The 70619-nt window shown below is 40.1% G+C and overlaps 1 long non-coding RNA gene across 1 annotated transcript; it reads left to right on the plus strand.

Moving 5' to 3' along the window:
- The first annotated feature begins 29317 nt into the window (after positions 1 to 29317).
- Positions 29318 to 60717, plus strand: LOC114049989. The gene is made up of 3 exons (XR_003569923.1): positions 29318 to 29682; positions 31259 to 31437; positions 59433 to 60717. It is a non-coding gene; the product is annotated as an uncharacterized LOC114049989 (long non-coding RNA).
- Positions 60718 to 70619: the final 9902 nt, after the last annotated feature.

Genomic DNA, 70619 nt, shown 5'->3' on the forward strand with positions numbered 1-70619 from the left:
ACATTTCCAGTACAATGTTGAATAACAGTGGTGATAATGGACATCCTTGTTTCACCCCCCTCCCCCGATCTTATTAGAAATACTTCTAGCTTGTACCCATTACATATTATGCTTGCTGAAGGTTTTAGATAGTTGCTATTTATTATTTTAAGGAAGACTCCATTTATACCTATGCTCTCTAGTGTTTTTAATAGGAATGGGTGTTGTATTTTGTCAAAAGCTTTTTCTGCATCTATTGAGATGATCATGTGGTTTCTGTTAGTTTTGGTGTTGATATCATGGATTATGCTGATAATTTTCCTTATATTGAACCAGCCCTGCATTCCTGGTATAAATCCTACCTGGTCATAGTGTATTATTCATGTGATAAGTTGCTGTAATCTATTTGCTAATATTTTATTTAAAATTTTTGCATCTATAGAGAAATTGGTCTATAATTTTCTTTCTCTGTTTTGACTCTTCCTGGTTTAGGTATCAGCACCATATTTGTATCATAAAAATAATCTGGTAAGATTCCTTCTTTACCTATTTTACCAAATAGTTTATATAGTATTGGAATTAATTGTTCTTGAAATGTTTGATAGAATTCGCATGTAAATCCATCTGGCCCTGGAGATTTTTTCCTGGGAGTTCATCAATGACTTGTTCAATTTCTTTTTCTGAGATGGGGTTATTTAAGTATTTTACTTCCTCTTCTGTTAATCTGGGCAATTTATGTTTTTGTAAATATATATCCATTTCACTAAGATTGTCAAATTTGTTGGCATATAGTTGGGCAAAATAATTCCTAATTGTTGTTTTAATTTCCTCTTCCTTGGTGGTAGTTTCACCCTTTTCACTCTTGATACTAGTAATTTGGTTTTCTTCTTTCTTTTTTGAATTAGATTAACCAAAGGTTTATCTATTTTATTGGTTTTTCATAAAATCAGCTCTTACTTTTATTTATTAGTTCAATAGTTTTCTTAATTTCAATTTTATTAATTTTTCCTTTGGTTTTCAATATTTCTAATTTGGTGTTTAACTGAGGATTTTTAATTTGTTCTTTTTCTAGTTTTTTTAGTTGTATGCCCAATTCATTGATCTCCTCTTTTTCTATTTTATTTATGTAAGCATTCAGAGATATAAAATGTCCCCTAAGAACTGCTTTTGCTGCATCCCATAAGTTTTGGTATGTTGTCTCATTATTGTCATTCTCTTGAATGAAATTATTGATTGTTTCTATGATTTGTTCTTTGACCCAATCATTTTTTAGGATTATTTAGTTTCCAATTATTTTTTAGTCTATCTTTCCATGACCCTTTGTTACATATAATTTTTATTGCATCATGATCTGAAAAGAATGCATTTAATATTTCTGCCTTTCTGCATTGGATTGTGAGGTTTTTATGCCCTAGTACATGGCCAGTTTTTGTGTATGTGACATGTACCGCCGAGAAAAAAAGTATATTCCTTTCTATCCCCATTCAGTTTTCTCCACAGGTCAATCATACCTAACTTTTCTAATGTTCTATTCACCTCCTTAACATCTTTCTTGTTTATTTTGTGGTTAGATTTATCTAGTTCAGAGAGGGGGAGGTTGAGGTCCCCCACTAGTATAGTTTTGCTGTCTATTTCTTCCTGTAACTCCCTGAACTTCTACTCTAAGAATCTGGATGCTATACCATTTGGTGCATATATGTTTAGTAATGATATTATTTCATTGTCTATGGTGCCTTTTAGCAGGATGTAGTTTCCTTCCTTATCTCTTTTGAGAAGATCTATTTTTGCTTTTGCTTTGTCTGAGATCAGGATTGCTACCCTTGCTTTTTTTACTTCAGCTGAAGCATAATATATTTTGCTCCACCCTTTTACCTTTACCCTGTACGTGTCACTCTTTTTCAAATGTGTTTCCTGTAAACAACATATTGTAGGATTATGGTTTTTAATCCAATCTGCTATATGCTTCCATTTTATGGGAGAGCTCATCCCATTCACATTTACAGTTATGATTACTATCTGTGTCTTTTTCTCCACACTTTTTTGCCCCGTTTATGTTTTTCTTTCTCCTTTCTCCTTTCCCCCCCTCACTAGTGTTTTGCTTTTGACCAGTGCCTCCTTGGATCCCTCCTCCCTTCTATCATCCCTTTCCCTTTTCTTCCCCTTTAACCTTATTGCTTCTTCCCTCCCTTCTATCCCCCCTCCCTTTTCTTTCCCCTTTTCCCTCCTACTGCCTATAGTGCAAGTTAGATTTCTATACCTAACTGATTATGTTATTCCCTTCTTGAGCCAAATCTGATGAGAGTAAGGTTCAAATAATGCTCATCACCCTCCCTTCTTTACCTCTGTTCTAATAGGTTTTTGTGTCTTTTCCTGTAATGTAATTTACCCTTGTCTGCCTCCTTTTTCACTTACTTGGATCCATTTAACCCACTTGATTAAATTTTTTTTTATCATTACATCAAAGTCAACTTATATCCACCCCCTTTGTGTATACTCCTTTAACATGGTATAATAACAATACAGTTCTCAAGAGTTGCAAGTGTCATCTTCCCTTGTAGGGATGTAAACATTTTGCCCTTATTAACAACATATTGTATCTTTCTGTCCCATTTACCTTTTTATGTCTCTCTTGAATCTGGTACTTGAAGATCAAATTTTTTGTTGAGATCTGGTCTTTTTATCAGGAACGTTTGGAAGTCCCTTATTTCATTGAATATCCATCTCCTTCCCTGAAAAATCATGCTCATTTTTGCTGGGTACTTAATCCTTGGCTGCATTCCAAGCTTCTTTGCCTTACGGAATGTCATGTTCCATGTCCTATGGTCTTTTAATGTAGAGGCTGTAATCCTGACTGTGGTTCCATGATATTTAAATTGTTTCTTTCTGGCTGCTTGCAGTAATTTCTCTTTAATCTGGTAATTTTGGAATTTAGCTATTATATTCCTTGCTGTTTTCAACTTGGGATCTCTTTCAGGTGGGGAGCGATGGATTCTTTCTATAGTTATTTTACCTTCAGGTTCTAGGACTTCAGGGCAGTTTTCCTTTATGATTTCCTGAAGGATATTGTCCAGGCTCTTTTTTTCATCATGACTTTCAGGTAGGCCTATAATTTTTAAATTGTCTGTCCCGGATCGATCTTCAAGGTCAGCTGTTTTACCCAAGAGGTATTTTACGTTTTCATCTATTTTTTCATTTTTTTGTTTCTGTTTGACTGATTCTTGCTCTCTCATAGAGTCATTAGTTTCCATTTGTCCAATTCTAATTTTTAACATATTGTTTTTTTCTGTTAGATTTTGTACTTTCTTCTCCAATTGGTCAATTGTGTTTTTAAAGTATTTATTTTCTTCATTGTACTTTTTTTTCCAGTTAGCCAATTGTGTGTTTTAGGGACTTGTTTTCTTCAGTGTACTTTTTTTCCAATTGGCCAATTGTACTTTTAAAGGACTCCTCTACCTCTCTCATTTGACTTTTAAAATCCTTCTTGAGCTCTTCTAAGAAGGCTTTTTGGGCTTCAGATCAGTTCATATTCCCTTTTGATGTTACAGATGTGGGTTTGATGACAGCGTTGTCCTCTTCAGAATTTCCATCTTGATCTTCACTCTCCTCATAGTAAGAATCTATCATACGTTTCTTTTTACTCATGGTGTTTCTTTATTCCCTGGCCTTTACAGAGATTAAACTCTCCTGCTGGGGAGCAGAGGGCACTGACCCAAGCTTCTTGTGTTGGAAGCCTAGGTCTTGGTCACTGGCTTTGTGTGCTGGGGCCTCTTATGTTGGCAATTGGAGGCTGTAGGGTTCTGGCAGCTTATCTGATGTTGAGCTGGAATCAGCAAGGCTGGGACTTTCAGGTAAATCTAGGTTGCCTGCTTTTCCTTTCCTTTAGCTTTGTTTAGCTCCTTTTAGATAAGTGCTGCCAGGCATTTACCTGCCTGGGGCCCCTTGCAGTGCTGTCTCCCTTATTTCTGCTGAGGTACTGGGAGACTTCTTTGCTGTAGAATGCCGAGGCACCTGGTGGTTTTCTGAGCTGGTTTCCACCAGTTACCCCACCTTCACTGAGGCACTTGGAGGTATAGCTGTTGGCGTTTGCCTGCTCGACCACCTGGGCTTCGGGATCTCCTCCTGGTTGGCAGTTGGAGGCTGTAGGGTTCTGACAGCTTACCTGGTGTTGGGCTGGAATCAACAAGGCTGGAACTTTCTGGCACCTCTAGGTTGCTTTCTTCAGCTCCCTTCAGACAAATGGTGCCAGGTGCCTATCGGGCTGGGGCCCTTTGTAGTGCTACTTCCCTTATTTTTGCTGAGGTACCGGCAGGCCTGTTTGCTGTAGAATGCCGAGGCACCAGAATCTCCTCCTGGTGTGCTAAAGTGGGTCTTTCCACTAGCTGGCTGGGCAACTCCTGTTTCATACTGCTCCCCTTCCCCCAGGATAAGAGGGGTCTTTCCCGTTAATCCCTCTAGCTACCTAGGCTACTGCACTGCTGCACCCCGTCTTTCTTCTGTTTCAGCTGTTCCAGGGTTTTTTCTGAGGTGATATTTTCTGGGTTTTCAGAGGTTGATAGGGGAGGGTGAGAGCAACTACCTTTTTACTCTGCCATCTTGGCTCCCAGAAGCGGAAGACTCTGTGATGTTTCTTTAGATCAAGAGCCGTGACAGTAATGGATGGGAATGGATCCAAGTACAGGCAGACGGTAAAGAGAGATGCCTCTTCAGTAAATTTAGCTCTCCTTCCCTTGAGCATGGTAAAAGGTGCCAGACCCTATGAATGGCACCAGGAAATTGGATCACAGTCTACACTGGAAGAGTGATGTTGGTGCTATCTCTAGTGCCTACTATGCCCCACTGTGCCAGGTGCCAGGGATACAAAGATGAAAATGAAACAGTCCCTGTCCTCAAAAAGCTTATCCTCCTTGAAGGACATGTATGCCAACAAGACAATATATAATATACACAAAGTAAGGGCACTAACAACTGGGGATCAGAAAAAGCCTTGGGTGGTATTTAATTTGAATCATGAGAGAAGCTAGGGATTCCAAAAGGTAGAGGTGGGGAAGGAGTGTCTTCCAAGCACGGGGGCCAATCTTTGTAAAAATGCAGAGTTGGGAGGCATAATGTCATGTGTGGGAGGAATAGGAAGTAGACCAACTCAGTGGAAAGAAGAGTGATGTTCAGTTGTTGTGTTTGTCCTTCCTTCTTGAAGAGGACCATGACATCAGGGAGATGATAACATGACTTGCAATTGACTTTGATTTCAATGAGGGAGGGCTCTACAAGGTCACCAGCCTTTCTTCTCCAGAGCCATCTGGGTCCAGTGGCCAGATATTCATCAGGATGACTGGAAAAGACTCAGGATACAATGAAAGTTTGGAAAGGAGGTCTGGAGATAGCCTATGAATAGCTTTAAATGTCAGACAGAGGAGTTCAGTCCAATTTGGTAAACTCAATGAGCATCCTACTATGTGCTAGATACTGTGCTGCCTGATGGAGATACAAAAAAAAATCCTGTCTTTCAAGAAAGTTAACAGTCATTAATGGAAGAGATAACATGAAAATAACTATGTACAAACAAGGGATAGATAGATAGATAGATAGATAGATAGATAGATAGATAGATAGATAGATAGATAGATAGATAATACTAGAAGAAAGATATTAGCATTAACAAGGAGTTTGTATTTGATCTTAGAGAGTAGAAAAGGCAGAGCCATTGGACCTTCTTGGACAGAGGTGTGATGTGGTCTGGCTTAGGAAGATCATCTGGCAGCTCTCAGATGGATCATAGATGGGATTCTAGATGCAAGGAGACCAATTAGAAGACTATTTGGATGACCTGCCAGAGGTGGGGAACCTGCAGCCTCCAGCCCACATGTGGCTCTCTAGGTCCTCAAGTGCAGCCCTTTGACTAAATAAAACTTGAGGACCTAGAGGTCCACATGTGGCCTTGAGGTCACAGGTTCCCCTTCCCTGAGTACTCCATGCAAAAGATGTTGAGTGGAAACAAGAGAGCAGATGCCAGAAGGTAGATGTTAAGGTAGAATTGACAAGACTTAGTAACTGATTAGATATATGGGGTGAAGGATAGTAAAGAATCAAGGGATGATTTTGTAAACCTGAGTGACTAGTAATACCCTTAACAGAAATAGGGAGATTAGGAAGAGAGTTTGGGGAGGGGGAAGGATAATGATTTCTATTTTGGAAATGTTGATTTTGAGGTATCTACAGGATATCCAGCTTGAATTGGTTTTCAAGCAGTTGGCTATGTTGAACTGGAGCTCAGGAGAGAGACATGGGTTAGATATATAAATCTGAAAGTCATTTGTATAGAGATGGTAGCAGAATCCATGGGAGTTTATGAAATTATCAAAAGAGAAAGACCACAGAGAGCTAAGAGCTACAGTGGATAGAGCACCAATCCTGGTGCTTCAGGAAGACCTGAATTCAAATCTGGCCTCAGACACTTACTAGCTGTGTGATCCTGAGCAAGTCACTTCACCCTGTTTACCTCAGTTTCCCCTTCTGTAAAATGAGTTGGAGAAGGAAATGGCAAACCACTCCAGTATCTTTGCCAAGAAAGTCCATGGAGTCATGGAGACTGAGACTCAACTGAATAACAACAGATGAGGATGGTGACTATGAGTTCAGACGGTAGACATATATACAAGTGAGGTTGCAAAAGAAGACATAACAAGCCTTGGCCACATAATGGATATGTGTATAGAAGGTGAGTGAGGAGTCAAGGATGACATTGAGTTCACAAGACTGAGTGACTGGGAGAATGGTGTGCACTCATCACTATGATGAACTGTTCCTATATTTTCTCAGAACCAATCAATTAGCCACATTTGATGAGGTATGCTTGTAGATCCTATTACCCAGCTAGTAGGCTTCCCACCAATTTGAGATGAAAAAGTTCATCTCAATGATAGATCATTGAGATTGAGCTGGAAGAATACTCAAGGGTCATCTAGCCATTTTACAACTGAGGAAATTAAAGCTTAGTCTTCCTCAAGATAGCAATCAGCAGTGCTAGGATTCAACACAGATCCACTGGTTCTAAAACCCACACCTAAAGCTGGTTGTCTAGCCAGAATGTCTTCTTGAGGACATCTAAGGTAATGGCAGGAGTTAAATCAATCCCCTAACTCCACTCTCATCCATAAAGTATGTTATTCTAAATTCCAGTCATTCCAGCTTCAATAATCTAGTCCAGCCCCATTATTCATAAATCATCCCCTTAAGTTATGAGTCTGATTCTCAGCCAAAGGCATCTTCCTCCTTTCCCCCCTGACAAACAACAGGAGCAAGTGATAATCTACATCATGGAAAGAAAAAACTACTTCTCTGGTTTACACTGATTTTTCTCCTCATTGTTACCAGGTGATGTAGACAGTCCCCCACTCCCACCCCTATTCAATAGGAATGAGTGAGACAGTGTGGCATAGTAGAAAGACCACTGTTATTAACTCTCATTATGACCTTGAGGCCTGTTTCCTCATCTGTTCAAAAGAACCGTCCATTATTTGTTCTATAAATTCTAGCTATGACCCCCAGGAACCTTCTGGCTCACCCTGCCCTGACCCAACCGACACAAATCACAATACCTGGTTCTCTAGGACAATAAAACCCTGTCATGGACAAACAGAAAGAGTCCTAGAAGCTGAGAATTAAACATCTAAGAAAGAGATCGTTGTCCTTTTTTTTCTGGTTGGACTTCGCTTGTGAGTACCTCAGCATGAAGTATTTCTGGTATGGGAACTTTCTCCATTGAGACAGATTAGCAACTTCTGTGGGATTTGGAGTCACAGGGAGTTGTCCAAGGTCATTGGGTCAGTATGAGTCAGAGGCAGCGCTTGAAACCAGATGTTCCTGACTCTGAGATCAGTCCTTCCATTCACCATGCACAACAGGCTGCCTCTCAAGATGATTGTAACCGCAATTTATACATCACTTTAAGGTTTGCAAAAAGCTTTCCAAATATCTCATCTGAGCCTCACAAAAACCCTACTACTTGGTACCTTGGACAAGTCATAGTTTCTTCATTTATATAATGAGGGGATTAGATTAGTTGGCCTCTGATTAAGATATTGTTATCAGTCCTATTTTACAGATGAAGAAACTGAGGCCCAAAGGAGTTAAGTGCCCTCTCTATAGTCACAAAACTGGTAAATGAGCAAGGCAGGATTGGAAAGCAGATTTTCATTCTTTTGACTTTATATTACTGACTCTCCAATAGAAAACAAAGCAATTGAAAAGCAAACTTCCACTGGTCAATTTAGGCATACTCCTCTTAATTCTTCCCCAAACTAAGCTCCAGGAAGCAGATGCCATTCTTATGGCTTAGCTAGATAAAACAGGTCTGAGTCTCATTCCTGATCTCAGCCAACAAAGCATCCATGCAGGAAACATATTGAACTCTGAGGGTTTTCAGTTCCTCAACCCTCTGATTGCTTCATGTGAAACCATCTCGGCCAAGGTTCACATGATTTGTTAAACTATTTTCTACAGAACAAAAAAATTCCCTTGAATAACTCATTAATGCACAGGCTGTTTGAGATGCTAAGATCATCTTCAGATAACATTGGAATGTTAAAGACTGACAGAAAATGTTACAGGCCTCCTCTGAACACTATTACCAGTATGTTAGCAATCCACATTCCTTTTTTTTTTTTTAAACAACTTTTGGTTCCCTACCTTTCCAATCTTATTATACATTCACATATTCTATGGTCCAGCTAACCTGGTTTTGCTGTTCTTCACATACAATATTCTATCTCTCATCTCCATGCCTTTGCACTGGCTGTCTCCAAACCAGGTACACGTTCCTTCTTTATCTCTGTTTCTTAAAAACCCTAATTTCCTTTAAAGCTTAGTTTAAACGCCACCTTCTATGTGAAATCTTTCCTAATCCTCTCAGCTGCTTGACTCTCTCCCAAAAAAGTTACCTTATATTTATTTTGTAGGAACTTGCATATGTACAGATTATTTCCTCCAATAGAATATGAGCTCCTTGAGGGCAGGATGTCTGTATTCCCAGAGCCTGGCACATGATTGATTGAAGTCCTTGCCATGTAAGCAGCTAACTATGAAGACTAAACCTATGTAAATAGGTTTTAGAGTTTAATGTTTTAATGAAATAAAATTTACAACCAAATTAACATGACATTTAATGAAATGCATCATCATTAGTATGCTATGTGGTAACTAGGCATAAATTGCAAGCAGTTCATATAAATGACTTAATTATTGTTATTTACATGTGACCAAACCAAGCGTTTCTAGAGTCAGCTGGAGATAGTCAAAGGTGAAAGGAACCAAAATTAGAGGGAGGGACTGGACACCATCGGGATGCATTTAGATACTAGGGTATTGGTGGGTAGTGGTGAAGGGAAGGAGGAACTGATGCAGTTTGGGGTTTCTGGGAACTGAAATGTCAGGGTGCAAGGTGAGTCTGCCTGGGAAGAATTCAAATGCTCAAGCCTTCTTTCAGTCAAGGTAGCAAGGTTTATCATACCACCAATAGAGTGGGCTAGATTCCTAATGAATCTGAGCCTTGATGGAGGTGAAATTGACACCTATATAAAAAAAAGACAATGAGGAGATTTGGATGGGATTAAGGAGTGCTAAATAGCCTGGGGTGGGTGATGTGAAAGGGGTTAATCAGTCTGGGTGGGTTGGAGAGTCATAGTGAGAGGACTATTGAGTATCTAGGTGGGCTGGGATAGGCCAGATGCCTCACAGGAAATGACAGGGACTGGGTTGTGTAGGAAAATTCAGGGACTGGGTTGCTGAAATGTATGGAAGAATTTAGGGTACAGATCCTATCACCTCATCAGAACCATGAGGTTCACCTGTAGGTAATCTGTCCAGGGCCAGCCTCACTGCCTCACCCCCTATGTAGTGTTGTAGGATTCCTATCATTCATAGAGGATGTCTACCTCCTGGGGTGGCTTGGGGGGGCCAGGGGGAAGAAAGGTGATGAGGGACAAGCCTGGGCTCAGTGGTAAAGCCTAGAGACCTGTGAGGTCTTTCCAGATTGTGTAGACCAGAAGTGTCTAGTATGTGACCAGATGGACACAGGAGCCCATAACATTGGGGAGTGCAGCCTGAACCAGATTGTAATTGGGGCATATTTAACAAAAAAAAAATACAATAAAACATAGATAACACTACATTTAAAATGAAGGGATGCTACCTTAGGGAACCTGATATATGGATTAGGGACCCTCATTTCTATTTGAGTTTGACATCACTGGTGTAGAAAAACCATCACTTGCACACCCATCCAGGGGGCTAAGTGTTGAGTTTATAGGCACTTCCTCATTCTGTCTCTCTGGGCTAAAAGCATCCATCCCAGCAAAGCTTCTATTATTCAAACCTGAAGGCAATTCAATATCCAGCCACCAGCCCTAGGGGTTTGGGGAGAGGGAAGTGGAGAAAGGAGAACAGTGGAAATGTTCAATGTAATCTCTGCCGTAGGCAAATGCATCTGTTTCACTTGTTAATGTAGTTGTGTTACAGCACAATATTAGAGAGATGAATTATCACCACCAAGCTTTCTTAGGCAAAGGCCAAATAAACTAATGTATGTAAAGCCCTAGGTACATTTTAAAAAATTATATAAATGCCAGCTGTGGTTATTCCATCCAAACCTATGTATTTCTTCTGCATAGTAAACTTCTATTGTGGACCACTGCCCCAACACCACCACCACTACTATCCAAGGAAACCAACAACTTGGCCATAACTTATAGTCTTAATAGTGTTGATAGTGTTGTCTGGGGTATCAAGAGGTCAGATATCTTGCCCAGAGTCACACAGACGGTAAGTGTCAAAGGCTGAACCTAAATTCAGGTATTCCTAACTCCAAGGCTAGAGGAGAAGGAGGAGGAGAGGGAGGAGAGAGAGGAAGAGGAGGAGGATGGAGAAGAGGAGGGGGTGGAGGAAAGGAAGATGGGGGGAGGAGGGAGAAAAAAATTTGGTTGGGAGAGGGCAGAAGGTCAAGGAAAGAATCAAGGCTAAATGAATATCAAAGTAGGAAGAGGTGAATAATAAAACTTCTCTAATAGCACTAACTGTAAAACAGCCTGTTATTTATTTATGCCCCTCTGCGTGGATTCCCCTAGCTTTCCAGCGTGACTGACTAAATCTGTCAGCCTTAGAAACCCCCCTTTACCCACTTGCTTGGAGCCTGCGGCCTGAGGCTTAGGTCAGAAGATTCCAGAAGACGACCAAACCTTTCTGCAATAACCTCTCTAAGGCTGAACTGAGGAAAGTTCCATGGGCCCATTCAGATGGGTGAATATACTGATTCACAAGGCTGGACTTTACTTACCAGCCTGAGCTTTTCTTGGTTCTCAAGTCACTCCAAACCCCTGGAAGATGACTTTCCTCCAGTAGTGGGCCAGGCCTCTGGCCTTAATTAAAGATAATTAGCTGGTTGGGTATGTTTCCATCAAAGGCAGGTTGGGGTCTGTTTGTATTGATGTAAGCTGACATGGTAATGACGATCATCTCTTCTGTTAATCTATTAAGTAGCAGGCTGTGAACCAGCTGCTCAGGAGATAAGCATCACTGCAGCTGAGCCTTGAGGGAAGAAGCAAGTAGAAAAGCATGAGGGGAACTTGGCACCAGACTTGGGATTCTCTACCTTCTCATCTCTCTTGTGGAGGAGACTCTCAGTGTGTTTGGCATTCTGGGTCATGATTCTGTTAGACCAATCGTGGATTTTTTTTCGTGGCTACTCATCAAAGTTCATTCTCCTGTGCTCCTGGGCTGCTAATAGTTTAGGTGAGCTGAAGCCCTGGGGACTCAGACCTTCCACTCATGTCATCATGGACGTTGTTTACTACCACATATGTTGTACTTTAACTTTTATAAAGCATTTTACACGCATTATCCCATTTAAATTTCATGACAACCTGGTACAATAGGCATCATACACATTTTGTAGACCAGGAAGCTGGGGTTACATGGGTTGTCCCTGATCACATAGCTAATACATTAGTCACTTTCAAGAGGTTCATCTCCTATAGGAGGCCTTTCCTGATCCCTTCCCAACTGCTAGTGTATCCCCCCAATTGTGTATGCATTATATGTATTTTTATGCAAATATGTTAATGCCCTTTATAGAATATGTGCTCCTTGAAGGCAGGGACTGGTTCATTTTGTCTGGCACACAGTGCCTAGCAGAGAGTAGATGCTTATTAAATGTTATTGATTGGTTAATTGATTGACTGATTGAAAAGGCAGATTTTGAATCCAGGTCTTCCTAATTCCTAAGTCCTGCATGGTATTTACTATGCCAAGATAAAATGTAGCTAGAAGAAAGTATAGTGTACTTAAGACCGAGGTGATTCCCAGTCTCCTGACCATCTGTCTGGCAAGAAGTCAGACCCACCTATCCCTGTTGGCTTTCTGCAGCAGAACTCCTTTGCAACGAGTTTGAGAAAATTTGCAGCTATTTAGTTATCTTTTTCAGTTGCGTATGATTCTTTGTGACCCCATTTAGGGTTTCCTTGGCAAAGATACTGGAGTGGTTTACCATTTCCTTCTCCAGCTCATTTTACAGATGAGGAAGCTGAGGCAAATGGTTAAGTGGCTTGCCCAGAGTTACAAAGCTAGTAAGTGTCTGAGGCCAAATTTGAACTGAGGAAGATGAGTCTTCCTGACTCCAGGCCCAGCACTCTATACACTTCACTACCTAGCTGCCCAATTGGAGGGGAGAAGGAATGGAAATTGAGAAATAAACTGACAGCCACATAGCCTATCTAACCCTAAGCTACAGAGATCTCTAGCAGAGACACAGGGACTCAGTGACCAGAAACTCCAGTTCACAGAATCACAGAACCCGAGTTAGAAGAGACCTCAGTGACTCTCTCATCCAACTCAAACACAGAAGGGATCCCTTGGATAACATAGTCAATAAGTGGTCATTCAGCCTTTGCTTGAAGAACTCTGAGGAGGACCCACCACATCTAGAGTCAGCCTATAACTCTTTTGTGTTGTTTTCATTGTTAGGGAGTTTTCCTCAATATCAAGACTAAATTTGCCTCTTTGAAACTTCCAGCCATTGCTTCTAGTTCTGCCCAGTGGGCTCAAACAGACCCTCCTTTCTAGAACTTTTTCCCAGAAATTGAAATCAAGTTCACTAGCCTATAGTTTGCAAACACTGTTCTCTTCCCTTTTTTGAAAACTGAGATATTTGCCCTTCTCCAATCTTGTGGTACTTCTCTTATTTTCCATGATTTCTTCAAATGTCACTCACAGTGGCTCAGTAAATAGGAACATACAAGATATATACAGAATTGAAAGGTAATCTCAGAGGAGAAGGCCCTACTCACTACTAATGAGGGGACCTGGAAAGGTTTCCTGTAGAAGGTATGATCTGAGCTAACCCTCACTGTTAACCTCCATTTTCTGTACATTTTTTTTAAATCTAAATTGGTTGGTAAATTCCCTGTGCATACACATTGGTCTCTTTAGACAAATCCCATTTTGCCTTCTCATTGGAATGGTTTCCTTTCGAGTCTTCAGGATTTCATTCTTTAGCATCTCCAGTCTTCCTTGGGCTGGCTTCCTCTGGAATCTGGATAGGTTCTATCCATCCTTCCTCTGACTCCTTTGAAATCGGCTTCATTTGCAGTTGCCACTGCTGTTTGTCCTTCGTTCTCAAAGAGGACAAGGACATCTGGGAGGTGACGCCAAGACGTGCAAGTGAATTGGATTTAAGTAAGGGAGGGCTGTGCAAAGTCACCATCCTCGTTTTCTCCTCCGGAGCCATCTGGGTCCAGTGGCCAGATATGGATCAGGACAAGAAATCCACTTCCCTAAAAATCTAGGGTGCGTGGCTGATAATGTCCAGATTTCCTCTCTTCTATCACCAACTCTAGAATGGAGAGGTCGCTTCCCCATAAGGTCCCCATTATTTCCACTCCATTCATGAGATTTCACATGTTAGTAAGAATTAGATACAGAACAGAATTTCTTCTTGATTGTTCTTCCACTTTTTATAGGATGAAATGGTCACTAAGGCAAGTAATGAAGCTATTAGCTGATCTGCTTTTGGCAAAAAGAGCACTCCAGTAGATGTCAGGATACTTGAAGTCTGCCATCATTACTTTATCATGGCTCTGAGCCAAGCTTATGATCGATTTTATCACAAAAACAAAAACACATTTATTAAGCACTCACCATTAAGTACCAGATCCTGTGCCAAACACTTTACAAATGTTATCTCATTTTAACCTCACAACAACCCTGGAGAGGTAGATGCTATTGTTATCCCTAATTTACAGTTGCAGCTTATTTCCCAAAGTCCTACTCTATTTCATCTTTGTGCTCCTCCAGTCTACTCCAGTAACAACATCACTTCTGTTTCTTCTTTCTCTGACCTTTACCCAAATATTATTTCTCATACTTCCTCCCTCTGCATCTTGAATTACCTCTCATCTACCTTCTTACTATGTAATATTACCTTACTCTCCTTTTTGCTTATTCTTTTCCTGTGTGAATAAGGTATACCTTTCCAAAGCCATTGTCTACTCATGGGTTTTATCAGTGACACTGATGAAGTCAAATTTGCCTTTTTGGGTTCCTCTTGTTTGTTGCCCAAACTTTGGTCCTCTCTATATAGACATTTAAGGCATGGATTTTATTACTGGCTCCTTTCTTGGATTCCCCCCCCCCCCCCCCCCCCCCCGGTGACTCTGAGTTTCTCAGCTGCTCTTCCTTATGGTTGCTCCTATAAATCTAAGTTAAGGGATTTGCATAAGCAGTCTTCTCTTTTATTAATTTATATCTCCTTGATTAAATTTTCAAAACACCTGGCAAATACAGTCTTACCCTCCTTTGTTAGGTGTCCTCAATATGACTCCGTCTCTGGCCAGGAAACTGTCAACTCTACATTGGAAGCTGTGATCCAAAATCCAAATCCCATTTTCAGACAATACCTTCATAGCCAGCTGTTCACTTTCCAAATTAATTTTTCTCTTCTGCATCCCTTGCCTTCCATGGTCAGCAGTGAGGAAAACACAACCTGTGCCCCTGAGGCCTTCAGTCTCTTGTTCAAGACTTTATAATGATTGGCAAGACTTTTTAGGTTATACCTGGTAGTGTGATTTGTGGCCACATAAGTCACCAGAGAGAATAATTGTCATTCCTTTTGATAAATCTTGGTAGGCTCCAAGTTTTGTCTTGGATACGTGCCCCAGGAAGACAACAGACCTCTCTATTACAGTTATTATCTAGAGAAAAAGCTGGCTCAATATCCCTGAGTCACCAACAATAACTACTGTTCTCTTCTTTGTTCTGATACTCTAGTCTCAGGGGTGTGATGGTAAATGTTAACAACTGGTTCTCTGAAAATACTCCATCTTTTAAAGTTTAATATGTATTATTTATATTTTTCTCCATCACTTTAAGTCTATACAGTTGAGAAAACAATAAATCAAGTCCTTGATGTGTAGCATTTGCTGATTTCCAAAATATAAATGCTCACATGGAAAATTTAACAATTGGTTTGGCTCTCTTGAGTAAATACAAATTGGCTCCAGCCAATTTTTCCCTGAGAGAAAAATCTCACCTGATGGTTTGTGTCTCTACTGTATCATTCTTAGGAGTATAAACAGCTTCCTCTTCCTTTTCCTCCTTCTTCTCCTCATCCATCTCTCTCCTTTTGAGGAAGCGTCTCAGAGCTCTTGTTAAGCTATAACTGTATGACAGTCTTTTCTCATCCCTTTCTCCTCTGTGTAACATCCTTCCATTTTCCATCACCCTGATGAGGGTCATCACACCTCCTCGACCTCAGATCTCTTTCTTTCCCATTGGAGCCTTACTTTGATTTTCTTTAGGAACCTTTCATTCTCCCTAACAGCTTGGAGCATGGAAAGGTTTAACGTTTGCCTAGCAATGAACAAATATTATCTCCCTTGATCCTCACAACACCCCTGCGAGGTAGGTGCTATTATCCCCATTTTACAGATGGGGAAATCAAGGCTGAAAGAGTTTAAGTCATTAGCCTCGATGCTGCAATAGATTGGAACCAGGGCTTGAAATGCCAAACTGAGCAGGATGTATTTTATCCAAGAGGCAATAGGGAGCCACTTAAGTAAGGGAGTGACTTGGCAGGATCCATGCTGTAGGAATATTAATTTGACAGCTGTATGGAAGATGAGCTTGACAAGGGAGAGACTGGATGCAGAGAGACCAATTAGTGGGCCTTACAGTAATGCAGGAGACAAGTGATAAGGGCTTGAATTAGGGAATTGCTGTGTGAGTAGACAGAAAGAGATGGAAGCAAGGGAAATTGCAGAGCTAGCATCAATAAGACATGGCAGCTTGGCAGGGTTTTTGTAATTGTTGTTCAGTTGTTTCAACTGTGTCTAACTCTTTGTGATCCCATTTAGGGTTTTCTTGGCAAAGATACTGGAGTGATTTGCCATTTCCTTCCCCAGCTCATTTTATAGATGAAGAAACTGAGGCAAACAGGGTTAAGTGACTTGCCCAGGATCACACAGCTGGTAAGTATCTGAGGCCTTATTTGAACTCAGGAAGATGACTCTTCATACCTCCAGGCACTCCACCCACTGTACCATCTAGCTGCCCCTGTTAGTTAAGGTAAAAGTAAAGGATGATTCCTAGGTGATAAACAGGTGCCTGGAAAAAATGGCAGCTTTTCTCCTCAAGAGGGGAAAGGAACAAGCATTTATTAAGTAGCTACTATGTGCCAGGCAATGTGCTAAGCAGTTTACAAATTACATTCGGTCCTCACAACAACTCTGAGAGGTAGGTGCTATTATTACCCTCATCTTACAGATGAGGAAACTGAGGCAAACAGGGTTAAGTGACTTGCCTAGGGTCACACAGCTAGTAAGAGTTTGAGGCTAGATTTGAACTCAAGTCTTCCTGACTCCAGGAATAGCACTCTATCCACTGTATCACCTAGCTGCCCCCTCACAACAAACAAGGGAGATAAATACTATTATTTATTCCTATTTTATAGGTAAGGAAATTGAGGCAAATGGAGGTTAAGTGACTTGTCCTGGGTCACATAGCTAGTAAGTATCTGAGCCTAGATTTGAACTCAAGTCTTCTTGACTTGAGTGTTCTACCCTCTACACCACTTAACTGTGAAGATGATTTTTTGAATCCATGTGAACCCGGCTTTTCTGAATCCCAAAATATAAGATTCTATTTACCTTTCACTCTCTTAAATTTCATCTTGTCAACCCAAAAGTCTTCAAACAGATCATTATAAAAACCCCAGACTCAATTCAGAATTCGGCTAGAGACTGGGATTGGTGAATTCCCCGAACAAGAGTTAACTGGATCATAAAGAAATCACAGTTGTGGAGTGAGAGAAGAGATACCTTTATTAACAATTCTTGTGAGAATTGGGTGTGTTCCCTCATTGGAATCACACACCTGTACAGGAGCAGGGCAAGTAGTTATATAGGATCACTTGGCTTTAACCCCCAACTTGTCCCAACATTCCTGCAAGTCCCATTTAACATCTGTGTTTGCAAAACAATATCTATTGCTTCTATAGAGTCTGAAAACCAATCTCCCCCTCATCTTGTTTACAAATTTGTGTAAACCAATAAACCAATCTCCCCCTGCCCTATTTACGTATTTGTGTAAACCAATAAATCAATTAATCAATGACCTAATCTCCCCCTGTCTTGTTTTCTTATCAATTCTGTGGGAACCAAACTGTTAGCATTTCTCACACAGATCTTAGATGAACAAGGATGTTTTAGATAGGCTTCATGGTTTGGGTCATACTAGTTGATTTCTCAGGTCCCTTTTCCCTCGAAGATTATTTGATTCTATTACTCTAATCCATTTCCTTGGCTGCCAGACCAGAATGCATGTGTGATCCCAGACAGATAGATAGATAAATGTACCCAAGTCTCAATCCCTTTGGAAAAAGAATTTTTTTTGTCCTCCCTTCACACCTCAGCTCAAGGTCTTCTCTATCCTTTGTCTGATCTTCTCATGTGAAGAGAGAGGATCAGAGTCTGTGTCCTCCAGTGGAAATTGTCAAACCTGCCAAAGTGTTCATTCAGCCATCTGATTGATCTCTGACATAGCCTCCAATGTGGCCCACTTACTAGCTCCTTGGGCCCAGGATAGCTGCTGTGATCCTCCCTTCTTCTGTTGCCATAGTGAACTGGCAGCAAGTCAAGGTTTGGTATTTTAACCTAAACTCTTTTGTATGTGTTGCCTTGTCAGTGTCCCTTCAATTGTCTCCTCTTCTCCTGCCAGTCAAGACAATCTCCCCCCTCCCCCCAACCTTTGAAGAATGGTGGGTAATGAGGGATACCTGCTGAGAGCCTGCTCATCAAATTCTAACTCCAGGAAAGCTCCCCTACTCCCTCATCAACAGTTTCTCCCAAACAACTCCAATTCAATTTAATTCAACAAACATTTATTGAATGCTTGTTGAATTGAATTGAATTTATAACTCCAGGCGAAGTTAGATAGACTTGATTGGAATACAGCAGTTGGTTGGTGAGGGAGAGAAGTAGCATCCAGCCTACCCTCCTGGGATGGGGTTGGAGGTTGAAAGTCAGTAGAAAGGGCACTGCCCCAAATGCTATGAGCTCTTGACATCAAAAGCTTCTTACCAGTCTCCAGGAGATGAGTTCAATACATGTCTTTGATTTTCTTTCACTTTGTAATTTCATTGAATGAATGAATGAATGAAAGAAACCTGGATAATGATCCAGATCCTTAAGATCCTTAAGGTTGAGGACAGAGTCTATTAAATACTCTTTTTATTTATTTTTATTTCTCTTGCTTATTCTTATCTCTTTATTCTCTACTTTGTTCTTTTTTTCTTCTATTTTACTTATATCTATTTCTTTTATCCTGTTCTACAGAATCGAATGTTCTATTATTCTTTATTTAAAATTGTACATTTTGTTGCTATTTTTCTGGACATGCAATTTCATCTCCAGTGAGGAAACTCCCTCTATCAATGAAGACTGGCAACTGTAGGTTTTGTAGAGTAGCCAATGAGAGGTGTAGAGAGCCCAGAATCACATGGTCAATATGCATCAGAATCAGGGTTTGAATCCAGGTCATTGTCCCAACTGGGAGGCCAGTTCTTTATAATACCAAATTGCCTTTTGACTTACACACTGTTGTTATTCAGTCATTGAGTCATCTTCATGATTCTTTGAGGTTTTCTTGGCAAGGATACTGGAGTGGTTTGTCATTTCCTTCTCCAGATCCTTTTACAAATTGGAGGAAACTGAGTCAGACAGATTAAGTGACTTGGCTATTTGTCACACAGCTAGTTTCTGAAGCCATATTTGAACTCAAGACTTCCTGACTCTAGGCCTAGCACTCTATCCACTGTGCTACCTAGCTACCCTATAATTGAATTGAGTGTAGTAGATACTTAATAAATGTTTGTTGAAGGAAGGAAGGAAGGAAGGAATGATGATAAAGCTTGGAACAGTGGAAAGAGTAATAGATTTGGAATCAGAGGACCTCGGTTTGAATTCCTGCTCTGGCTCCTTACTACTTGTGTGAATTTGGGCAAATCACTTAATCCCTATGGGTCTCAGTTTCCTCATCTGAATCGGTTGTATTAAATAACTAAAGCCTCTTTCAGCTCTAAATCTATGATTCCATGATCCTATTTCAGCAGCAGGGGCTAAAGCAGTGATACTCATCTCTGTGAGTCATCAGATGTCAAAGAGATAGTAGAAATGTTAAATGTTATAGTCAATTAGCTAAAAGCTATATTATTTAATTTTATTCTGTGGTAGCCATGAAGGTGATGAGACACCATGGTACTATAGCTTAAGTCTATGAGACTGACTTAGGTCAGGGATTACCCCAGGGGAAGAAAGGACAAGTCAGATCCATTCAAAGGAAGTTCTGATATGACTCCAGATAAACAAACTGGACCAAACCCTTTGGCCAACCCTAAAGCCCAACTGCCTAAACCAAGGGATGACCTGAAACCCCATCTCAGAGTAGACCCTTCATTAGACTCATTAGGCCCCTCATATGGTCCTGCCTTCAGGACCACCCTAGACTAGATTTGCACTTTAAGAGGAGCAATGAATAGAAATTGCAGAGAGACCAATCTAGGCTTGATGTCAGGAAAAACTTGCTCACAATTCAGTGTATTCCAAAGTAGAATGTGTCGACGTGAGAGGTGATGGGGTCTCCCTCCTTGGAAGCCTTCAAGCAGGGGCAGGTGCCCACTTATCAGGTGTGTTACAGTGAGGATTCCTTTCATATATGGGTTGAGGCAGATAGCCTCTGAGGTCCCTTCCAATTCTCAAACTTGGTGATTCTGTGAAGTTGGATTCTACAAATTAGATGACATTTGGTCACCACCCACTTCTTCCGTTCTGGCTCTGGGGCCATCTTTCATCGCCTTTGAATAATTTCTCTCCTTCTGCTCCCTGTCAGCCAACACTGACTCTGGGCTAAGAGCTGCCTATAAGAAGCCTCCGCTAATTTAAACCTAATTCATCAACTAACTTTGTCTCTTTTACTTCTGTCTTTTCTAGATGAGGGAAGGGGGGAGGAGAGACAAGGAGATGTGTTACTAGTACTTGGAATGATTCACAACTTCATCCATGAGGCGAAAGATCACAGTCCTTCCATTTGTTATCATCATCTTGCCCATTTTGTTATTGTTGTTGTTATTAAGGCATGTCCGATTCTTTGTGTTCCCATTTGGGGTTTTCTTGGCAAAGATACTGGAGTGGTCTGTCACTTCCTTCTCTAGTTCATTTGACAGATGAAGAAACTGAGGCAAATAGAGTTAAATGATTTGTCCAAGGCCACACAGCTAGTAAATGTCTGAGGCCAGAACTGAACTCAGGAAGATAAGTCTTCTTAACTCCAGGCCCAGCACTCTATCCACTGCACCACCTAGCTACCCATCTTACCCATATTTTATCACAAATCTCCCCTAGAGAGCTAACTAAGATGCTAGATAATCTGTTGCCACCTGTGACCCCCCACGATGAGTCTTTCTCAGTAATTTTCTGGAACCCCACCCTGCAGAAGTCTACCACTCCTGACCCCCATAGATCTGGATTGAGTTTCTTGCCAAGCAGGCTGTGAGCCCAGGGGAATCAGAGACTGGAAACTGTTTCTGGTGAATAGTTGACTGTATCTGACTGCTTCATGGTACCTAAGTCATTTCATATGCCTGTTTGCTTTTCATATTTAAATGTTTCTCTTGGTTTCTGCTTTTTTTCTTTTTTAATGAGTAAGACTTTTTACTACCATGGAGAGAATAAGCATAGCACAGTCTCAATAGAAAAGAGAACAGAAGATGCTGGATCAATTTACGTTCTGTTGGGACTGTCTGCTGCTAGTGTGAACCTGGTCCATCCCGTGCTTCTTTCTCTCCCATCTGGCAGTATGTCATATGTCCTTGCATGCACGCAACTGTTTCCTTTAAAAACAGGAATGACCCGATGGCCTCACTAAAATAAATAAATAAATAAATAAAATAAAAATAAAAACGGGAATGAAAGGCTACTACTGTAAGATACTAATAAGGGAACCTAGACTAACAACATGATATAAGATGACAGAGCTCTGAAATGAAAGCCAGGATTGGCATCTCTGCCTCAAGTCCCTCTCCATTCTAGTTCATCCTCCACTTAGTCATCAAGGTGATCTCCCTAAAGTTCAGGTCTGACTATGTCACACCTCTTCTCAATAAACTTCAGTGGCTCCCTATTACCTCCAGGATCAAACATAAAATCCTCTGTTTGGATTTGAAAACCTTTCATACCTTTCCAGGCTTCTTACATTTTACTCCCATTCATGTGTGCTACAATTAAGCAATGGTGGCATTCTTTCTCCTGTTGTATTGCTGCTACACACACAACCTTCTATCTCACAACTCTGTTCCCTTTCACTGATTATCCCTCATGCTTGCACCATTGCATTAGCCTGTTGATGGGACTTCAGTGCCTTAAATCTTTCCCTACTCCAGTCTATCCTCCATTCAGAAAAAACTATTTTCCAAAAGCACAGATCCAACCATGTTACCCCTTCCACAATAAACTCAGTAAACTCTAGTGGCTCCCTATTGCCTCCAGGATCAAATACAAAATGCTCTGTTTGGCATTCAAAGCCCTTCATAACCTAGTTTCCCCCTCCTTTTCCACTCTTCTTATACCTTACTCCCTGACACATACCGTTCAATCCAGTGACACTGGTCTCCTGGCTGTTGCAGGAACAAGACATTCCATCTTCTAGATGAGGACGTGTTCTCTGGTTGTCCTCCATGCCTGGGGTGCTCTCCTTCCTCATCTTTCCTTACTAGCCTTTCTAACTTCCTTTAAATCCTAACCAAGATCCCATGTTCTACAGGAAGTCTTCCCAACACCTCTTAATTTTAGTGCCTTCCCTCTCTTAATTGTTTCCTATTTATCCTGTATATAGCTTGTCTATATGTTTGCTTGCATGTCATCTTCCTCATTAGATTGTGAGCTCTTTGAGGGCAGAGGTCTTTTGCCTCCTTTGACCGACTGGTTGGGAAAGCCCTTCTTACCCTCACCTCCCAACTTTCCAGGCTTCCTTCAAGAATTAGTTCAAATTCCACCTAGTGCCACTCTCTCTCACTCTCTCTCTCTCTCATTTGACTACACTATTTGATACAACGGAAGGTTTTCATTTGGGGATTGGGGAGAGGGAGGAATGCTGTAGGGAGAGTAAGAGTGATACAAAAAAAATAAAGGAAGATGTCAATGGGTACTGATACACGCATAGAATGCCTGTGACAATGTATCCCTATTTAGAGGAAATTAAAGAACCTACTTCTGGGAGAGTTGTGATGAAGTATAATGGAAATGCCTTGGAGAGACATGGGAGCAGACATTTTGCTCTGCTCACCATGGTATTAAGATAAACCTTTTCAATTGGCTGCAGTTGCAAAAACAGAAAGGTCTTTGTCATCCTTGGTCCCATCTCTGGCTATTCTCTTGCTTTGAACAAAGAGAGACCAATTTATCAAGGTCTTTTTCTTTCCCTCCTTTCTAGATAAAGGCAGAGGCCTTCCTTGTGACAATGGCCTGCAGTTTTTTGGCTTCAGCATTTGTTCTTTTTCCATTGTAAGTAAGGAATTGGAGACTATGATATTGTGAGTATCAAAAGGTCTGGAGAGCAATTATTTTGCATCCAATACAGCATTGATGTTCCAAAGAGTAAGGAGTGAACTTCAGGACCCAGCACAGTGGTAGCTGAGATAAAGACTCATCCAACAATCCTGCCATGTTGGGATATGAACTCAATGCAGTGAATAATCATGCCTACAGAAGATTGATGATGACTCATGTTTCCCACCTCTTGGTGGAAAGATGATGGACTACAGGTGCAGAAGGAGACATACATTCACAGACACAGCTAATGTGTGAATTTGTTTTGGCTATGCTTTTTGATACCATGTAAGGTTTTTATGCTATTCTATGTAGAAACTATGCTAAGACCGAGCCCACTCTCCCTAGAGACTAACATGAAGTGTGGGAAAGAGAGCACCTTAGATATTGGGGGAAAGTGTTTGTATTCTGTTCTTGCCATATAGTCAAAGTAAATATCTTTTTATAAAAGCTAATTGATGTTAATTGGTTAAATGAAATTGGAAAGCTAGTCAATGGCACCTGAGCAGCCAAGACAATAGAACTGAAGGGGCTCAAGCTAATAGCACTAGTGAAGAGATATTCCCAAATCCTTAAGCAAAGCTGTAGCATCCCAGAGGGGAAATGTAGCTATCGTGGCTCTGGGCTGGTGAGCCAGAGCATACTCACTACATATGGAGCCTCATTTGGAATAAAGCTGAGCCCTTCTCATTTGTAGAGATGCCTGCAGATATTTTCCATCTGGGACTTTTGTTTCTGGATATTCTAGTTTTGGGGATCCTAAGAAAGAATGCCATATTCTAATTTCTTTAAATTGGAATTATACCATCATTTTCTGACATGTGTGTTTCTTTACAAGTCATATAATGTAATTTGCAAAATTTTTCATTTGTTAATTCATTGAATGTGTAAATAGTGATATCTGGTATTACTGGAGTCTTCACAAGTATTAATATTGAAACTAATATGAGAATAGAATTTATATCACTAAAATGCAAATGCCTGATTGAAAAATGTTTATATTCTTTTTTGTGTTTAAATACACCTAGACTATTTGCCTTATTGTGATATTCTTATATCTTAGAAGTCCTAGGATAAGGCTTAATTACATTCCTAGCAACACCAACTAATCAATGCAGCTTAATTTTTTTTCCTTGGGTGTCTAGTCTTTTTCTGGGCTTTTTTGACCTGGTTTTGCTATTTTCTCTGAGTATTTGTCCTATTATTGAGTGAGTTTGTAATTCCAGTAGGATTGCCCTTGCAATAGCAGGGATACATTTGGAGAAAATGTATGTGCCCTTTGGAATAGACTCAAAGGAAATTTTCCTGGATCTATAAAGGGATCACCTATGGTACAAAGGCCCTCAGAGAGAAATTTTGGTGTGTCTTGTGTACAATAAGACCTTCAGAAATTTTTGTTCTGATAAATTTTTAACCATTGGCTCTCTGGGGTGGGGAGAATGTATGCATGATACACTTTTAAGTTTAATCTGCAATATTAACATTTTCTCCCTCATTTTCTAAGGTCTAGGCAATCAACAAAACCATAAATCAAATCCTGATTTGCAACATTTGCCAATTTCTGAGATGTCAATACACACACTGAACATTAACAACCAGTTCCTATCTGCTGGTTTGAACTGTCTGCTTCTAGGCATGTCAGGTTCCTAATCCCCTTATGGAGAGAGTCCCATGGGGCTTTGGGATTGTGGTAGGGACTCACATCTGCTGAAATGGGAAGTTTGATTTTCTTTTTTTTTGGAGTTACTCAATGATTAAACCTGCCCTGTGAGTTTGGGTCCAGAACAGAAGTAGGTAGGGCCTAAGGGAAAAGGGAGAGGATACAATGTAAGGTTTTTATGCTATGATATATAAAAACCATGCTAAGAGTGAGCCCACTCTCCCTAGAGACTAAAATGAAGTAGGGGAGACTGAGCCCCTCACATATTGGGGGAAATGTACCCCAATGTACCCTTTAAGATGGGGAGTAGGTTGCAGACACCAAGTCAAGTCGATTTGGTTTCTCACCTGAAGGAGAAGGGACAACTTCTAATCAACCTCAGGTCCCTAAATCTCTTTGGGCAGAGTTCCACGTTCTGGGAAGTTCTGTATAAGTTTTCTTTAAGTCAGGAAGCTGGTTTTCTATCATTTTTTTTCTTTTCTTTATGAAATATCAAAAAACATACGCAGAAGAGAATTCAGAAGGGGGAACAAGGGTCAGCTAGGTGGTGCAGTAGATAGAGCTCCAGCCTTGGAGTCAGGAGGACCTGAGTTCAAATCCAGCCTCAGACACTTGAAACTTAGTAGCTGTGTGACCCTGGGCAAGTCACTTAACCCTGATTGCCTCACCAAAAAAAAAAAAAAGAAATACACAGAAGGGGGAACAGACAAGCAGGGCAGTATTGGTACTTATGTGTTAAGTTTAATATATAACAAGCTGTATGTAAAAGAGATTCAGTTTCATATATGATCCTTTTTTCTGTTCATTGTATATGGAAATGCTCATGGTTGTTGTTCATTAAGTTTGTAATTAACTTTTTTTAAAAGAAATTACTATATAAAAAGGCATGAATTTAAGAAAAGGAAAACAAAACCCTTGGAAACAAAAGAAACCTCCTATAACAATATAGGAAATAAACTTAAGAAAATACACTTACACCCTCTACTAAGCAACACTCTTCTGAGGGTTACTTACAATGCACTCTCTTCTCTTAGTAAATTCAGATGCTTTTCTGTGCTGAGGACAGCTGTCTTCCTACTGCCCTCTGCTGGCGAAGTGACTCCAAGCTGAACTATAACTTCTATGGGGTAAAAAGGGCTTCATCTAAGGATGACAACATTTAGGGAAGCAGGCAGGACTTGTTTCCTCCCCATGCTGGATTATTCTGGTCTTGCCTCTTAGTCCTTCACCAATCTACACTGCCATGAAGGGCAACCACCTCCAGCCCCTTATCAGGGTGCCCCTCTGCCAGGGCCTCCCTGCCCGGGATACTCTCTGGTATCCTAAGAAGGAGCCACCTCCCTCTCCTAATATAACTACACTTATATCCTCAACCCTTCTTCCTCTTTCCTACTCGCCCACCCAACCTGATTTTGTCCCAGGTGGAAGAAATGCTAGCTTTAGCTCTGTTAGCAATGGCCTCGTAGTCTCCGGAGTTCCATGTTGTACCTGGCAGGTATATAACCAGAAAGACAGCCTCAGGCAGTGAAATGTGTGCTGGATTTATCATCGGAGGACCTGGGTTCAAATTCCAGCTTTTTCACTTACTATCCGTGAGACCTTGGGCCAGTTACTTAATTGCATTTTAACCTCTCTGGGACTTGCCTCTGTAAAATGAGGAAGTTGACCTAGGCAGTCTCTGAAGCTTCTTTCAGCTCTAGATGGAAAATCCTATCCCTGGCTCATTGTGATGTTCCTTTAGATCCCCTGGCTTTCAGCAGGGACTTCCTTCTTTTTTACACACACACTTTCAGTATCCCTAACCACTGTCCTTGCCGCCAAAGGGAAAGACCCCAGAGCTCCTCTTCTTGTGCTGCAGAAGATACAGTTCTCCCTGGGACACATCCCATTTCTAGTGATGGTACCAGATCCTTTCAACAAGAGGAGGATTCTTCTTTGCCACAGCAGTCATCCCCTGGCCTCACAAAAGCTTTCTGGGGAAAAGCCTGCAATTAGGGCAGCAGTATGATGTAGTGGCTAGAGTACTGAACTTGGAATTGGAAGACTTGAGTTCAAATTCTTTGTCTGGTAGATGTAGAACCATGAGCAAGTTGCTAAACTTCTTTGAGACTTAATTTCCTTATCTGTAAAATGGAACAAGAGGTGTAGTAGATTAAGAGCTGGCCTCAGGGTCAGGATTAACTCTGACACATACTGACTGTATAACCCTGGGCAAGTCACTTAACTCCTCAGCGCTCTCAGTCAACTCTTTTAGATTATAAATTGCAATGCAGGTGCCAACTTGATCAAGGAATTCCTCATAACAATAAAATCATAGATAGAGTTCTGTGTTCTCCCACTTCCCTTTAAAGGGAAGAAAATCTATAGTATCTATCTCAAAGGATTGTTATGAGGCTAAAATGAAATTATATATGTAAAGCCCTATGTAAATGTCAAGAGCAAGTAAGTGGTACAAGGGATAGAGAACTGGGCCTGAAACCAGGAAGATTCACCTTCCTGAGTTCAAATCTGCCCTCAGACACTTACTAGTTGTGTGACCCTGGGCAAGTCACTTAACCTTGTTGGCCTCAGTTCTACATCTGTAAAATGAGCTGGAGAAAGAAATGGTAAACCACTCTAGCATCTCTGCCAAGAAAACCCCAAAATGAGGTCACAGAGAGTCGGATGTGACTCAACAACAATATAAAAGTCAACTATTATACTTTCCAGCTCCAGGGAAATTGTAGTCACCTACTTCTGATTCAGATTAAATTTTAGGAGATTTGGATGTCCTGGGGCTGAAAGGAGAGGATAGGTACAGGCGAGGAATTTTGCAGGATGATTCCCTCCCCACTATTTGTAATAGTGAATGATGCTAGAAAGGGGACCTGTTTATTGAAATACTCTAGAGGAATGATGTCCAACTCAAATAGAAACGAGGGCTACTGAGTCACATGTGAGGATCCCTGTGAGCTGCATTTTGACTTAGTCTTAAATTTTATTATCTACTTTAATGTATTTTTATCTTTTTTGTTAAATATTTCCCAATTACATTTTAATTTGGTTTAGAGCAGCAGTCAGGAGTGTTGTGGACCGCAGAGAAGAGTAAGGGGCAGGCATCAGGAACTAGGAAGAAGGCTGTTGTGGTTGAAAGCCAGCCCAGATAATGTTGAGTGTGCACTGAAGCAAGGAAAGGCAGACATTATAAGAAGCATGAAATTTCAGATAAGCCTTTGGTGTGAGAAGTGCAGGAGAGCAGAGCCGCCGGACTTGAGGGATTACCAAGGAGTAGTATCCTCTGGATGTTCAGCCTGATGTTTGAGGGCATGGCCTTGGGATCAGAGATGCAGAGTTGGAAGGGACCTTAGAAGCCATTCTATCCAATGTAATTTTATGGATGAGGAAACTGAGGCAAATAGAAGTTAAGTGACTTGCCTAGGGTCACACAGCTAGTAAGTGCCTGAAACAGGATTTGAACCCAGGTCTTTTTGACCCTAATCCAGTGTCCTATCCACTACACCATTAGTAATGCTGATAGCCTGGTTGCTAGTACATATACCAATACAGAGTTAGCAATGATGAGAACCGTAAGATTAGAACCTTTCTCTTAGGGTATAGCTGAGTTGTGGGAACAACTGAGCTCTCCTCCAGAATTCTGTTTGCTTCTAAAGGAGAGAGTGCCCATGGGGGCAATGAGCAATCTCACATGTGGTGATTGTAAATTGGAATGTCTTTATGCTCTCTGGCATCTGGGGAGGGACAACTTCTACCCAAGGGATCTTCCCAAAGAATCGCAGAGTTAGAAGGAACTTCAGAGGCCTTTCATTCTGATCCATACCTGAACAGAACTCTTTATCATATGGTTGTCCAGCATTTCCTTCAAAATCTCCAGTTGGGAGGGAGCCCCTTCCTCCTAATGCAGCCCGTTCGACTTTAAGGAAGCCCTAATTGTTAAGAAACTTTTCCTTATTTCAAACTTAAATCTGCCTTTTTGCAACTTCTCTCTGTTGTTTGTAACTCTTCCTTTGGGAGCCAAACAGAACTAGTCTAAACTCTCTTCTATAGGACAGCCTTTAAAATCCTCGAAGACCATTGTCATGACCTTCCTAAGTTTATCTTCTTCAGAGTCAACCATCCGCAATTCCTTCGACTGTGCTTCATATGACATGATCTCCAGGCCTTTCACTATCCTGGCCCTCTGCCACTGGATGCTCTCCACCTTATTAATGTCTTTTCTAAAACGTGGGAGTCAGAACTGAAGACACTACTCTAAATGTGTTCTGGCCACAGGAGAGCACAGAGGGACTGTCAGCTCCCTAACCCTAAACACTCTGCTTCCTTCTCAAATCACTGAAATACTGGATTAGCTTCTTGGCTGTCATATCACACCAATGACTCATATTGAGGTTGCTGTGACAGTAAAATCCCAAGAGCTTTTGCAAACAAGTTGCTATTTATCTATTGCTCAAGAGGCAGCAAGCACCCCCATTTCTTTCTAATTAGCTTTTTTAAACAATTCCTGGAATGATTTAAATCATCCCAGGCTGTTGACAATCTCTACTGGTTAACAGGCCTTCCTAAATTGTGGGATCCATGCTTTTTCCCAATTATCAGGCCTACAACATTCACTTGGGGAAATGGGAGGAGAGGGAGAGAAGCAAAGATCCTGGCACCCACTATGAGAGGAAGAAATGAGTGAATAGGTATATATCTTTTCATGAAAGAAAATAGTTTCTTTCTATCATAGCTCTTGAATTCAGCTTGCCTAAGACCTGAGGACTTCTAAATTCAAGTTCCCTTGACTTACTCTCAGAAGGATTTGTCTGCTCTATTGTCTTCTCTGACAATATCACCCATCAATCATCCATTCTTATCAAGAGGAAAGCATCAGGACTACCCTCTTTGGTCCTCCAGGAGTGACAGGTACTACTATGTTTCCTTCTCACCTCTGTTTAAATGTGAATTTCTTTTTTTAATATATATATATCTTAAGGAAAATGTTCAGCTTAGAAGCCAAAGAAAAGGCCGGAATAAAAATATCCTCAAGAGACTCCAAGTCTCTAATCATAAGAGACATGCAAACTATAACAACCCCAAGTTATTCCCCCAACCCTCAGATTGGCAAAAATGAGAAAAGACAAAATTTTTAGTTGCTGGAGGGGCTATGGGAAGTCAAGCACGTTAATACATTATTAATGCAGTAGGACAATCTCATTTGACCCTCATAACAACCTTTTGAGATAGATATTATGGATTTTATTCTCTTTGGGTGGGTGGGGGGGGGGGAGAGGGAAGCCAATCTATGATTTTTATTGTTATAGGCAACTGTTAGACAAGTAAACTCATCAACTATGTCATTTCTTAGGAAGAAGACACAGGAGGGCTTCTTGCATCTCTCTCACTAGCAGGTTCACTTTGGATGCAGTCAGACAGGAAGATGGGAATGGAGTCATAATAAGGGGTTAAATAAGCTTACTTTATTCTAGTCTAGTCTTCTTAAAGGGAGTTTGCTGATAATGGGAGCACCAACTCCTAACATTCCCTAACAACCCTTCTCGCAGGGGCCAACATGAAGGGGGTGCAACTACTCCTGTCTTGAAGGGGTCAATTGAGACAAGCACAACTTGTGTTCTCCCCTAAATCCCCACAAGCCTCCATGGGGGCTGGTTGAGGCAAACACACAGATTCCCCCTCCCAAGCCGTGATGGGGGCCGATCAAGGCACACACAGCATTCAGGCTGCACATTCACCCCTATGGGGGCCCCCGGTCATTGAACAGTGCCCACTTGCTTTATAGGGCAACAGACAAAGAAGCCACATTGCCAGCAGTAGCCTCACAATTTTACATTACTTCACCCCTATATCTACTGTGACTGTGCAGTAGAAACTGTTTTGAACCATGACTGTGAGAATTCCTATCTAACACCTGGAAAGTAGAGATTGTTATGGCTATGGATCCTGGGAAGAAAATGCTAAAAAAAAAAATCCACTTTACACACACTAAAATTCACCTTACTTACCAGAACCTCTGATAAAGACATTTCCTCAATAATCAAGGCAGATTGGCGCCTGCTCTGAAATTCATAGTTTGAGAGAGAAACCTGAGGGCACTGACTTCCCCAGAGTCAAGGAGTCAGTGTTTGTCAGAGGCAAGACTTGAATCCAGGCCTTCCTGACACTGACCTCAAGGAGATTATAGTCTATCAGGGAGACAACCTGTACACAGCTCGGTGTATTAAAAATACATACAAGTGGGGCACCTAGATGGTGCAGTGGATAGAGCACCGGCCCCGGAGTCAGGACGACCTGAATTCAAATCTGGCCTCGGGCACATAACTCTTACCAGCTGTGTGTTTCTGGCAAGTCACTTAACCCCAATTGCCTCACCAAAAAAAAAAAAAATCATCTAATATAAATCCAAAGTGATTGGGAGGAGGGTGAATGAACGAATAAATAAATGAATGAATGAAAAACCATTTAACTGCTTTCTATTTGCCAGGCACTACACTGAGGGCTGGGAATACCAAATCAAGCAAACAAGACAGTCTCTGCCCTTAAGGACCTAACATTCTAATAAGAAAAGATGGGACAGAAAAAGGAGTCAAAGTTGGAAGAATGTGAGTGGAGGCATGACTTGGAAAGGCTTGGGGAGTATCTGGTGGCCTGATGCCAGACGAGGTAAGGTTCAAATCCACCTATCAGAGCCCAGAGTGCCAGGGGCAGAGTCCAAGTTCTCTTGGGAGGATGGAGGTCAGGGTACAGGTGACATGCTTCTTATAAGGCTGGAAAGGTGCTAGCACTTGACGGGGGGGAGGATTAGGAAAGGCTTCATGTAGAAGGTAGAAGGAAAGTAGGGATCCCAATGGCTTAAATTAGTAATGCCCGCTTATTATGAGTATGAAGGAAATATCCAGGGGTTAATGATAGCTGGCCTTTGAAGGCAGGAAAAATGGAACAAATGAAAAAAAAATGGATGGCATGATGCTGCTTTCCAATATGTAATTGCTTCTTTCTGATATACTTTGCTAATGAGAAAAAACACCCTCCTGCTGAGACGCGGCTAATGAATGTCTCTAAATAACTCTGCCCTTGCTGAACCCCAGCTTAGGACTTCACTCCAACTGCTCTTTCCTGTCTTTTCCCCTGGTTGTCAATCCACCCACTCTGGCTCCTCCATCATGCCTCCCCCACCATCATTTATTTTTGATTTCCAGATATCCAACAAGAGAAAGATGCCCTCTTCTCCCTTAGCTCTGGCTGGCTGGTGTTTGAAACATATTTGATATTGCCTAGATTTTTCCTTAGGAATTTAAAAAAGAATTCACATTAATCATCTTATGATTATCCATTTCACACCAAAGAATTTATCAAAGAATGAGTCAGCAGGGTGATGGCTGGTGGTAGCCAGAATAGTCTTGGATTCCATTAAGAGGGGCCTCTTTTCCAGGAATAGAGATGATAATCTCATTGTACCCTGCTCTCATCAGACATCCTCTAGAATATTGTGTTCAGGTCTGAATACTGTGGTTTAAAGACATTAATAAGTTGGAGAGTGGCCCAAGAGGGCAACCAGAAGAGTAAAGGGCCTTGAGTCCATGTCATGCAAGGATCTCTCAAAAGAACTAGAAATGGAAAAGAGAAAGGGGGTGGGGAATAGCTGTGTCTAAGTATTGGACAAGCTGTCATGGGGAGGAGAGATTAGGTTTGCGGTTTAGGGACCCAGGCGGTAAAACCAGAGACAATAGCTAGAAATTTCGAAGGACCCAATTTAGGCTAGCTGTCAGGAAAAAATTCCTGTCCTAAAGTGGAGTGGGCCATCTCAGGACACTGGTGGTGGCTTCTAAGATGAACTCGTCACATGTCTTAGTGGGGATTCCTTTCACTGGACTTAATTGTCTCTGAGGACCGCCCCCCCCCCCCCCCCGCCAAGTCTCAAATTCTGTGATTTTATATGTTGTTTTTAAATGGCATTTCTAACTTTTGAACACTTCTTTTTTTCCAAAAGCACCTTAAATTTGTTGTCTCCCAGACTGTTTCTACCTTCTCTGTCCTTCTAACACTGAGTCTAATTATGAGATAATACAGTACTATTTTACTAGTTATGTCATATTATTCTCCTCCATACACTCTAAATTTAACCCAAATTGGACTGCTCTCTGGTCCCTCAACAAATTCCACGCTTTTCCTACCCCCAGGCCTTTGTTTACACTGTTCTCCAAGCTTGGAATATCTTTCCCCTCCCTGTTAACCTGTTCAATTCCAATTTGAAGCTGAAATGTCACCTCTTCCAGCAGCTAGGTGACACAATGGTTAGAGCACTGGGCCTGGAGTCTGGAAGACCTAAGCTTAAATCCAGCCTCAGACCCTTAATAGTTGTATGACCTTAGGCAAGTCACAACTTCTAGTTGCCTCAGTTTCTTCATCTGTAATAATGGCACCCACCTCACAGGGTTATGATGGGGATTAAAGGAGATATTTATAAAGGGTTCTTTCTTCTCCTTCCCATGAAGCTTTCCCTGATTCCTCCTATAAATAACAATGCTCCTCAGATTTCACAAAGCACTTTGTGAGAGAGGTGATTTGGTCTAGTAGATGGTAAGCTGGTCTCGGAGTCAGGAAGGCTGTTCAAATCCTGTCTGAGAGATACTGGCTCTTTGACCCAAGGTAAAAGGTACTTAATAAATATTTGGTGGTGGTGATGGTGACAGAAGCATCTTTATTCATCTTCTTCCCCCCTTGTTTTCTTGTTCTGCTATCCATCCTCCTTGTCCTCTTCATCTTTCCCTTATTTTTCCTCCCTCTTCTTCCTAGGGGAAGGAACTTCCACTCTTCCATTCTTCAATGTTGAAGCCCAGGATTCAACCACACCCTGCAACATTGGCAAAGGACTTTATTTCAAAGCTGCTGCACCTCTGGCTTTTGTTCTATTGATCAGTTGATCAAAGCATTTATTAAGCACCTGCTATTTGCCAGGCACTGGAGATAAAAAGACAAAAGCAAAAATATCCCCTGCCTTCAAGGACCTTGATTCTATTACAGGAGACAATATGGACATATATAAATATATACAAAATAGATACAACAGTTTGGGGGAGGGGAAGGGTATTACCAGCTGTAGGGGGTAAGGGGGTCATCAGAAAAGACTTCATGTAGAAGCAGGGATGAACTGAGTTTTGAGAGAAACAAGTGATTCTAAGAGATGGAAGTGAGGAGTGAATTCATTCCATAAATGGGGGAGCCATACAAAAGCATGTAGACAGGAGATGAGGATAGTGCAGGTAAGGAACATCATCAAGAAGTCCAGTTTGACTGGGTCATACAGGAAGGGAAGAAAAAGAATACACATACACACACACACATATGTGTATATATATATATATATATATATACACACACATATATATATAATGTAATACTACAAGTAATCATAATATTATACAAATAATAGTATGATCATGTAGTATATACATGTATAATATATAATGTAGTATAATATATAATGTAATAGTACAAATAATTCTTATAACAAGTAATTATAATATGTAATAAGGTTGGAAAAATAGGTTGGGGTCAGGTTATGAAGAGCTTTCAGTGCCAAAGAGAGACATTTAGAGGCAATAGGGGGACACTGGAGTTTATTAAGTAGAGGAGTAACATGGTCAGGCCTGTGCTGAAGGAAGATCATTTCTGGCAATTGTGTTGAGTAGGCTTGGAGAGGGGAGATACTTGAGGCAGAAAGACCAATTGGGAGGCTATTACAATATTTGAGGCAAAAAGGGAAGAGAGCTTTAAGGTGGTGGGCATGTGTTCTACTAAGGCTCCCCACAGACCCAGCTGTGAGGAGTACTATTTTACATGGTGAGGGGAGCACAGGGTTCCTTTGTCTGCCTTTGCTTTCTACCAATGGGTTCACAGCACCAAGCTTACCCATGGTAGGTGTAACTGTGAACAAATCAAGTCCCAGCCTGGGTGGCCCAGTTCATACCTAAGGAAGGAGACCACAGAGAGGTCCCCATTTGGGTCAAGGTGAACCAAGCTCAGTAGTTTGGATTCTCATTGAGAAAGATCACACTGGAAACAAGCAGGTAGTAATACATCAATCACTCTTTAACAAGGCACAGAGAGTATGGAGGCAGACAATATGGGGATGGCACGGGAATGAGGTGGGAGAGGAAGGCAAACAGTGGGGAAGAGATGGGAAGGGAAAAGGGCAAATAGAGGCATTTACATGTTCTAATTTAGCTCATAGTTTCTGGATACGCCCTTAATTTGGGAGGCAGTTTTTGGCAAGTGACTTCCACGTTGCCCTTTATGCTCTTAATTCCTGTTTTCTATTTATTGTTACCTTATACTGGCAACTTACAAATTTACTATACTAGTTGGTGGGATGATCGGGGGAGACCATAACAAAAAACAATGTCAACATAGCTTGTAAGAAGAGAGAAAGATAGAAATGTTAGAGATGTTTTAGTGGTAGAAAACACAAATTCTAGCAACCTGTTGGATGTGTGAGTTGGGGGAGATAGAGGAGCTGAGGATAACTTTAAGGTTACAAACACTGATGACTAGATGGCTGGTGGTATCCTCATCTTTGAGAGGGAAGTTAGGGGAAATAGTGTCCTTGCAGCTGGGGAGTAGGATTGAGATAATGGATTCTGTTTTTGATGTGTTGAGTTTGAGGTGCCTATACGATATCAAGTCTGAAACAGACAATAGGACTTGGTGATATGGGACTGGCACTCAGGAAAGAGACTAGGGCTAGAATCATATGCACAGGATAATAATTAAACCCATGGCAGTTCCTGAGGTTGCCAAGTAACTGTTGAGAAGAGAGCCCCATACAGAGCCCTGGGGTACAACCACAGTTAAAGGGTGGGATATGGATGATGAATCAGTGAAAGAGACTAAGAAAACAGTTGGACAGGTATGAAGAGAACTAAGACAGCAGTATTGGAGAAGAGAGATTATCCAGAAGGAAAGGGTAGCCAACAATGTCAATGCTGCAAAGAGATTATTAATGATGAGGATTTGGGGAAGGCGCGAGTGGAACTTTATTCTTCAAAGAAATATGGCTTACCACTGATTCGAATGGATTGCAAGTTCCTACACTAAAAGAGCAGCTACCCTGCACTTGGAGCAACATCTCAGAGTCCCAGGGGCTCCTTCGCTGCACCCCCACCCTCTTAAAGGAGAACAATTAGTTCCCGTTAAATATCTCAGCTATACCTTCCCAATTATCCATCTCCACTTCTAATTCTTCCTCAGTTGTCTTGGGACTATAGGAAACCTTTCACAAGTGTTCTTTGAAAGCCTGATCAGGTTCTTTCACTTCCTTTTCTTTCATTAGGATGCTTTTCTTATCTCAAGCTTCCATCATAACTTTTTTTTTTTTCAACTTCCCCAATAGCCTTCATTCAATCCCTCTTAAGAAGGGTTGTTAAGCTGGAGTCTATAAATGCGGCTGGGGGGAAATACATCTTTGTTTCAATATAATTTGTTTTCTTTGTAATTCTATGTATTTTATTTTATACATTTAAAAACACTGTTCTGGGAAGGGGTCCTTAGGCGTCACCAGACTGCCAGAGGGGTGCATGACAAAAGAAAAGGCTGAAAATTCATGTTCTTGAAGTCTATGATCTTGTTGTTTATCTGACTGAACACTTCTTTTTCTAGGGTTGGTTTAGGTGGGGAACCTGTGGCTTTGAGGACACATGTGGCCTTCTAGGTCACAGATGGCCTTCTAGGTCCTCCGGTGTGGCCTTTTTACTGAGTCCAAGTTTTATAGAACAAAGCCTTTTTTTAAGGGGATTTGTTCTGTTAGTCCATAGGTTCCTAAAGTGGGCAGTACCGCCCCCTGGGTGGTACTGGAATGATTGGGGGTGGGGGGTGTCGGTAGCAGCCTTCTGGTGATGCAAATTTTAAAAAAAAAAAGTTAAAGGGTTAAAGAAAGTAGATTTCCAAGGGGACACAGTAATTTTTTTGAAAAGGGGGTGGTAGACCAAATAAGTTTGGGAACCTCTGTTAGTCCTTCATTATCCTGCTCCTCTCATATGATAGGTTACTGCAAATGGGCAGTCCTTTGCAATCTCTGGTCACCAAGTGCTCACATGCATCTAAATACTGCGAATCCTGCTGTGTCCACAGGATTACACTCCAGCATAAACTGAGCGGTTGCTTTCTCACGATCTGTTTTTCAGATAATGCAAGGAAGCAGATTTCGTGCAGGGAATATTTCTGCACGGAAGAAACTACAACTTCCTTGCCTCAGCCAACTGTGGGCAGCATATTGATAGGCATTGTACAAAGTAGCAGACAGGTTTTAAAGCTGTAATTTGCATGTTGGTGTTGCAGGGCTATTTATCTGGGGATGTTAAAGCTCCCTGTATGTGGTGAAACATTTGCTTAGGATTGTCTAAATGGACTCCAGCTATAATCAGTGAGCCCTAGCCAGATTTTTAGGTAACAGGTACCACTTTCTGCTGGAATAACTTTCTTTAGCTCTGTGACCACAGTCATTTAGTATGAAAGAAACACTGGACTTAGCATCAGGAAAACACATAACACTCACCATAATCAGCAGGTGGGGAAGTTTTGAGAGGATAGGACTAGGAAAAACCCATCTCCAGAAGAAATAAACACCGAAAAGGGGACTGTTTGGAACAACTTTGTCCAAGATGTCACACAGACTCGTAGAGTGAGAAAGCTGAAAGGGATTTCAGGGATCCTGAGCTAGGGAGACTATTTTTTTTTTTAACCATCCAGATTCCGCAAAATAACTGAAATATTTAAATAAGTTAGAGAATTACGGTAAATAAGAAGGGTGACTTGACTTCTCTTTCTTCACAAAAGTAATTCTGGGTATCTTTGCTTCCAGATTTTCTCCAGTACAGTACAAAGACAGAATCTACTAGATGCTGGAGATAGAAAGGTTAAGAAACAGTCCCAGTCTTCAAAGAGCTTACCATCTGCTGAGGTGGGGGGGAGGGAAACACAGCAGGTTGATAGAAAAGTAAATACAAGTTAATTTGAGAAGAGAGAAGGCACTAAGAACTGGGGAACTTAACAGAAGAGCTAGTGAAGAAGTGTACCATAATAAAAAGCATGCTAGTCTTTGCTGTTGTTCAGCCGTTTTTCAGTCACATCCAACTCTTCCTGACCCCATTTGGAGTTTTCTTGGCAAAGATACTGGAGTGGTTTGCCATTTCCTTCTCTAGCTCATTTGACATGAGAAAACTGAAGCAAACAGGGTTAAGTGACTTGCCCAGAGTAATACAGCTAGTAAAGTGTCTGAGATCAGATCTGAACTCACAAAGACAAGTCTTCTGACTCCAGGCTAGCACTCTATTCACTGTGCAACCTAGCTGCCCTAGCTGCTGTCTAGAAAACCTAAATTCTTATCCTGGCTTAGTTATTGACTAGCTCTGTGACCTTGGGAAAGGGATTTCATCTCCTGGGTCTGTTTTCTCCTCTATAATAATAATAGCACACATATTTATGGTGCTTTACTTATATTATCTCATTTGATTTAGTGAAGTAGGCAGCACAAATAGCCATTTTACAAATAGGGAAAGGGAGGCTAAGTAATTTGCTCAAGGTCACATCACTGTTCATTGGCCCTTCCCTTTTCTCCCTTTCCAACTCTGGCTCTGAAAACAGTCATCAAAAAAAATTAAAAAATAAAAGAAACCCTCAACAATTCCTGGAAATGACATGTCCATCAATTGTCCAATGATTCTAATCGCCAATCCCTCTCGCTTTCCTGGCCAGCATGCCCATTAATGTGTTTTCGTCTGCACTGTAAGAAACATGAAGGCAAGGGAAACTTCCTTCTATTTGTAGCCCCAGCCCTTAAGGTAGTACCAAAGAACACAGTAAGTGCTTAATAAATGCTTTTTTATTCACTAAGTAGAAGAGATATGACTTCAACAAAGTCAAATCTGAATCTTTTCCTACTTTCTAATCAGATATTTTCTTCCCACTGGAATATCCTATGAGATTGGCCTCTGAGTTTAAGGTCCTCAGTGTGTCTGCCTGTGTTTGAATGTCTGCCACATGAGACCTCCTTGTTTCAGTTTCTCAACCTCATTCAATCATTCGTGTTACTAGCTCAAAACCAATTCAGGACATCCTGGAATCACCAGGTTTGGCTGCTGGCCCAAGATGTGGTCTCCTCTTGCTGTGTTACCCCATCATCTGGAGCTTTACCCAGCACTGTTTTCTACATCTCCCACTATAAAAAAGCCCAAGGAAACTGATTATTAGAAATGGATGAATATTGACCAAGAGGACATAATGTTCCAGATCACACAACTCAACATTTGATCAGCATTCTGTGCTGTATAGCTTTCTCATTGTATCAAACATTCTCTTCCGTGAAGCCTGCCATGATATCCCCTCTCCTCACCTGACTGCCCGAGGCAGAAATGATTTTTCCCTTTAGAAATCCTATTATTCTTCTTCATAACTCTCTTGTGCTCTTCTAGTCTACTTCTAAAACAAAATAAAAATTTTTTCATCAAGAGCTTAGCTATACTATATATACTATATATTATACCTAGCTATACTGGACACAATACAAAAAGAATATATTATATAAAAATAATTACATATAGTATATCTCTATTACATATATCCGCTGGGGGAGGGAAACACAGCAGGTTGATAGAAAAGTAAATACAAGTTATTTTGAGAAGAGAAAAGGCACTAAGAACTGGGGAGCTTGACAGAAGAGCTAGGATACACACACACACACACACACACATACACACATACATACATATACATATAATATATGTATATATACACATTCATTAGAGAGAGACAGTCTCCTAGACTTCCTCTGTATCTTTGTTTCTCTCTTAGCCTGCTTCTATCCATTCGGCTTATCTCTTCCTCCATCCTCCCCTTCAATTTTAGGCACTATTGTAGTTATTTGTATCTATGTCTTATCTTCTAGATTAGAAACTTTTCTAGGCCAGAATCATATCTCATGCAACTGTATATCTTCTTTCTCGCTGTATCCTTAAGTACAATGCCTTACAATTTTTTTTAAAATCAGACCTATGATTTCATTGGTGCAAGGAACTTCTCTAACAAAACAGATGAATGAACTTTCTTCAACTAATAGACCCAGAGAACTGTCTGGAGGCACTGAGAGACAATTTGTGTGAGAGGTAGGATTCAAACCCAGGTCTTTCTGACTCTGAGATTGATTCTTTCTCCAATACGCCACCCTTCCTATGGGCTTTACCTGTAGGAGCAGCTTGATGGATATTTGCTGATTGAAGAGCTGAATATTTCAGCTATCTTAAAGGCCTTTTTTCCTCAGTGAGACTCTCTTAAGCTTCTTCATCTCCCACAGCACCGTAGCATGGTATTAGGGACTGATAATTATGTGTTAATTAATTTATTGGGAAGAGCACAGTGGTCCAGGTGTCCCTGTGGTCATTTGTAGTTCTTGTGAGCAACCTCAGGGCTAATGAAGCTCTGAAAGAATGTGAAAAGCAGGGGCAGGAAGAGGGAAGAGGAAAGACAAAGGTCAGATTGTGATTCGTGGGAGTTTGTGGAGGGCAAACAGGAATTGACAAATTGATACAGACTAAATTTAAAGAAATATTTTGTAGCACAAATTGGGTAAGGAAGTGAGTAAAGTGATCCTTAAAACTATAGCCAAAGAACAGAACCATTGGATTCAATCCTCAGCATCTTTTAGATCCCGATGATATGTGTGTGAGAGGAGTTTCTGAAAGCTCTCAACGTAATTCTTCCTTTATAACTTTGAGACTTTTAGAGATAGACTTGGCTGGGCGGCTGACAGAGGATCATAGATCTAGAATTGGAGGAGACCTCAGAGGTCATTCCTCATTTTACAGATGAGGAAACTAAGGCAGGCCGTGCTACATTGAGTGACTTACTATCACACAGTAAGTGGCGCGTTCAAATTTAGGGCCTGAGACTCAAAATTCAGAGTTTATCACCTGTTTGTTTTTTTTTAAAGCGTCTCTCTCCAGAGTCTTATGGATTCGTCAGATAGTGTCACACAATCTAACACACTTTGGGAATGTTTAAATGCTATAGAAATGAAAAATGTTGGTTTCCAATGATCTTAGCAGATGCGTTTGCTATTCCCGGGCAATCTGGGGGCAAGATTTTAAGAGCTCTTTATTTCTAAATTATTTTAAGATGTGGTTTTTTTTTTTTTTTTAAAGAGGGTGGGTAATTTTTGACAGGATTGGGAGAGGGGAGTCTTAGAAAAAAGTAGGCAGACAAATCCCAATTTTAAGAGGGTCCTTTCAGTGGAATGGAAAGGATACTGATCTTGGAGCCAGAAGGTCTTGTTTTTTTAAGCCCCAATTTTGACACTTACTACCTTAGCTAAAACACCTCCCTTGCCAAAGCCTCATTTTCTTCATCTATTAAATGAGACTGCTGGCTCTAAAGGTCACTCCCGGCTCTAGCATGTTGCTGTTGAGTCATTTCAGTCATGTCCAACTCTCCATGACCCTATTTTCAGGTTTTCTTAGCAAAAATATTGGAGTGATTTGCCATCTCTTTCTCCAGCTCATTTTACAGTTGAGGAAACTGAGGCAAACAGTTAAGTGACACACAGGGTCACACAGCTAGTAAGTATCTGAGGCTAGATTTGAACTCGGGAAGATGAGACTTCCTGATTCCAAGCCTAGTACTCTATCCACTGCACCACCTATGAACTGGATGCATTAGTGAAGGGAGTAGGGGTCAGACACAAAGGGAAGCCTGAGCTGTGTTTCACAAAGCAAGCACTGGCCTTGGTTATCATGTCCTCATCTCTAGAACTCTGTATTCCTTTGCATTACCAGTTCTCTGCCTCCCTGGCTTATTACCATCTTACATTCCCTCTAAATGCTAATATTGGAGTTATTTTCCCTGCCTGCCTTCTCTGGCTCTTCATTTAATTTCATAGGCTTGTCACGGTACTGTGCTTTCCAAGGCAGAGTTAGGATGGAGTTCTTTGAAAAGGCTGCCCTGTTCCTCTGGTCTCCAACCCCCTCCTCCTGTCTTGTAGTCTCAAAGGAACCTTGCAGGGTAATACTGAGACAGCCAGGATGAAGATCCTTCCCTGGTCCACCGAGCTGTCAGAGCCCTCAAAATTGGTTGGCAATTTACCATTATTTCCTAGTCCAAAAAAAAAGTTATGAAACAACACTCATTTGGCCCTAGAAACCAAGAGCAGTGCTGCTCTGTGGCACCTTGGAGTAGCTGGCATTTTCTCAGTGGTTTTTACTTGTCCTTGTTTGTCCTTGCTTATTCATTGGCCCTGTGTTAACCTCATTGCTATTTAAAAACAATTAGAAAAATATCCTGGGGTCCCAGTGAATGTCTATCACGACCAGGTGTGAACCTAACTGCCTCACCTCTGTGCTAATTTGTTCAAGTTCATTCCTTTGCACTACATGGAACCCGAGACAGATTGCAGCACACTTCTACTTTGCCTTCTATCAGAGGTCTCTGTACTCACCACCTTAATCGACTACCTGCTTTGCTCTTCTCTATTTTCTTGTTTTTAATTTAACTCCTTAACAACCATTTCTTAAAAGTGAGTATAAGATAAGGTAAAGACAACAAAGTGCTGGCAGATGTTTAGCAACCAGCTCTCCTAATACACACACATATATATGTGTGTGTATATGTATGTATATACATATGTGTATATATATACACACGGTGTATGTATATGTGTATGTGTACATATATGCATATATAGTATATGTACATATGCATGTATATATACGTGTGTACACACATATGTATGTGAATGTAACTATGTACGTGTGTATGCTTACACATTTAAGTTTGATCCGCATTAACATTTTCTCCACCACCTTAAGTCTTATTGTTGTTGTTGAGTTTCAGTCGTGTCCAACCCTTTGTGATGCCATTTGGAATTTTCTTGGTAGAGATACTGGCATGGTCTGCCATTTCCTTCTCCAACTCTTTTTATTGATAAAGAAATTGAAATAAAAAGATTAAGTAGTAAGTATCTGAGGACACTCTATCCACTGTGCTATCTAGCTGCCCCTCAAGTCTAGACAATCAACAACACACTAAATAAAGCCCTGCTTTGTGTTGTTTTATTCAGTCATTCAGTTGTGTCTAGCTCTTCGTGATCCTATGGACCACAGCACACTGGGCCCTCTCTCTCAACATATGTCCAAGTTCATGTTAGTGGTTTCCATGATACTGTCTATCCATCTCATTTTCTGCCAGACCCTTTTCCTTTTCCTTCAATCTTTTATTTTTTGAGAGGCAATTGGGGTTAAATGACTTGCCCGGGGTCACTCAACTAGTAAGTGTCTAGTGTCTGAGCTCAGATTTGCACTCCCATCTTCCTGACTTCAGGAAGTTCTCTATCTACTGTGCTACCTAGCTACCCCCTTTTTAAGAACTTTTTAAGAAAGTTTCGAGGTCTGGTTTTTTTTTTTCAAATATGGGGGACAGGGGGACAAATCATTTTGTTGTTCAGTCACGTCCAACTTTTTGAGAGCACAATTAGGGTTTTCTTGGCAAAGATGCTGGAGTAGTTTGCCATTTCCTTTTCTACCTCATTTTACAGATGAGGAAACTGAGGCAAACAGGGTTAAGTGACCTGCCCAGAGTCACACAGCCAGTAAGTGTTTGAGGCAGGATTTGAACCTGATCAATCAAATCTTCCAATCTTTAATCCTAATATCAGTCTTTTCCAATGAGTCCCATTTTATTACATAACCAAAGTACTTAAGCTTCAGCTTCAGTATTTGACCTTCCAGTGAATAGCCTGAATTAATTTCTTTAAATATTGACTGATTTGATCTCCTTGCTGTCCAAGGGACTCTCAAAGGTCTTCTCCAGCACTGCAATTTGAAAGCGTCAGTTTTGTGGCGATCAGCTTTTCTTATAGTCCAACTCTCACAGTCATACATTGCCACTGGAAAAACCATAGCTTTGCCCATACAGACCTTTGTCAGCAAAATAATGTCTCTGTTTTTCAGTATGCTGTTCAGATTTGCCATAGCTTTCCTTCTAAGCAGCAAGAATTTTTTAATTTCCTAATTGCAGTTGTTGTCTTCAGTGATTTTTGAGACCAAGAATATAAAATCTGACACTGCTTTCATTTCTTCTCCCTCTATTTGCCAGGAAGTGATGGGACCAGTTGCCATGATCTTAAGGTTTTGGGGTCTTTTTTTATGCTAAGCTTCAGGCCAGCTTTTACACTCTCCTCTTTTCCCCTCATCAAGTGGCTTCTTAATTCCTCTTCATTTTCTGCCAAAGTAGTATCATCTGCCTATCTGAAATTGTTGATATTTCTCCTGGCAAGCTTGATTCCAGTTTTTGATTCATACAGCCTAGCATTTCTCATGATATACTTGGCATATAAGTTAAATAAATCAGGTGACAACATATAGCCTTTTCCAATCTTAAACCAATCAGTTGTTCCATGTTTGGTTCTAACTGTTTCTTCTTGACCCATATACAGGCTCCTCGGGAGGCAGGTGAGCACTCCCGTCTCTTTGAGGACTTGCCACATTTTGTTATGACCCAATTGGTCAAAGGCCTTAGTGTAGTCAATGAAGCAGAAGTAGATGTTTTTTCAGAAGCTCCTTTGCTTTCCTCGTAATACAGCAAATGTTGGCAATTTGACCTCTAGTTCCCCTGCCTCTTCAAAAACCAGCCTGCACTTCTGGTAATTCTCGGTTCACATATTACTGAAACCTAGCTTGTAGCATCTTAAGCATAACTTTGTTGGTGTGTAAAATTAGCACAATTGTTTGAATTTGAACATTACTTGGCATTGCCCATTTTTGGGGATTGGGATGTAAAGTGACTTTTTCCAATCCAGGGGCCACTGTTGAGTTTTGCTGGCTTATTGAGTGCAACACTTTAACAGCATCATCTTGTAGTGTTTGCACTACAAGACCCGTCAGCAAGTCACTTAACCTCTCTGACCCTCAGTTTACTCTTCAGTAAATCAGGATTAATATCACTTGCCTCAGAGGGTTGCTGTGGGGAAATCACTTTGCAAGCTTTAAGTGCTATATAAATGTTAGTTGTTATTCATCTCATTCTTTTCATCTTTCTTGATAGAGTTCAGAGAGAAATAGTGCTTGCTCCTATTAAATATCCTTTAGACTATTACAGGACTTGATAGAATTGCTTTTTATAATTGAATAAAAGTATTGGGAGGTAATCTTATCTTGGCTACATTGCTTTTTGTAATTGAATAAAATTATTAGTATTTAAGTACATGCTTTATAGGCTCACTGAAAGCAACCCTGGGATAACCTGTCTGACAATGACCTGGTCCTGAATTGACATTATAAGCACCTCTGTGTCAATAAACACTTGTAAGACTCACTTTTTTAGATACTTCCTTACTGACATATCATGGATTAATGTGGGTTTCGCCCGTGGATGGCCTTTTGATTCCACTCTTGCATTTTATCATAGGCTCCAACTGGAGCTAACCACTTTTATTTACATTTGACATATCCAGTAACTTGGGCCTATTGTCTTTTTTGGGGGGGGCAATTGGGGTTAAGTGACTTGCCCAGGGTCACACAGCTAGTAAGTGTCAAGTGTCAAGTGTTTGGTCTGAGGCTGGATTTGAGCTCAGGTTCTCTTGACTTCAGGGCCGGTGCTCTATCCACTGTGCCACCTAGCTGCCCCTAGCTTGGGCCTTTTGTCAACCTTTACTATTGTTCCATGAAAAAGATCTGTTTTCAGCTCCCTGCCTGAAAGGAGGCAGACCACCCAATTCTCACCTCCCTACTGAAGAGGTCTAGAGGTCTGGGCTGCTCTGAACCCCAAGATCACAACGTGGGCCCTGCCTGAATGAATTCAACTCAAATCTTCTTCCAGACAGAGAAAAAGTTTATTAGAGATAAATCATATAGGCTAGACTCTCAAGGAATCTGAACATTAGTAATGCCCATAGAGACGAGCAGGCATGAGAGAGTCTCAGCCTTTTGGGCATGAGAAAGTCTCAGTGTTTGAATGGGGGCCAGGGTGGATCTTATATACACTAAAGTAACGTTGGGTGGCCAAAGGAAGGGGGGGAGTGGTTGGGAAAAGGGTCTAGGTGAATTCCGATTGAAAGGTCTGAGAGATTGAATAAACAATGGGAATAGATAATGAAGGGAACTGGAAAGTAGAAGTTTGAAAGGATCAGAAGGTGGGGCTGGGGCTTTCAAAGGGAGATAAGGGGAGTAGAAATGGGAGCCAGATGGGCAAAGGTGAATCTGAATAAGATCAAAAGGCAGGGCTAGGGCTTTCAAAGGGAGATAAGGGGCATCTATAAGGAATCTAAAAGTTTAAGGGTCTTCTGGGGTCTGTAAACAAATGGGAGCCAAATTCCTTTTGTTGAAAAGGGGCTAAGGTCTTGGCTTCTGAAGCTGAATGATGGGCCATACCCCATCACCTACCATAGTAAAAACCTCAAACTCACAGAAGGCTAAATAATGACTAAAAAATTCAGTAAGTGGGAGGCAGCTAGGTGGTGCAGTGGATACAGCCCTGGCCTTGGAATCAGGAGGACCTGAGTTCAAATCCAGCCTCAGACACTTGACACTTACTTAGCCTTGTGACCCTGGGCAAGTCATTTAACCCCGATTGCCTCACCAAAAAGAAAAAAAAGAAAAAAAATTAAATAAGTTACTATATGGTAAGTGACTTCTCCAGAACTGCACAAGTCAGCCGGAGGCCTGCTGGCTTCTGGAAAGGAAGCCTTGCCACAGAAGTCAGTGATGACACAAGAAAACAAGTTGGTAACCTTTCAGAGAGACCAGAGATGGATCAGGGATACTGGTAGCCTGCAAGGCTCTTTGTCCTAAGGTGCTAAGAGTGGAGGGCTCCCCCTCAAAAAGTACCAGGGTGGTCAGAAATCTCCAGTGATCAGAAACCCACATCCTGGCTCCACAAAGAAACACATTAAATAACTTCTCCATCTTGTGGGATCTTTTTTTTTTTGTGGGATCTTTAGCTAATGATGTGAAAATGTAATTTAGACTTAATAAGTATGAAATTTTTAATGTACATCAAAGAAGGAAGGAGACAGAAGGCTTCAAGCTTGAATCTGGAATTCAAATCAAAACAATGAATGAAAGGAATATTCAGAAATATCTTGCCCTCTGGGCAAGTTGCTCTGTAGGTCATGAGACAAAGTGGCTTCTTGAAATCAAAGCTTTGAGAAAAGAATATGTTTGATGTAATTAACACCTACATAATACCAATCTTAACACACACATTTGGAATTGTAAAATTTACCATGGCAGATTAGGAAAGTATTCTAGTAAAAAACCCATATAATATTAATGAAACACAGAGCCCATCAACCTAAGGCAGCTACAGAAAGAGTAGTACTTCCTTGTCAAAGAGAAAGAGGACTGATATTCTCAGAGCATATGATAATCAGGATAGTAAATTGGTGGCCCTGGATCAGGCCGGTAGCCTATTACTTCAAGTTCTATGTTGGAATGAAATGAGGCACTCATAGCTCATTCAACAATTAACAAAGAGGGGTAGGGGTTACTTAGGAATAGCACTGAAAGGACATTTAACAAACTTAAGTAGAATTTTATGGTCAGCTGTGCAAGGGATAGCAACTCAGGGTCTTGGGATATCTGCCAAGTCTAACAGGCCCAACTCTATGTGGCTGGGACTTTTTGTGCTCTTAGGTGACCAGAAAATGTCAATATGGCCAGCTTTCTCCTTGATATCTTTATACTTTATATGGGAAAGCGACATATTTGATTGCTTACATTTAAATCCCAAATTCGTTTGAAACCTCCAGTTGTTAGATTCTTATTGAGTCCAAATTGTATTTTTATATTATTAAAGAAAATTTTCAGTATGAAGAAGCTATTTAACGTTTTCTTGATGGAGTTATAAAATGTAATGTCATCTTTGTACATCAAGTGATTAATCATGTTTTGATATGATTCCCAGTTTAACCTGGAAGCCCTGCTCAGTTCTATTGAGGAGAGATGATGATGGATTTAAACCTAAGGAGAACTATAATGGGCTTAAACTGTCTACCTGAAAGATGCCTGAATCTTTAATGACTATTTTTTTTTACATTATTGCATTTATAATGGTGTTTTAAATAAAGAAAATTTTTCTATGTGGACACCAAATACTTTAACTTTCTCACTATATTTGGGTTTATTTTATATATGTGCAACACATGAATTGGCCATGAGTGCAGAACTGAGTCAAAAATTTTGTGATAACCAATAAAGGCAGTAGTAAAAGTGTCATGGTATTTTCAGAAGGTTTATGCAACAATTACCAAATCAATAATACTGTTTTTTATACCAATGGGACTTTTTTATACAATTTTTTTGCTCTTCAGACAGCATATTATTTTCTTATGAATACTTATAATTTGTTTTGTTTTTTTTAATGATTCAAATCATGAATGTTTGATATAAAGTACATATACATGGAGTTGGCCTATACCTGAAGGGATACTGGCATTCTTATCTCTTGACAGTAGAAAAGTGATACCTTCTCTTAAGAAGGATGAGATTAGGCTTTCATCTGAAAGAAAGCCAGTAACATGTTTTGCTATTAACTCATGTGCCACTGGGCAATACCTGCTCCAATAATGACAGATCTTATCTGCCCCTGCTGCTTTCCAGTGTTACAGAGAAGCTAGCATGTAAGTTATCTCCCTTGACAAAACCATGTCACTAAAGTAACTGTATGTGAGTTTTCATGTATGTAAAGTTTCACGTTTGAGCCATTTTGTATTTTTGTGATGATCAATGAGATAACATTAAAAAAAACTTTTTGCAAAATTTAAAAATTTTAAATTTAGATTTAAAGCACTATATAAATGCTAGCTATTTTTATCATTATGTAGTTCAGTGAATGGAGTGCCAGGCCTGGAGTCAGGAAGACGTGAGTTCAAATGTGGCCTCAGACACGTACTGGCTGTGTGACCCTGGGCAAGTCACTTAACCTCTGTTTGCTTTAATTTCCTCATCTATAAAATGTGAATGGTAATAGTATCCACCTCCCAGGGTTGTTGTGAGGATCAGATGAGACAATAATTGTAAAGTACTCAGCACAGTGTTTGTCATGTAGTAAGCCCTATATAAATGTTAGCTATTATCATTACTATTGCTATTACAATGATCATACAGGTGACCAGAAATTTTTCATATCCTCCTTCTTAAAGAATTTTCCCCGATTGTTTTTTGCTTCTTAAGATTCTGTAATAAAGATTTTTGACTAATTTAAAAAAAAATGAATGTTAAAAATTATTTTTACATGTGATTGGGGAAAAAATAAAACTTTATTTTAAAAAATAAAGTTTTTGACTGCTATTGAATTGTGCACATGAAATGGACTAAAGATACAAATATGTTCATTATACGCCAGTTCTAAATAAACACGAATCCAACTTGAAGGTCAATTATACCAAAAAATAGAGCCATTTTTGAAAATCTGGCCTTTATTGTATCTTGCATGACTTCAACCTTTTGATTTCAGCTTTCAAAGGAAATCTGGAATGTATAATACAATTTTGTTTTCTGTATTCCTGTCCATGTTTCTTTTTTGTTGCCTTTAACTGCAAAATCTGGCATTCAAGTTTTCTATTGCATGTGCCAACTATACATTGACTTAATCTTCTGAGGCCTTTCTGTAGATCTTCAATAGTCTTCTCAAATTGCTTCTTCCACAGTGGTATTTGATGCATGCATGTCCTTAGGACTATTTCTTTCTTTCTTTCTTATTTTTTTTTTTTTTGGTGAGGCAGTCAGGGTTAAGTGACTTGCCCAGGGTCACACAGCTAGTAAGTGTCTGAGGCTGTATTTGAACTCAGGTCCTCCTGACTCCAAGGTCAGAGCTCTATCCACTGAGCCACCTAGCTGCCCCTAGGACATTTCTTGATGACTGCACCTTTCCTTCTATGGTTCTTACTGTGAAAATGGACAGTACTCTTGTATACTGATTCTGAAATGTTTTTATATTTTCTTTCAAATACTGTGGGAGAATGCATTTGTTCGTGATAGTTATAGCAAATGCCAGATGTGTGTATGTATGTGTGTGTATATATAATTTATAATATATTTATCTATCACATATTATAAATATATAAATACATATTTTATAAATGTATAAGTATCTTGTATAATAAATATATTATATATAGATTATATAATATATACAAATAATATGTTGTATGAAAATAACATTATTTATAAATAATGTATATTATGTATTTATAAATATTCTGTTTTGATATAGTTTATCTACTAGTTGAATTTGTACTATCAAACTCAAAAAGTGCTTTTCAATGTTCCAGTTTAAGAATGCCTATCTCCCAAGCCATTTAAGACATTATTTGCTTTTACCATCTGTCTTGTGACTAGGTAGATTTTCTGGAGTTTGCATTGAATGAAAATTTTCAGTGACCTCAGATTCTTCAACCTTTCTCTCTTCAGATTTCAGTAGCTTGATGATTTCAGCTCTAATTTCATCTAATCTGGATTTAGGGTTGAATTTTTTTTTTATCATTGCCTTGTATTGGTCTGCGTTGTGTCATTTTGTGACTTTTAGCTGAAGGTACTGTAGACAAAAAACCAGTAGAAAGCCTTTGCATATAGATTTGTAAAATCTATTTCCAATTTTATTATGATTGAGTCCTGGCATATATCGAAAGCATTCATATCTTCAGTTCATTTTACTCACACTTACAATTTTGCTGCTTTAGTAGTCTGTACCATCTGTGCTGAAGCATTTTCAGCAGATGAGGTATTGGTATTTCTGATTTGTTCTGATATATCTTGCCTTCTTTTGGCACCAAAATACAAAAAAGTCCCACTCATTCTCCTCTTCTCCATGTTAAGCTGATAATCACGATGAGTTTTGAGTAGGGCCAGCCTACCATGCTATGCCAACCCATCTATTTCTTTGACTCTGAGGAGCAGTATATCACACTTGACTTTAGGTTGCTAATCTAATCAAGAACATCCCCAAAGCTCTGTTCTTCACAGTTTCAGGGTTTCAATCAGGGCCTCACAACTCCCGTAGTAGTTTTAGGATATCAGAAGTCCCCACCAAATATTACCCTGGCTGGCATTCTGAGACTTTGTTCTTGAGCAACTGCTCCCATCCCTGACATGGCATAGGCCAAATGTTGGTCTCTGAGGGGGTCATTATTTGCTCAGTGAGCAAAAAACTCACTGAGGACTTGGACCTTATTTTTTTCCCTATAAGGCTTGCCACCAATGTTGGTCAATTCACCAACATTGAATTCAGACATTCAATACTTTGCCTTAATGCTGCTAACTGGTTAGGCAAGACCATCATCACAGTTGTTAAAGCTATAGTTAGATCATCCATTTTGTGTCTTGGGCAATGAGGAAAATGACATTACAGCAGGTTTCCTGATATTATGGTTGGGTTTGATGTTCATGTATGAATTGTGTAATTTAAAGCAACCTGCTACTGTGGCTTAATGAAAGCAATTCTAGATTGGTGTCCGAGGATCTGGATTCCAGTCTAGATTCTGTTGCTTCCTACCTGTGAGACCTTGGACAAATCATATAACCTCTTTAGACTTCAGTTCCTCATCTGTAAAATGAGGGGGTTGGGCTAGACAACCTCTATGCTCCCTTCCATCTCTAAGTTTTATGTCTAGCCTGGCTCTCTTCCTGTTTAGAGGATCTATCAACAAGCATGTATTAAGCATTTTTTTTGTGCCAGGCATTGAGTTAATCAAGCACTGAAGATACAAAGGAAAACAGCAAAAACTCCAAAGAATAAAAATAACTCTTAGGTATATGGCTCTTCAAGATTTGCAAAAAAAAAAAAAAATTCCTCACAAGAGCCCCATGAGGGAGGTGGGATGTGTGTGTGTGTGCATGTGATCATCCGTAAGTTATGCATGAGGAAACTGGGGCCTGTGGGTTAAGTGACTTACTCCAAACCACAGTCAGTGAAGGAGAGAGCTATTACTTCACACCTTTTACTGAGAGCAAGAATTGTTTAAAAAACAAAAAACAACCTGTCCCAGCCCTCCACTCAGTCCCACATGTTAAGTATATATGGTAATGATATGGTGGGGGAATGTTAACCTGATTTCTACATTTCCCCCACAGGAGTCATCTCCCACCAACTTTCACTTCCCATATTCAGATTGTTGCCAAATAGTACCCTGATGACTTTCTCGCTGTCAACGACTTGGATTCTAATTCAGCAAGAAATGGCTACTGGTGGGGAACCCATGAAACAGAAGGCTGGCAAACAGAGTGGAACCTTTTATCTCTCTTTCTCTGTGTGTGTGTATGTCTCCATATCTCTCTGTCTCTGTGTATGTTTCTCTCTCTCTGTTTCTCTCTCTGTCTTTCCACCTACCAACTGATCTATCTAACCATCTATAGATCGATCCATCCATAGATTGATAGAGCATATATAGATGCATATATAAATACATATATACATACATACAAATGATATAGTATATTATAATTTACCATGTTATATATAGGTGTGTGAGATATATCTATCTATTTCACATCTAACCTGTGGCTTTCTTAACCTAGAACATTCCTCTGCAAAAAGGCCTTCCCCGTCCTTCCATTGATGAGTTCCTTCAAGAACCTCCATTTTGTGAAGGAGCCCAGGCTGGCTCCCATTCCTCTCCCAGCCCTGTTCTGACTTCCAGACTTCTCAATCAGGACCCGACACCAAGTACCCCCTTCCCTTTCAGCTCCTACTTCCAACTATCAGTAACCATCAGGAGATTCCTTCACTGCCTGTTACTGTCCCTACATAAACATCTCCCCTTCCACTCTAGCTTGCTCCTTGGTCAGCTAGGTCACTCTCTGGTTTGCTGCCCTTTTGTGGTTGTTCTTCATTCATTTAAGTCATGTCCAACTCTCCATGACCCCATTAGGGTTTTCTTGGCAGAGATACTGGAGTGGTTTGCCATTTCCTAGCTGCCTCGCTGCTCCTGGGTCAAATTAGAAAGTAGTAACCATTGACAAAACCAAATTTCAGACCAGGCCGAATTGGCTTTTGCCTGAGAGTAATTGTCAAACAGAGTCATGATTAAACAGGAGTGAATGGGTATTGTCCCAGGGTGCTGAGTGGCATTTTTCTTCCCTGTGGTGACTGCCATCCCTGCACCCTATCTTACTATCTTCCAAAGGCCCATAGCACCATTTCTATGGTTCTGCCGTTGTCTTTCCCAAAGCTGTCTTCCTTCCTAATCCCTGTAGTATTGGAAGGGATTGGCTCTCCCCTTTCCAGCATGACTGTACCTACAGTTGGACTGCTCTCTGGGCTGCCAGTACTGTATCTGTGATCAGACAGACTTTTGAGCAGTCCACCCCTCTTCCCTTCTTAACTGAATTTGCCCAAGGTGTAATACACCCTAGTTATCATTTACCTACATTTTTACTGCTTTACATAGAACACCTGGGAAAGAAGAATGGACTTTTCTACTCTTCCCTTACTAATACTACTAGATAGTGAGCACCTGGAGAAAATCCCATATTTTTTCAGGGAACACTGAACCGGAGTCTAGTCCTAGAAAAATCACTGAACACCCCCAACATTCATTAAGAAGAAAAGGTCAGGCACCAAATTGCTAGAAAGAAGGAAACCAGTTTGTGGCAGTGCACAACATAAACTTACTATCAAGGTAACGAGATGTGCTTTAGGACAGCAAGGAGGCACAGAGGTTAGAGTGCCAGGCCTGAAGTCAGGAAGACTCATCTTTCTGAGTTCAAATCTAGCCTCACAACATTTTACCAGCTATGTGACCCTGGACAAGTCACTTACCCTTGTTTGCTTCAGTTTCCTCATCCGTAAAAATGAGCTGGAGAAGGAAATGGCAAACCACCCCTGTATCTTTGCCAGGAAAACCCCAAATAGGGTCATGAAGAGTTGGACGTGAATGAAAAACCACTGACAAATGTGACCTGTTCAGGCTGTCTCTTGGTTTCTAGTGGGAGATCAAATCCACAACAGCAGAGCAAAAGGAGCTTTGCTCCAGTTATGGGCTGGATTTAGAAGGCACTTAATTGGCAAATCTGGCATAGGAGTGTACATGTGGTGACTTGTCCCTTAAAAGCAGGGCAATAACACAAAGGTAGGATCATCAGCACTCCAGGGTCCTCCAGTGAAATCTGTCCCTGCAACATGAAGCAATGAAACAGGGTATAGATGCAATGCCCATATACTATAGACATAATTTTGATGGTGACTTTTCTCTACCCATTCCCACCTGCATTCTTCTCTCCTTTCTGCTATATTGCATTTATTCAGGATGGTGCCTTCTAGTGAAATCACTTTTCAATTCTCATCTGCCCCAGCTAAGTTCATTAGTTAAAGCCCTTTCTGAAATCCCATCACTCAGACATCAGCAGCTCCAAGTGCCTCTCTCTCCTGGCTCTTCTCTTCTCCTGGCCTCTGTCAGCCTCACCATTCACTCACTTAAGCCAGCAGGGTAATCCCAATCAGCAACAGATCAGATTTGATTTGATTGTCTGAGCTTTCTGTTGACAGCTCTGTTCTGTCCAGCCCTGTCTATAACTCTCTCCCAGGATAGTTTGCAAATGTTTTGTACTCTTTTCACATTCTCATTCTCTATGCTTTATCTAATACAGTTTAACAGGTTTCCTCCTCCCTAGCTTCCTTTCCCACTCAACTGTTTCTAGTTTATGTTGCAGTCCAAATGGCTTTTGTTCCACTTAGCTGACTATCTATGCCATGACTTACTGTGGATGCAGCCCTGGACCTCCTAGTTCTCATCTGCTCCCTCCCAACTTGCCTCACCATCTCTTCCCTTAGCATGTGTTTTCCCTATCGCTATAGTCAAATTTAGCTGAGATCCTTTCAGTATGGCACTGGTTGATAGGCTATGCTTTCTGAAGATCAGCCTACCTACCTAAGTATAGAAAGGTAAAAGAAAAGTTTCATCCACTATAAAATGGCAGACAAGAATTTTTACCCATGTCAGGAAGTTGGATAGTGGACAAATGTGAGAAGAAAGGGATGAAGGACAACCAAATAATTCAAGCTATGTAATAGGTATGAAGCTCTTCCTACAGTGGAGGAAGGGTTCTTCGATCATCTCTGGGATAACCATCTTTCTGGACTTCAAGGAATAACATGACATTGTGAATGCACAGGTTTGTTACTGTTTTGTCAGTTAATTGTGTTTGATTCTTTGTGACCCCATTTGGGGTTTTCTTGGCAAAGATACTGGAGTGGTTTACCATTTCCTTTTCCAGCTCATTTTACAGATGAGGAAACTGAGACAAACAGGGTGAAGTGACTTTCTAAAGGTCAAACACCTAGTGAGGCCAAATTTAAACTCAGCTCCTCCTAACTTCAGGGCCAACATTTTATCCACAGTGTCACCTAGCTTCCTGTAAAACATCATCTGATAATGGTCAGAGGAAGAAGAAAAGTACACTAGTGTTGGTGACAACCCACAGAAAAATGTTTAGATAGCTCTCTAGACCTTTTGTAAATAACAGAGAGGTTTGAGGTCTTCCTGGGCCTGTGCTAGAACATAGGGGAGAGCCTGCCAAGAACTCTTAAATCTAATGATCCATACCTACTTCCAGGGATTCATGCTGGGACCAATGCCACCAACAGAATGAATCCAGAAAGCAATCTAAGGAGTATAAAGGTCTGAGGGAAAGCCCTGAAGACTGAAGGCATAAATAGTGTTTTTAATACTGCCTATCAAAGGTAAATTCAAAAGAGAAAGGCAGCTCTGGGAAATGAACAGCTGGTTAAGAAGATAGTTTCAAAGAACAGGATTTGAATTTATGGACCACAACTTAAAACATTTAGAATGGTGAATTCTTGGCAAAGGCTGGTAAAAAGTAATAATAATAATAAATTTCCTGGAGTCTTACAAGTCTCATGAGAAGGTTTTAAACTGAAAAGGAAGGGGCAAAGAGAAAACTACCCCCATAGACCTCACAAACCTGCTACCACAGGGAGCAGTAAGTGTATCAAAGAAGAAACAGCAGCAAAAGAGAGGACCATACATCACAGGAGACAAGAAGGGAATCCACAATAAAACCCATACCATCAGATATCTGTCTGCCATTGCACAGTAAAGTGAGTAATGAATGGGATGAGCTAGAGATCGTAAAGCAAGGAGGAAGCTTTGACCTCATGGGGTATCACTGAGAGTGGGTGAGATAGGACTTGGGCTTAGATTTGGCACTAGGAAGTTATAACTTTTTGAAAGAAATAAAATAGATAAAGGGTGAAGTTGCATTATTAAGAATATGTATTTTTCTGGAATGGACCTCTCATTGAGGAAACTCCACCGATGAAGATGATCAACACATGTCCTATAACTTATAACCTTGAAAGTTCCCTGAAAAGTTAAGTGACTTATCCAGGATCACACAGCCATATGTATCAGAGGCAGGATCTGCAACCAGGTCTACACACACACACACACACACACACACACACACACACACACACACAACCTTTCTCTCTCTCTCTCTCTCTCTTCCCCTCTCTCTCTCTCTCTCTTCCCCTCTCTCCCAAACATAATCCATACAGCTGCCAAGGTGATATTTCAAAGGCACAGGTCTGGCCATGTCACTGCCTCTCTCAAGCTCCCTATTGCCTGTAGGATAAAATATAAAAAATTTTTTTTTGCTATTTAAAGCCTTTCACCTTTTCTCAGCCTGCTTTTTCAGGCTTATAACATAGCATTCCCATTGCCATACTATCATCTAATCAAACTGGCCTGCTTGATACATAGCGATAGATATAGACACTTATGTGTGTATATATGTGTATATATATATATATATATATATAGACATATGTGTGTGTGTATATAGATAGGTATACACACACACACACACACACACAAACAATGTTATTGTTTAGTCATATCTGACTCTTTATGACCTCATGGACCATACTGCCTATGTGGCTTTCTTGGCAAAGATGTTAGAGTGGTTTACTATTTCCTTCTGCAGTTCATTTTACAGATGATGAAACTGAGGCAAACAGGGTTAAGTGACTTGCCCATAGTCACATAACTAGTAAGTGTCTAAGCCCAGATTAGAACTCACAAACATGTGTTGGACATAACCAATCAACTGAACAACAACAAATGTCTGTCTATATGTATTTGGGCAGTTTGGCGATTCAGTGGATTGAGTACCAGACCTGGAGTCGGGAAGATCCGAGTTCAAATCCAGCCTCAGACACTAACTAGCTGTGTGACCCTAGGCAAGTTACTTCACCTTATTTGCCTCAGTTTCCTCACCTGTAAAATGAGCTGAAGAAGGAAATGGCAAACCATTATAGTATCTTTGCCAAGAAAACCCCAAATGGGGTCACAAAGAGTCAAACACAACTAAAACAACTGTGTGTGTATACACACACATGCATACATATGTACACATATGCACACATGTGCACATATGCCCAAGATATGCATGTGCACACATGTGCATACATATATACACATGGGTACATACACATGCCTATAAACATATACACACCTGTATACATACACACACCCATATCCATACACATACACACACCCACACTCACCCCCCTAGGTACATACAAACACATAGGTACATACATACACACCTATATACATATATACACATCTATATGTACACATATACATACATATATTTAAATGAACAAATATAATAATCTGCTTCACTAAGAATTAGAGGCATTACAACAATGGGGAAGTACATAGTTTTTGTTAAGTGGGAGTGGGAGGAAAGGATTATGAGACTCTGAGCTGGAAAGGTCCTTAGCAATCACTGAACCCAATCCCCTAATTTTACTGTAAAAGGTGGCCCTGTCTGCAGCCAGAATCATGCTGATCACTCAGCACTCCATCCCTTACTGTCATCCTTGGCATCTTTTGACGAAGAATGTGTGGGTCAAACATGTTCCATGACTCCACCCCTCCCTATGGACCCCTCCTATCCCTGGTTGCCTTTTGTAGCTCCCTCATATATCTGCTTGGCCTATTTCCTACATTTAAGTGCTTATGTGAAAAATTATACTTCTCATTACTGAACAAAGGCTATTTTTTCATGCTTCAAAGCTCAGAAATTAGTTTAAGAGAATCAGGGGCTAAAAGCACTGTTCCGATTAAAAAATGAAAAGAAATATCTCATGGGCCTTATTGCTCAACAAGTGACTTTACTTAAAAACTTTATCACAGTAACTGGTTTCTGCCATTTTTTTTTTTTACATATGTATGTGTATGTATAGATGTATATTCTGAATGTTCTCAAAGTCTTAGTGAACTATTAAAAACTTTAAACTGCACTAAGTCTTTTGGGATGCCCTGAAAATACATACCTGCAGATATACACAAATATTAATCAGTATCAGTAAGGGAATCAGTAAGGAGCAGATTTTACTGGTGTAGGGAGCTCCCTGGTGAGGAAAGTCCTTCTATCAGTGTATGTTGCTGACTTGATAGTCTTAGAGATTAAGTGACACAGACAGGGTAATACCATTACCCTATTACAGTAGATAGAGTGCCAGGTCTGGAGTCAGGAAGATTCATCTTCCTGAATTCAAATCTGGCCTCAGATACTTATTAGCTGTGTGACCCTCAGCAAGTCACTTCACCCTGTTTGCCTCAGTTTCCTTGTCTGTCAAATGAGCTGGAGAAGGAAATGGCAAACCACTCCAGTGTCTCTGCCAAGAAAGTCCCAAATGGGGTCATGAAGAGTTGGATACTACTGAAAAGACTGAACAACAACACAGGGTAACACAGCCAATGTGTTTCAAAAGCAGGGCTTGAACCACGGCATTCTTGACCTCAAGACCAGCTCTCTACCTCTGCCATATATATTATATACATGTATGTATCATGGATCCATCTTCTTACTGGGTAATGCCCCCTCTCATTAACTAATCATGCTCCACCCACAAGGATATCCCTTTTTGTTTAAGAAATAACTATCTCTGATGCTTACTAACCGGGTGACCTTCAGGAAGTCACTTAGGCCTCAGTTTCCCCATATGTAAAATGAGGGTATTGAACTAGATGGCCTCCGAGGATACCTCCAAATCTAGACCTATACTGTGCATGCCAACCCCCTTGCTTGCTAAATGCCCAGTTAAACCTTGTTTGCCTCAGTTTCCTCATCCGTAAAATGAGCTGTCCTGTTCTGCTTTGAAATCATCTTTGTTTCTACAGCTGTGACTTTGCAGAGATATAGGGGGAGATAGTTCTGCCTCTAGATATTGCTTCCAACAACTACTGGAAGAAAAATTCTGAAACATCTTGTAAGTTAATATGTATCTACACATTCTGCTTTGCCAAATAGTCTCCTTTATTATAAGTATTTATTGGTGAAGCAGCAAGTATTTCAAAACTCCTTTTGTTTGTTTAAAGCCACTCCCTTTCACCATTCCCCTCCTCCCTTCTGAGAAATAGGTTTGTTTGAAGACGCCTACCTAGAAGAGGAAATCCTTTCCTGCAAGAAGGAGCAGAGTTTTTAAAGTTTTAAAGTTTTAAAGACTATTTACTTTTCAAAAGTAAAGACAACCATGGCTATTTGTGTTAGATAGAAAAAAAAAACATACTTCCTATAAGATTTAATAATGCAAAAAAAATGATAAAATAATGCTTTTATTGATTTCTGTTTTTTCTTCCCCCTCAGATGTTTTGTCTCTCTCATGATGGATAATTCTTTTTTGGATGTGGGGAGCATAGAAAGGGTCTGATTTCTGATGAAACTCCTGCTCAGGTACCCAACGAGAGCAACCCAGGGGCCCCAGCTATGACAAGAAACGAGGCCAAACCAGTATCCAGTCAGCCCCAACCTGGTGTCCAGGTAGCCTGGGCCTGAACTACAACAGGAAACAACACCAGGAAATTCATGAAGAAAGTAGGACCTTGTCTTAGCTGCTGAACTCAGGATCAAGCAGAGTCTGCCTATATCATCTAGGAGTCCAGGAACTGAGTTTCACCCAAGCAGAAGAACCAATATAAAAACTGAGACTAGATGTAAGAGGAAACAGAAGAAAACACCAATCACAATGAAGAAATACCTTGGACTGAGAGATGCCCAAAGGGTAAACCTAGAAGAGAAGTTGAGACAAAACTTCAGAGAAAAGAATGTCCTTGCCACAAAGATTACAAGAGCACCAGGAAGAAATGAAACAAGATACAAAATGGGATAGCTGGGGAAGAAAAATGTCAAGGAAAGCTAATACCATAGAACAGATAGTAGTAAGCTTTACCCAAGAATTTAACTCCTTAAAAATTAGAATGGGTCAAACAGAACACATGGACTCTGTGAGAAAGACATCTAGAAATATTCAAACAAAATCAAAAGATTGAAAACAGGGAAGAAAATGTCTGATCTGGATACAGGTCAAGGAGAGATAATCTTAAGAATCATTGGACAACCTGAAAATTATGACCAAAGCCTTCTTGGTTTGGAATTGCTAAAGTAGATCTAGAAATTTTACAAAGAGGTATGAATAAACTTTGGTATTTTGTTCATATCAAATTATCTCAAATAGAATTAGAAACTGCTTGAACTGGATGATTTTAGCACCTCTTTTAATAATTCTTTTGTTCTCACTTCCCTGAGATTCCTAAGGCAAAGTTTAGCCTCTGACTCCTGAGGTACAGATTTTAGAAGTTGGAAAAACTGATAAAACTGATAAAATATAGCTGGCTACATCAGAGATGAGACTTTTTTTTTGTACGTAAGGGAGATGTGGGACACTGTTTTGCTGCTGTAATTCTACAAGTTCAGCCTACAAATTGGTCTTTGTTGGGTCTGGGTCACCAGTTGCCACAGGACCACAGGACAGAAAAGGATACTTCTCAGGCAGGGAAGCACTGAGAGAACCAGTACTCATGATCTTAGCTTCACCATCCATGACCGGTCATTTGTGACTTCAATCTCCTTCAATAAATTGGCTCCAGATATATATGTTTTGTGCATGAGCTATCTTTCCTTTCCCTGGTGTGGCTTCCGTGGCTTGCCACAGAATCAACCAATTAAGAAGCCATTTGATTCCAAATGGTGAGGAAAATGGAGAGCAGAGCTTGATCACCTCTACTGCCTCACACAAGTCCCCTTCCACAAGTCCCAAACTGAGACACAGATCGAGTGTTGTTTTAGTCATTCACTGCCTAATTGGTCATGGCTAAGCAACAGTTTAATTATGTTAGATTCAATCTTAGTAATATTCAAAATCAATAGACATATCACAGAGCACAACATTCCACCCACTTCACAGCTCTGATTCCCCCAAGGCAGAAAACCAATTAAGGTTAGAGTTTAGTCCTTCCCCCTCCAGCTTCCCAAACTGAGAGCAGAAAAAATCAGGAACTTCACTTGCTCAATTTGCGTCTCTCATCTCCAATCTCCAGAGATACAGAGGGAGGACAAAAGTCACCACCCATACCAAAGAAGCAGGCAGATAGCTTCACATGGGATGATCAGTCACACTCAGTAATGACCAGGCTAGATATTCAGCTTTTCTGCCAGGTGGGGTGTTGCTTTCATGGATGCTGCAAGATCAGGATTGCCACCTCTATTGTCTGGCTTATACATCTGTTTATTGCTGCAACCTCAGCACTCAAAAGGTAGGGAGTTCAAATGCCTCAGAGGCTAACCCCAATAGGATACCACCTTTCCATCATTCATAAATTCTGATGGCAGAGGGACAGACATAACTCTGTGCTGGCCCTAGTTACCATCTCTGTCTCTCTCTCTCTCTCTCTCTCTCTCTCTCTCTGTCTCTGTCTCTCTCTCTCTGTCTCTCTCTCTGTCCCTCTCCCTCCCAACAAATTTGCACTTATGACCCTGTATCTTTTGTCACAGTCCTAAACAAGTCAACTCCTCCAATTGAACTTTACCCTGAAGTAGCATCACCTCTGACTGTCTGATGCTCCCTCCCTGCCCCCACCAGTCCATCTCTTCCTGAAGCATAGTAAGCAATAATACAGCAGGATATTATAACTGTCAGTAGAGAAGAGCCCTCTCTGCATAACAAGGGAGAAAATGGAAGCTCATAGAGGCTAGGTGCTTTGTCTAAGATCAAACAAGTTCATCCAGCTCCAAACTCCACTATATAACACATTGATTAGAGTTAGAGTTATTATTAAAATGAATCTGGCTCCTTCACTTACAATTACTTGTTGAACTGAATTACCCAGCAAGCATGACAAGGAAAACAGAAGATGCCTCTCAGCTGTTCAGTTACATTTGTTATCAAGTGGCATGTGAATGACTTATGGTGCTCTTTTTCAGTTCCTCTTTGAAAACTTTTGAGGAAATGAAATGCCATAGCAGACACCTCTGGCACGTAAACTACAACTTCAAGAATCTGTGTTTTCCTCAACATGGGTCTTCTTTCCACTGACTCAGAATGATCCTTGAGAGCTGCTGTCAGTGAAAAATTCAGCACTTTAAAAACAACCTCATGGTTGAATGAATGAATGAACTAATTAATTTAAAAGTTTTTGGGGTTTTTTTGGTCTTTTTTTTTTTAGCACTTACTATGTGTCAGGCATTGTGCTAAACGCTGGGGAAACATTTAAAAAGTGAAACAGTTCTTCTCAAAAAGCTTATATTCTTAGAGGGAGAAAAAGCACACATAGGGGAATGGTGGATGGGAAAGAGAGTTTTGATCTGAGGAATAAGAAGATAGGGAATTGATCAATCGATAAGACACTTTCCAGAAACAATGGGCACTATTTATTTTGTTACCATGCCCAGAGCCAAAGGTAGAAGGGGAGAATGTGAGAATGTAGATATGTAAGTATGGTGCCAGGCTAGTGGAAAGATGGGATGAAAAGTAAAACATGACTGGAGCAAAACTAACTTGAGTGGTCTAAGTGATAAGCTTCTCTGAACTGAGCGAGGTGGGTCCTCCGAAGACAAAGAGTTGATTACCCTTCAACCTTACAAATTTGAAGTGATCCCAGCTTGAAATATCTACCTGACCTTGTGCTCTGCTAAGAGAGCCTTTGAGAGCCTGTGGTCACCTCCTCTTCAAGATGAGACATCAGACGTTAGTATATAGATGCTGAGTTTTTCAAATGATTGCCCTTTGATTCATACCTTAAACTATTATGTCTCAAATACTGCCTGGCCTTTGTCTACATAGCTAAGGCTATCTAAATTCTCTTTCACCTATGATTAATAAACGAGTTTTGTGGACAATACTTAGCATAGTGCCTGGAACATAGCAGGTGCTTAATAAATGCTCATTAACTGAGTGACTGATTGCTTAACAGTGCAGCTTATTCTATTCCCATATATACTTTCTTCCACCAAAAATTCAAGAGTGTGGGATTTTCCTATGTTCTTACAAACTGCTAGTTAACTATTGCCTCAATTTCATTTGGTTGTATGCTTGCTTTGGAGGGATGAAAGGAAGCAATGTTGGGTTTGCAAAACTGAATATTCCTGCTCTTTCCAAACAGTATTGAAAATTCCCAATGAATTTCAGACAAGCTGGATGATATATAGTAGAGAATTTCCCCCCATTCATTTGAATAAAAAGCACTCCTTTTTTAATGTTTATATGATTCCTTGGACTACCAGAATTCATCCTCATCGTTCAGGTAACTTATTTTGTGATTGTGTTTGGTTTGGAGGGAGAAAGGAGACTGTACATGTGTACTTCACATTCTCATCATTTTCTGAATTCTTTTAGCACTAATTATCTATATCACCCATGATCACCCATGATCACACATGGCTATTGCTCATTTGACTTTGGGGAATCATGGAGAAAAGGAAAAAAGTAGAAGAGTAGGAAGACTGGCAATGGGCAGGTGTCCTCATTTTCAAAAATGGAAAAAAGGTAGACTCCTGAAACTACAAATTGACAAGGTTGTTAACTACCAGAAAAATGTAGAATATATGATTTATTTTTCTTAAATTTTATTTTTTCCTAATTACATGTAAGAACAATTCAAACATTCATTTTAAAGAATTTTGAGTTCCAAATTCTCTCTCCCTTCCCTCTCCTCTCCTTGAAAAAACAAGCAATTTGGTATAGATTAAACATGTGTAGCGATGCCAAACATATTAGCCATATTGCAAAAGACATCAGACCAAAAAAAAAAAAACCCAAGAAAAAGAAAGTTTTTTAAAAGCATACTGCGATCTGCATTCAGACTCCATTAGTTCTTTCTCTGGAGATGGTTAGCATTTTTCATCATAAGTCTTCTGGAATTGTCTTGGATCATTGTATTGCTGAGAATAGCTGTCATTCCCAATTGATCATTTTACAATATTGCTGTTACTATGTACGATGTTCTTCTGGTTCTGCTCAGTTCAAATAAATCTTCCCAGGTTTTTCTGAAACCATCCAGTTCATCATTTCTTATAGCACAATAGTATTCCATCAGAATCATATACCACAGCTAGTTCAATCATTACCCAATTGATGGACATACCTTCAATTTTCAACTTTTTGCCACCAAAAAAGAGAGCTGTTATAAGTATTTTTGTATAGATAGAATCTTTTCCTTTTTTTAAAAAAAAAATTCTTTGGGATGTAGGCCCAGTAGTAGTATTGTTGTGTCAAAGAGTATGCACAGTTTTATAGCCCTTTGGGTATAGTTCCAAATTGCTTTCCAGAGTGGTTGGACCAGTTCACAACTCCACCAACAATGCATTAGTGTCCCAATTTTTCAACACCCATTTCAACATTTATCATTTACCTTTTCTGTCATATTAGCCAAGCTAATAGATGTGAGGTGGTACCTCAGAATTGTTTTAATTTGCATTTCTCTAATCAATGGTGATTTAGAGCATTTTTTTCATATTACTATAGATAGCTTTGATTTCTTCTTTTCAAAAATGCCTGTTTATATCCTTTGACCATTTATCAACTAAGGAATGACTCATACAATACAAGATTTATGAACACTTAGAGCTGACTTCCAGAAGTTCACTAAAAACAAACCAGCCAAATTAATTTGGGGGGGCGGGTATAGAGTTATTAGACTGGTAGATCAAGGGAATGTTACATCCATGGTATATCTGGATTTCAGCAAGACATTTGATCAAGTCTCTCAAATGAACAAGATATTAGCTAGAGGACATTACAGAGCTGAGTGAGTGACCAGATTCAAAGGGTATATTGAGTAATAGATTGAACTCATTCATTCCTGCTCCATTGACTAGGCCCATTGCTTTTTCCTGGCTTCTCTCCTTGTTCAGAGGCTCCTGGCATCGGTATTGCTAGCATATGTCTGCTTCCCTTTACAGTTTCCTAATTTCCTATAGCTCCTTCTCCAAACTCTGTAATCACCTTCCTTTTCTCAGGTCAAGAATTTCCTAGCCAATTGCCTAGCCTTTTCAAGCTCCTGCATTTGGAAGTCCTCTTGTCTCAAAGTTCTTAATAGGCTATGACTATTATAGCCCATTTGTCTTTTGGTTCCTATGGCTCTGTGTCAACACCTAAGGTCTTGGTCTTCCTTTGAATTATAAGTAAGGAGGGAGGTCTTTAGTGTTTTGTCATAGGGCTCTGTCTTCAGCCATATCCTATTCAACACTTTAACCAATGACTTGAATGTAGAAAACATAACAGACTTATAGATGCTATATCTATGGCCAAGGGTCCTCCTCCCAAAGGGAGATCCTGCTCTTTTTTTTTTAAGGCAATTGGGGTTAAGTCACTTGCCCAGGGTCACACAGCTAGTAAGTGTCAAGTGTTTGGTCTAAGGCCGGATTTGAACTCAGGTCCTCCTGATTTCAGGGCCGGTGCTCTATCCACTGCGCCACCTAGATGCCCCTATAAAACACTTTCTTTTCTTTTCTCTCTCTCGCTCTCTTTTTTTTTTTTTTTGGTTAGGCAATTGAGGTTAAGTGACTTGCCCAGAGTCACACAGGTAGTGAGTGTTATGTGTCTGAGGTCGGACTTGAACTCAGGTCCTCTTGATTTCAGGGCCCATACTCTACCCATTGCACCACCTAACTGCCCGAGATCCTGCTCTTGACCAACATAGACAAGTTCATGGGGCGGGAGGAACTGACTCCTTAAAGGTCAGGCTTTTCTCTTTCTCTCTAGCATGTTATGCCCATAACCTGGAGTGGTAGTGGAGGGGGGAATCTTTAAAACAAAGCCTTGGTATGGCCCTGTCTAGGGTCACCCCAAAAGGAAATTAGTAAATTCCTTTCTAGGTACTCAATGTAGAAAGTAAGTGCCAGGTAAAGGATAGCTATTTTTTTCCTCTACCACAAAAGACTCATAAGCATTAATTAACAAATACTTTAAAACACTAACTCATCCCTTTACCATACTTTTCCTAAAATATACTTTGTAGGCTTGCTAAAAAGACATTTCACTTTTACTTCAGTCAGATTTGCACTGCTAGAGTCACTAACGAAATCCAGATCTTGTGGTAAGCCAGATACAGCCAGTTAAGTCTTTCAGGTCCAGGATGGTCCTATTGTCTACCATCTTCTCCCATAAGCAGTGCAGTTGTAATAATCACCTCCTACTTGACCCTCAGCACCAAATTCCAGGCCAATTGCTAGTAGAAGATATGTCCTCAGGAAAGAAACATAAAGACAGAAGAAGGCAGCCAGATTCAAAGATTATTGCATTAGCTACCTAGATAAGAGATATCATTTCTCTCTCTTTCCTAAGAGTTCCCACTCTTGGAGCTTTGGACTGTTTACCTTAACTGGTATATGGCTGATCACCCCTTTGCTGAAGATTTTGGTACTTCAATATCTGAAAGACCATAGTCACAACCAAAACTAATCTTTGAAATTTTTTTGGCCTGAAAAAAAAATTCTCCAGCTGCATGCAGCACAGGATATTGCTCTTTTAAAAGATGACTATTTAGGAAATTCATGGTTTTTCTCCTATGCTCACATTCCCTTAAAACTCTCCAAAATAGGAACTGCATATAAGAAAAAGGGGGTTTTAGCTATCTCCCTAGCCTAGGACACCAAGAACCCTAACAAGATAAATAATTCAATGAATCAATAGCAGAGAAAGCTAAACTATAACCCCTTACTCTCAGCAACTCCCTTCCTCCACTGCCCATCATTCAGGGCAGGGTTGCACAAGCTGATCGATGAGGTTGCAATAGAACACAATTTTATTGCTCCTTCCTCCCAGTACTAGGGCAAACCAAAAAGCAGAAACTTGGACATCAGTGTGGTGCTGGGTCAAAGAACTAAGGAATAGAAGGAACTGGGACAGAATTGTGTGTGTATCACCATATGGCACATCACTAAACCTTAGGGAAAGAACATACCATACAGCCACGGCCACTTCTATTAACCACTCCGTCCCTAAGTCACTTGGAGCAGAAAGGTCGGTGAAACATGGTGGCTTTAAGTTATAGTCCTTCAGAAAACCAAAATCAAAGGAGAAGGAGCCAGAAAGTGAGTAATAAGAGAAAATAAGGTAAAAAGACCAAAATGACCACAGATCTTAAGAGGAAAAAAAAACTCATTTAAAGATCTTGAACCTAAGTAGATAACCAACATGGAAGATAATAGTAACAGAAGGGAATATGACTTCTAGGTCAGCTAAAAGAGTCCAAGCATCTACAGATAAGTATCACAAGATAAAGGAAAATGAATCAATACTTGATGAGATAGAGGAACTTGTAGATTTTCAAAAGAGCATGGAATTAAAACAGAATGTTCCTGAATAATTTATAAAAGAAATAAAAATAATTAAAGCAGAATTTTTGACCTGTACAGCAGTAATAATTGACAGACTGAAAAAACTGGAATCCATGGGGGCAAGTCTCACCTAAGAAACAGAAGAGAAAATAATTGATTGGGAATGTAAATATATAGAAATAAAGGACAATCTGGAAAAAGAGAAGCAAAAAGCAATAATGTTACAAGAAAACATGATATACCTATAAGCAAAACATTGATCTTAAAGACAGGATGTGTAAAGACAATTTAAGAATTACAAAACTCCCAGAAGAACACAGGTAAAACCCAAACATCATAATGCAAGAAATAATATAAGAAAACTCTTGAAAACTTCTGAAAACAGAAAACAAAGTGACAATCGAAAGAACCCACATATCGCCTGGGGTTGGGTGGGGGAACAACCCTATCTCAGAAACTCCAAGACACATAAGAATTGAATTTAACAATTTAAATGACAAATAATTTCTGCTAGGGAACAGGAGAAAGATCTTTAAACATGAAGGAAAGGAAATTTGAATAACACAAGACTATTCTGCATCCACCAGAAATAGTCTGAGGGAGTGGAATAATGTGAGCAAAGGAACTCAAAATGCAACCTAAATGATGGACCCTATAAACTTCAGCCTAACCATCAATGAACAAAGGTGAACATTTGATAAAAAAGAAATGTTCAAAACACTTCTAGAAAGAATACCAGACCTATACAAGTTATTTGACTCTGAAACACCCCGGAAAACAGAAATACAAGAATGGTAAACAAATACATAAATCAAGGAGAGCAACAAAATAATAACATAGAGATCATTGGTTTCTTACAAAAAATAAACAAGGGAGAAAGGGGGAAAGTAGAAGCCAAATAGAAATGATGGTGAAGAAACAAGCCTGAAACGTCATAGACTAAACTTCACGACATCCTGCCTGTAAGTAAATTAATGTTTTGTGGCACTAAACTAAAAAAGGGGAGGGTACATAAAAGGAGAGAGTGAAAGAAGAAGGTAGAGAGGAATATGTGATAACCCTAATCAAGTCCAAGGTTAACAATGAAGGGAAAATAATTCCTGTGGTTTCTCTGAAAGAAGAGAGCTTATAGGAGAATGGACCAGGAGGCAAAAGAAGGGATGGAAACAAGAACGAGAGGAAATTTTGTTTCAGTGATGGGAGTGGGGACCACTGAAGAACAATCCCATGGGGAAAGAGATATTTTATAAAGGAAGGTAGGAACCTTACAATGGGATTAGGTGGTTAGATCATTCATCTTGTATCCAAGAAAAGGGGAATCAGAGCTCCTGGGGGCAACTGACACACAGAAGAGCAGGGAGGAGATTGTATGGCAAATGGGAAAAAATTACCATGGGGAAAGCAAAGGTTAACGATAAACTGTACAAACAGGAAAATTCCTACCACAAGACAATAATCTCTGTTTCACTTTGTATTTCTCAGAGTGAGGCACAGTAGAAGAAGGGAGCCAGGGAGCAGGTTCTACAAGGTAATAACAGGAACTATAAAGAAGAGGGAACCCAAAATAGAAACTTTAATTCTGTAAGAAATACAGAAACTAAAGAAAGACTAAATAAATATGAGTGCCATGAATCAAAAAATCAAAGTCTAGTGTAGTCAGAAAGAGAAGACAAATAAATGAAGAAAATGAGGAACTGTGTAAAATGAAAATGAGTGGGAAAAGCATGAAAAACAAAGTTTTGAAAACAAATAAAATAAGTTGAAGGTAAGGAGAGGAAAGAAAATTCTACTTAACTAAGAGGCAAAAGAAGAAGGGAAGAATTAAATAATTAGATAAATGGAGGAAATTTGAAAGAACCTGTAAGTGAAGTAAAACTCTGAAACTAGGAAAGGGGGTAACAAATGGAAGAGAGGAAGGGTTGGGATAAGAGGAAGAGAGACAGTGGGAATTGGATTGCCTTAAAATAGGGTAAAATAATTGAAGAGACAAAGCTAAAAGAATATTCAGTTCTCATGGCTGCCCCATGACAACATAATAAAACTGAGAATACAGGTACTACTGAAGTTAATTTACAGTTTTAATGCTATGTCAGATTATTAAAAGGATACTTAAAAGATTTTGATAAAATAACTAAATTTATTTGAAAAATGAAAGATCTAGAATATCAAAGGAAATTATGAAAAGTAGGGACAAAGGGATAATAAAGCACTTGCAGACCTCAAACTGTATTATAAAGCAGCAGTTATCAAAATCATCTGGTATTGATCTTAAAGAGAGACAGAGAGAGAGAGAGAGAAGATCAATGAACTAGAGGAGGGACAATAAAAACAATGAAAATCAATAAGCAAAAATTCAATAAACCAGAAAATATAAATTACTTCTAAGAGAATTTCCTATTTGATTAAAAAAAAATCCAGGAAAACCAGAAAGCAGTTTGGTAGAAATTAGGCTTAGACTAATACCTTAGATATATTCCATGATACATTCTAAATAGATACATGATATTAGTATTAAAGATCAGACTATAAAAAAATTAAAAAGATAAGCAGATCATATACCTTTCCTAGCAATGAATAGGAGGTGTATTCCTAAAGAAACAAGGGATAGAAGCAATTACAGAAGATAAACAATCTGATTACATGAAAATAAAGGGCTTCTCCACAAACAAAATTAATACAACTAGGATAGAAAGGGAAGCAGTGAAACACAAAAAAAAATCTGTGTCAGATTTCTCTTATAAGGGTTTAGTATCTCAGATATCTAGCTAGCTAGCTACGCATATATACACACACATAAAGAGAGTTTGTGTGTGTATTTATACATGTGTTTTTAAATGTTTAAATAAAGATTAAAAAGTGATTCTCTCCCATCTTTCCCGTTCCCTGCCCAGACACCCCCAATCCCCTTGAAATGGTTTCATTGTCTGAGTCTTAGAGAAAGGACCAAGAAATATATCCAGAGTTGTTTGGATCACTAGGCATAGTAGAACATAAGCTTCTTTTTCAAAAAAATCCATTTATATATATATATATATATATATATATACACATATATATTACATACATATATGACCAAAAATCATTCCCAATAGGTAAGTGATATGAAGAAATAGAATTTCTTCAAAAGAAGAATTAACAAACTATTAATAACCATATAAAAGAATTCTTTAAATTGTTAGGGCCCAGCTCTGGACCGTGGCCTCCTGTGGGGTAGTAAGA

Source organism: Vombatus ursinus, unplaced genomic scaffold (assembly GCF_900497805.2).
Source record: "Vombatus ursinus unplaced genomic scaffold, bare-nosed wombat genome assembly UNPS02014798.1, whole genome shotgun sequence".
Classification (NCBI taxonomy): domain Eukaryota; kingdom Metazoa; phylum Chordata; class Mammalia; order Diprotodontia; family Vombatidae; genus Vombatus; species Vombatus ursinus.